The sequence below is a fragment of the Coregonus lavaretus genome, assembly GCF_964263955.1.
Source record: "Coregonus lavaretus genome assembly, chromosome: 3".
In the NCBI taxonomy this organism is placed as follows: domain Eukaryota; kingdom Metazoa; phylum Chordata; class Actinopteri; order Salmoniformes; family Salmonidae; genus Coregonus; species Coregonus lavaretus.
In genome coordinates, this window is record NC_139990.1 from 53,557,333 (window position 1) to 53,629,421 (window position 72,089).

Below are 72,089 nucleotides of genomic sequence, written 5' to 3' on the forward strand. Positions count from 1 at the left end.
GTGCTTCCGCAGAGGTAGGGGGGCCAGCAGGCCAGAGGTGGATGAACGCAATGCCCTCGTTTGGGTGTAGGGACTGATCAGAGCCTGAAGGTACGGAGGTGCCGTTCCCCTCACAGCTCCGTAGGCAAGCACCATGGTCTTGTAGCAGATGCGAGTTTCAACTGGAAGCCAGTGGAGTGTGCGGAGGAGCGGGGTGACGTGAGTTTTGTGTGTATGTTGTGAAATTGTTAGATATTACTGCACTGTCGGAGCTAGAAGCACAAGCATTTCGCTACACCCGCTATAACATCTGCTAAACACATGTATGTGACAAATACAATTTGATTTGAATTGGCTTTGCTAACTCTTCCGTCCTCTCCTTGCCTCCTATTCAAAAATGTCAAAGGTAATCAAGGAGAGGAGGCGAGGAGAGGAAATGTGGAAACAAATGCGCTTGTATGAAATGACTCCTTCAAGCCCAAATTAAATGTGTAAAGTAGTAAAAAGTAATTTAGTTTTATAAATAAAAGGATAAGTAGCATGTCGTTTTAAAATATGTGCCTGCTTTTCTCCTCTGAGTAAACAACAGTTGATTCAAAGGGGGTGTGGCGGAACTCGAAACCCTTCAGCAAAGGACTCAGGTAGGATAAACTTGAGCTTCCTCTGCGTGAGGAGGCGAGGACACTCCTCAGTTCTCCTACCACCTAATTGACACTCGATCACTTATCGGTTTCCGGGTCACAGAGAGGACAGTCTTTTTCCCAAATGAGAACGTCCCGCTAGTCTCAGAAATCCCAGACCTAGGGCAATATTGTTAGTGTATGGCTGTGGGTTGTAGGTCTTGTAGTTGAAGAAGCTGACACAATGTGCCATCAGTGCATTAGACTGCAATAAAATATGTATTTATTTATTTATTGGTGTGCCAGTTAAAGGGTTAATGGTGCAAGGTGCTATGTAGATCAGTCAGTCTCGACCTGCAATGTCGAATGCGCCCATTTATAACTAACCCAAAATAGTTAATTTGTGTCGTTTTCAATGAGGGGGTTTGATTAATCTTGCCCGTGTAGGTGTGTTTTTCACCTGCTGAAAGTTGACTGCATTCGATTTGGAACCGGCCTGCCTCCCGGGCGTGAGACCACCGAGGTTTAACAAAGAGGAAGAGAATTCTGAGGTCTGGGGTCCGCTCACCAACCAAGAATTCACAAAATGGGACAAACACCAAATTGAGACTCTGCATGCAGAATTCTGCAAAAACATCCTCCGTGTACAACGTAAAACACCAAATAATGCATGCAGAGCAGAATTAGGCCAATACCTGCTAATTATCAAAATCCAGAAAAGAGCCGTTAAATTCTATAACCACTTAAAAGGAAGCGATTCCCAAACCTTCCATAACAAAGCCATCACCTACAGAGAGATGAACTTGGAGAAGAGTCCTCTAAGTAAGCTTGTCCTGGGCCTATGTTCACAAACACAAACAGACCCCACACAGCCCCAGGACAACAACAACAACAACAACACAATTAGACCCAACCAAATCATGAGAAAACAAAAAGAGAATTACTTGACACATTGGAAAGAACAAACAAAAAAACAGAGCAAACTAGAATGCTATTTGGCCCTAAACAGAGAGTACACAGTGGCAGAATACCTGACCACTGTGACTGACCCAAACTTAAGGAAAGCTTTGACTATGTACAGACTCAGTGAGCATAGCCTTGCTATTGAGAAAGGCCGCTGTAGGCAGACCTGGCTCTCAAGAGAAGACAGGCTATGTGCACACTGCCCACAAAATGAGGTGGAAACTGAGCTGCACTTCCTAACCTCCTGCCAAATGTATGACCATATTAGAGACACATATTTCCCTCAGATCACAGCGATCCACAAAGAATTCGAAAACAAACCCAATTTTGATAAACTCCCTTATCTACTGGGTGAAAAACCACAGTGTGCCATCACAGCTGCAAGATTTGTGACCTGTTGCCACAAGAAAAGGGCAACCAGTGAAGAACAAACACCATTGTAAATACAACCCATATTTATGTTTGTTTGTTTTCCCATTTGTACTTTGGCTATTTGCACATTGTTACAACACTGTATATATACATAATATGACATTTGAAATGTCTTTATTCTTTTGAAACTTCTGAGTGTAATGTTTACTGTTAATATTTATTGTTTATTTCACTTTTGTTTACTATCTACTTCCCTTGCTTTGGCAATGTTAACACACGTTTCCCATGCCAATAAAGCCCTTAAATTGAATTGAATTGAATTGAGAAAGGCCCAACTCGGCGGACACTCTTGTCTGTCTCCAGCAGGTGGCGTTTGTTCATTGTTTCACCAACCAAGCAAGGAGTTTTTGTATGGAGGTCAATGAGAGTGTAGAATTTGGTCAATGAGAGTGTAGAATTTGGTGAACATAAAAATGAATGGCTTATTTGCTACGTGAGATTTAGTTGATCGATTAAAAGTTTTGTAATGCTGAAGTTTTTACAAGTGTACTGAAATAAGTAGGCCACGTGACATCCTGCCAACTTTGAGAAAAAAACACTTTATATCGACGTTGTCTCGAGATGGCTATTCATGTCATGAGGCTAGTAGCGTAGCATTTCTCTCCATTAAATATCGGTGGTTGACGTAAACAACCCTCATCGAATATACGAATAAGGATTACAATAATGAGATGTATCCACCAATCCAAAGAAAGGATTGGCGGGAGCTAGACAGCCCGCTGTGCTAATTTGTGGACAACGACTCCCATTGTTAGGGCAGAGAGATCTGTATCTTGTCAGTATATCTATAATATTTGGGTATAATAAGAATTGGGGACTGTGTCCAAGATTTCCGCCTGTTGTTTTCAAGGTAATCTACTCACATTCGCATACGCTGATTCATGTACCGTCTATATCCGGTTTATATGGACCAACATCACATGCGCACTAGCACTCAGTGTGCACAGGGAGCACTGATGACGTCATCCAAAAACATGGCAGACATTGGATGAATATAAAATGTAAATATCTTCGGCTGTGAGTGATGAAAAAATGATCGGCCTCAATTACAATTATTTGAAAAATTCTATGTATGTTTTGTGCACAAGGGCAATGACTAAAGTGGTTTATTTTCAAATCTGACTTCACAATTTTTTGGCCCTGTATGGAAACTGTCTTTCTGGGCCGAGCGTCAGTTAAACTGCAGTACCGAAGCTGAACTGTAGGAGCAGTCGAAACGGTGCTTCTAGACCAGAACCCTGGCCCCTTGATTCAGCACCATTCAGCAATGGTTAGTTCTATCTGGAATCCTTGGGACTTCCCTGCCCTAAACTGTAACCTTAACCCCAACCCAACCCTTCCCATACCTTAACCCTTTCCTTAACCATTACCTTAACCATTTTACATTTCAACTTCAATGGGGTAAAGTCAGAGTTGGGATGATCCAGGATAGCATTGACCTTCAGCAATATCGAAGATTTTTATTATTTATTTATTTTTATTTATTTTTTATTTCACCTTTATTTAACCAGGTAAGACAGTTGAGAACAAGTTCTCATTTACAACTGCGACCTGGGCAAGATAAAGCAAAGCAGTGCGGAAAAAAAATAAACAACACAGTTACATATGGAATAAACAAACAAAACGTACAGTCAATAACACAATAGAAAATCTATATACAGTGTGTGCAAATGTAGTAAGTTATGGAGGTAAGGCATAGTGCAAAATAATTACAATTATAATTTAGTATTAACACTGGAGTGATAGATGTGCAGAAGATGATGTGCAAATAGAGATACTGGGGTGCAAATGAGCAAAATAAATAACAATGTAAATAACAATATGGGGATGAGGTAGTTGGGTGGGCTAATTACAGATGGGCTGTGTACAGGTGCAGTGATCGGTAAGATGTTCTGACAACTGATGCTTAAAGATAGTGAGGGAGATAAGTGTCTCCAGCTTCAGAGATTTTTGCAGTTCATTCCAGTCATTTGCAGCAGAGAACTGGAAGGAATGGCGACCAAAGGAGGTGTTGGCTTTGGGGATGACCAGTGAGATATACCTGCTGGAACGCATACTACGGGTGGGTGTTGCTATGGTGACCAATTAGCTAAGATAAGGTGGGAATTTTTATAACTAACCCAAGATAGACCACAGCCTGTCGTTTCTAGTGGGAACAAATTAGTCATAGTGGGCAGTACAAGCAAGGAGGTGGGCAGAGCCAAGCACGAGCTAGCAAGATCCTATTGGCGCGTTCTAGCAAGTATTTTTATATTTCTGTTAGGGAACGCCTACTCTGTGCGGTTGTGCAATGACCCAATTCGCCCTTCCACTCCTTCCAAACAACGCAATTTTTTTAAACTTTGGAAAGGGTCAAATCTACAAAACTTAGTCCACTCTGTTCGTAACAAATTCTAGTTTTGGGAACAGAAAACTGTATTGAGATCAAACGTTTCATCGATGAGAACATTAGCATAATGTAGGCCAAAATCCATCTCGCGCCATCTTCTCCCACTGCTGGCCACTGGGCTTCCTCTCATCACCGTTTTTGGAAATGAGTGGAAACGCTACCAAAAACCGGATGGCTCATTATTCTGTCTGTGGCAATATGGCGCCGCGCATTTCAAATTCAAATACTTCAGGTTTCATGCGCCTTCGGGAGTTTTCCACAGGAATACGTGGATGACGTCAGCGCAATCACTATCTACTGGTTTTAACGCTGTTTTAGCTTCAATGAGAGGGGGCAGTCTTTCTCCCTTGGTAAAACTCAATGTGTAAAGCAGAGGTTTGAAAATATGTCGTTGGCTTTGATACTCGTGCCCCTCTTCACCACAAACGACTTCAATGATGGCAGTCTCAGACTAAAGTATGTAGCGAATAACAGAGCAGCGGAAGAATTTAGTGCGAGTCATCAGGCTCATTCTTATTATACCTCAGTGGTCAGGCTAGGCCACTGTGCTTCTTCTCAACATACATTATTTGGTGGGAAGTGGAAATTCCAACCGGATGCTTCAGATTTATACAACTGGTGAAACATCTGGTTCCTTGTTCTATGGTTTCCACTAGTTACCAACTGGTTCTATGGTTTCCACTAGTTACCAAAGCCACAAATCAAAATTGGTTTAGGTACAAGGTTAGCAGTGTGGTTAAGGTTTAAAACCACATTTTTGAGAAATTGTAGAAATAGGTTCCGTGTGGCTCCGTTGGTAGAGCATTCGATTCCCACGGGGGACCCTTACAAAAATGCATGCGTTCACTACTGTATAGGAGTGTGCTAAATGACGTTTGACTTTGTGGCTGTGGTAACTAGTGACGACCTTGTTCTATCTGTGGTGGAACGTTGCGGACATAACCAGGAAGTGCAGCGTATTATGGCGTCAACAAAGGAAAGCGAAGCTGTGTTTGCCCTTCTACCACTGAGCATTTACGAGTTACAAAATAATTCACCTTTGCTGTGTTGTTCTCATTTACAAAGACTAGGCTACTAGCAGCTCAAAACAGTAGCTAGCTAGTTGACTGCAACAGTAAGTAGAGTTTGCTGCCTTTAATATAATCCTATAACGAGGCTCTGCTTATGTCTGAGGGGGTTGGTAGCAACATGAATGCTAATGTCATATTGAAGGATTAGCTGACAACGTCACGAAAACGATACGCAGGCTTCAATGGAGCAGAACTCCATGTGTTGTGATTCAGTATGGCCAAATAGCTAGCAACAATTACAAGAAGCTGCCGTGTGGGGAATCGTAAATGGCTCGTTTCGGATCGTTTTATCTTGTTCTTGATACCATGTATTGTTTTGAGGTGTTTTGACTGTTGCAACGTTATCTATGCTAATATGTCTAAAACAACTGTAACGATGTATTTGAGAGACAAGTTCTTATTGTGCAAATGTATTTATGTTTTCAGTAAACATTGGAGACGAAATATAGTTTACATGTTGTCAACAATTTAAGACAACCCCGTCTGTTTTTCCCTAGTTGTGCACGCTTCGGTTTTGTTGCTAAACAACCAACCCGTCTATAGGCCTATTATTACTGGTAGGTCAAATCAAATCAAACTTTATTTGTCACATGCGTCGAATACAACCGGTGTAGACCTTACCGTGAAATGCTTACTTGCAAGCCCTTAACCAACAATGCAGTTAAGAAAATATTTACCAAATAAACTAAAGTAAAACAAATAATAAAAAGTAACACAATAAAATAACAATAACGAGGCTATATACAGGGGGTACTGGTACCGAGTCAATGTGCGGGGGTACAGGTTAGTCGAGGTAATTGACAGTATGAAACATTTATGCACTCACTAACTGTAAGTCGCTCTGGATAAGAGCGTCTGCTAAATGACTAAAATGTAATTTGTACATGTAGGTAGGGGTAAAGTGACTATGCATAGATAATAAACAGCGGGTTTCAGCAGTGTAAAAACAAATGGGGGGGGGGTCAATGTAAATAGGAAGGGTGGCCATTTGATTAATTGTTCAGCAGTCTTATGGCTTGGGGGTAGAAGCTGTTAAGCAGCCTTTTGGTCTTAGACTTGGCGCTTCGGTACCGCTTGTCGTAACAGTCTATGACTTGGGTGACTGGAGTCTTTGACAATTTTTTGGCCTTTCCTCTGACCACCTGGGGGCGGCTCGTCAGGAAGTCCAGAATCCAGTTGCAGAGGGAGGTGTTTAGTCCCAGGGTCCTTAGCTTAGTAATGAGCTTTGTGGGCACTATGGTGTTGAACGCTGAGCTGTCGTCAATGAACAGCATTCTCACATAGGTGTTCCTTTTGTCTAGGTGGGAAAAGGCAGTGTGGAGTGCGATTGAGATTGTGTCATCTGTGAATCTGTTGGGGCGGTATGCGAATTGGAGTGGGTCTAGGGTATCCGGGTTACTGGTAGGTTGACTGTTAGAAACGTATGCAGTTACATTGATTGTTCATACAGACTTGTGGTTTCTTCAATTACCCAATAATTGGTCTTACTTATAGTGTTGGATGGTTTATTAGTATGATCCCTGCCTGGTATAGCTCTCTAAGGGTGATTGTCAATAAAACCTGGTCTTTTCCCCACAGAATTCAAATGAAGAAGCACTCTAGTCAACAAGATGAAGAGCAAACCTGGGAAAAAGCAACACAACAAAACCAAGAGGACTAAACACCATCGAGACCCCATCAAAACAGAGTGTGGAACACAGTCAGATGATGTTGACTGCAATAGAGAAGAACTAGACGTTAGCCAAGCACCCTACATCACTAAAGGGGTTTGTATCAGCTCCATCCAAATCAAAGAGGAACCAGCAGACTTTGAACAGCAGGGAATTGGCGAGGAACATAGCCATTCTGATCCTTCCTTCCAGAAGAAGCACATAAAACATCAAAATACATCCAATCCTATGACCCGGTGTAGCCAGATATCAAGGAGTCCAGTGGTGATGCTAACAAGATTGTCTAATGTAAGAAGAGTTAGTGGTCTTTCCAAACATGTGACAGTTAGTAACTAGACAATAGTATTTATACTTTTGGTTAATGCATAATGTGGTTTCTTCATCTTTCTAATCCATAAGGTGGTGGTTAAGACTCTTCTGCGAGACACTAAAGTGTGTTTGGTGAAGGAAGAAAACCCAGACGAGACAGATGGAGGTAGGGCATAGTTCATACATCCAGTCCACCCTCAACACTGCATTTGAAATGGATGATGGGATTACTTGAACAGTACTTGAACATTAATTTAGCAAACTTTGAAATTGACATTTAGCAAAGTGTTTTATTGTTGAATGAGGAAATGTAGCAAATCACAACTATGTTCTGTTCCCTCTCTCTCCTCCCATCTCTCTCTTCTCCCCTCTTTCTACCATCCTTTCACTGCTCTGTCCCTCTCCCTCAGTCTCTTCTTCTCAGTTCTTTCCTTGTCCACACTGCACCATCTCCTTCACTGACTGTTACTTCCTGGAGAACCACATCAAGACCAAACACCAGAAGCAGTACCTAGCTTTGTTCAAAAGCCACGTCTCAACGAGTAAAACCGTGTACACCCCCACACACAGCTGTCCCCACTGTAGCTGCATGTTCCATACCCCACGGCAGCTACACATCCACATCCGTCAGGCCCACACCCCTGCCCCTCTAAGGAAACTCCACCCCTGCCCGTATTGTGCCCGCAGCTTCCAGTACATAGCCAGACTGCATACTCACTGCAAGGTTTGGCACAAAATGTCTGTTGCTTTCACCGATGGATACCTCAGTTGCGCTGACTGTGGAAAGAGCTTCAAGAATTCCTGGGGACTGGGGCCTCACCAGTGTCACAAGCCTGAGGACACTAAGCCTGAGGATGGCCCTGTCTGTCTGAACATCGGCATGCCATGCTCAGAGTGTGGCAAAAGCTGCTCTAGTCCTCAGAATCTGCGCATTCACATGCGCACACACACCGGCGAGAAGCCTTACGTCTGCAAGGAGTGTGGCAAGAGCTTCTCAGAAGCCAGCAGTCATTGCAAACACATGATGATACACTCTGGGGTCAAGCCATTCAAATGCCAGGACTGCGGAAAGGATTTTGCCCGGATGTGGCACCTCCGAGTTCACATGACCGTTCACTCTGGCGAGAAGCCTTTATCCTGCCCAAAATGTGACAGGCGGTTTGCATACAGGGATTCTCTGAAGCTTCACCTGCGCACGCACTCAGGGGAGAGACCTTTCAAATGTACTGTGTGTGGTAAAGACTTTGCTGACAAAGGTTATCTTAAAACTCATCTCAAGATCCACAACAATGAAAGGAACTACCATTGTGGGGTTTGTGGGCTGAAGTTCATAAACATTGCTGCGTTGAAAACCCATCAGCGCACACACACCGGGGAGAGGCCTTTCCATTGCACAGTGTGTGACAAGACATTTTTCCGACACGCACACCTGAAGAACCACCAGCGCACTCACACAGGTGAGAGACCATACACCTGTACTGAGTGCAGCAAAAGCTTCACTCAATCTGGAGATCTCACAAAACACATACGCACCCACACTGGAGAGAAGCCGTATGAATGTTCTGTCTGCCACGGATGCTATACCTCTTCAGGGGATCTGGGCAAACACATGAGGATCCACAATAACTTACGACCATATCACTGCCAGGAGTGTGAAAAAAGCTTCCGCATGGCCGGCCACCTTAAAACTCACATGAGGACCCACACTGGGGAGAGACCATACTCCTGCCCCCGCTGCCATCGCACCTTTGCTCGCGCCCATCACCTCTCCGGTCACCTGCCTAGATGTTGCTGAATGACTAGATTATTTATATTTATATACAGTCTAAACTCTTTTACTGTTGTTGTAGTTATTTAACAAGGGAACAGTGATGTACAGAAGATGGTTTTGTGCCCGACTCTGAACTGGTAATGCCAATAAATGGTAATGAAATAAAGGCCTCTATAGTCTGTGAAAGATGGCACGCCTGTTGTGTGGTTCTGGTGTTTTTTGTGAATGTTGTTTTTTCTTTGAGCTGAAATAAGAGAGTCATATCACATACATTTCAGTCTCCCAGTATTCTATTGGTAAGACATCATTGGCCTGCACTGGCTGGTTTTGATATTACTGCATGTCGTACGTTTCATATTACAATATGCAAGCTATTGAAGAGAATTGATTCAAGAATTTAGGCTATTTGTCTCTGAAATCCCAGACCTAGGGCAACATTGTTAGTGTGGGAGTCAACCTGTCTGCCTAGGGAGAATCAGGACAGTAAATAAAAGGGTATGCCCTATCCTCTTTACAACTGTTGCTTTAGCCATACAATAACTATCTTCTTGCTAATACAATGACCACAATTCGTCCTTGATTAACAAGATTAGAGTTAGAACTGGCATAGCTACAAAAAAAAATGTGCTGATACAAAACGGATACTTTTGGCTAGAATTAATATTTATTTAAGAATCCACACCAATCAACAGCCTCTAAATTTTTGTACATAATCCAGGGGCCATTGTTTGATTGGTCAGGTACCGTGACGTATTAAGTGCAGGAAAGCAACGCTTGTCTAGTATGTTGACAAGATAGTCAAGTGACCGCTCTAACAATGGAAATACATGTCCTCCCTCATGGAAGACAGGCGGGACCATTCTAGCCAATGAGAGGGCAGATACATTCGTGCACAACAGGCAGTACTAAGTCGTTTTTCTCCTAGTTGCCGCAATGCCACGTGCATCCACGTATATCATACAATATAATAATAATAATAAGCCATTTAGCAGACGCTTTTATCCAAAGCGATTTACAGTAATGTGTGCATACATTTTTACGTATGGGTGGTCCCGGGGAGCGAACCCACTACACTGGCGTTACAAGCGTCATGCTCTACCAATTGAGCTACAGAGGACCAAATGTATTTATATCAGTACATTTGTAACAACCTAAACATTACGAAATGTCTATTTGATCAAAAAAGCCTAACGTAATTCGACACTCTCTTATAGACCTCCATACAACAAAACATTTATCTCACGTGGACAGATTTTAACGAGAGTAAAACCTCTCGCATCGCCTCTTCCTCTCTAAGGAAACGCATAATTCTTCCGGTGTAGCGAACATTTATTTTCTATTGGTGAGTATTTGTACGAGAAACAAACTATTCCTCTCATGGTTAATATCTTTACAATCAGTATTTGGTGGGTGATATCTAGTCGTCAAAAGTAGTACAGTAGCGTACATTATCTACTATCTAGCTAATTTTGCTAGCTAATGTTAACTACTCAGGCGAAGAGAGTCCATTTCTGACCCAGAAAAGTATGCAACCTAGCTAACTTAACTAACCTCCCAATGATAACGTAAAAATGCAGTATGTTATCAAATGCTCTCCTCTGCATGTTAAACCTCTGATTTGAGATAGTAACACCGAGTTTCTGTACTGTCTTTGGTAGTAGTATGTCCAGGTGACCGTTGTAGTAGAGCCCCACAGTGGCCGTGTCATTACACCCATAGAACCTAGCGATCAAACAGGGAAATGGTTAAAATCGCTGTTCCACCGTACATTTTTCCCATAGGGAATTTTAGAAACACTTAAAATAAGGGCTGTGTTTAGTGTAGGTTTACCCTGGCATGACGTTTTGATAACCATGTAATTCACTCTTGGACAAGGTGACTTTTATCAATATATTCAGCTCTATTTACTCTCAGATCCAAAAATGCTAATTAGCATCAAAGTAGACATGCAAGACTACACATTTCATTTTGTGGGGTAAATATAGGCGGATATATTGATAAGTCACCTTGTCCTAGAGAGATTCACACGGTTATCAAAACGTCACGCCAAGGTAAGCCTACATGAAACAAAATCCTTATTTTAAGTGTTTCTAAAATCCCCTATGGGGGAAAATGAATGGTAGAAAAACAATTGGAATCATTTCCTTGTTTGACTGCTAGGTTTTATGGGTATTATGACTCGTACTGTGATGATAATGTTGTGCAATTAAGGTATGTCGAAGTAAACACACTTCTACAGGGTTTTGGCTAAGGCAGAATTGTGTTTTTTCCACCAGCCTAGTATTTTGTTGGCTTTACTCTGTAGTATCTATCTTGCTAGCTCTTGACCATGACTCTCAGTTCAGTTCCATTCCATTACACCTGAGCCATATATATACATACAGTGCCTTCAGAAAGTATTCATACCCCTTGACTTATTCCACATTTATTGTGTTACAGCCTGAATTCAAAATACCAAAGTGAAAACATGTTTTTAGAAATGTTTGTACATTTATTGAAAATTAACTTCAGAAATATCTCATTTACATAAGTATTCACACCACTGAGTCAATAATTTGTAGAAGCAACTTTGGCGGTGATTACAGCTGTGAGTCTTTTTGGGTAAGTCTCTAAGAGCTTTTCATACCTGGATTGTACAATATGTGCCCATTATTCTTAAATACAATTTCAAGCTCTGTCAAGTTGATTGTTTATCATTGCTAGACAGCCATTTTCAAGTCTTGCCATAGATTTTCAAAACTGTAACTAGGTCACTCAGGAACGTTCAATGTCGTCTTGGTAAGCAACTCCAGTGTAGATTTGGCCTTGTGTTTTAGGTTATTGTCCCGCTGAAAGATACATTTGTCTCCTAATGTCTGTTGGGAAGCAGTCTGAACCAGGTTTTCCTCTAGGATTTTGCCTGTGCTTATAGCTGTATTCTGTTTATTTTTATCCTAAAAAAACTCCCTAGTCCTTGCCGATGACAAGCATACCCATAACATGATGCAGCTACCACCATGCTTGAAAATATGAAGCGTGGTACTCAGTGATGTGTTGTGTTGGATTTGCCCCAAACATATAACGCTTTCTATTCAGGACAAAAAGTATATTTCTTTGTCACATTTTTTTACAGTATTACTTTAGTGCCTTGTTGCAAACAGGATGCATGTTTTGGAGTATTTTATTCTGTAGAGGCTTCCTTCTTTTCACTCTGTCATTTAGGTTAGTATTGTGGAGTAACTATAATGTTGTTGATCCATCCTCAGTTTTCCCATATCACAACCACTAAACTCTGTAGCTGTTTTAAAATCACCATTGGCCTCATGGTGAAATCCCTGAGCAGCTTCCTTCCTCTCCGGCAACTGAGTTAGGAAGGACGCCTGTATCTTTGTAGTGACTGGGTGTATTGATACACCATCCAAAGCCTAATTAATAACTTCACCATGCTCAAAGGGATATTCAGCATCTGCTTTTTTTATTTGTACACATCTACCAATTGGTGCCCTTCTTTGCGAGGCATTGGAAAACCTCGCTGGTCTTTGTGGTTGAATCTGTGCTTGAAATTCATTACTAGATTGAGGGACCTTACAGATAACTGTGTGTGGGGGGTACAGAGATGGAGTAGTTATTCAAAAATCATGTTAACTACTATTATTGAACACGGAATGAGTCCATGCAACTTATTATGTGATTTTGTTAAGCACATTTCTACTCCTAAACTTATTAAGGCTTGCAATAACAAAGGGGTTGAATACTTATTAATAATAAAAAAAATCTACTAAAAGAATTCCACTTTGACATTATGGGGTATTGTGTGTAGATCAGTGACACAAAATCTTAATTTAATAAATTTCAAATTTAGGCTGTAACACAACAAAATGTGGAAAAGGTAAAGGGGTGTGAATACTTTCTGCATTACACATAAGAAGAGTAATTGGACTAAGGTGTCTTCTGTAGGGGGTAGTTTTGTTAAGAGCTGTGACACTCGGCCTGAACATCACTTATGGTACGGTTTTGGAAGCATACGGACCTTATCTTTCATATCGGCGAGAAATAATTTTAGCCAAAAAAAAAGGTTAAATTGATACACACCTTTTTATAGGGTTAGGGTTCCCCTCACTGCCATATTTCCATGTTACAGCGCTTGTTTACGGAAGACAGTCGACTACCTGTGCTAATTAGCTTACAGTAAGTGTGTATTTTGCATTTGTGAAATTATTTTGATGTGATATGAAAGTAAAGGTATTTATGTTTCTAGAACCGTACAGCAATTGAGAATCGATTCACATTTAGATGGAGTATTTGGTTGTTTTGGCTTCCAGAGCCAATTCGCCCTTTTAAATAACATGTAAGGTCCTTGGACTAAGGAGTAAAGGTCCAATATTGGGCTACTGTCTTGCTAGCTATGCAACTTAGCTAGCTAGCAAGCTAGCTCGCTTGCTAGCTATTTACTCACCCATCGATAAGCTATGTAAAAATGCATGTTGTAACCAAATGCTCTCCTTTGCATGTTTTAACCAGCCTGTACCAGCCTATTTGTTTTACTTTGTGGTGTTGGATGGGATGATTGTCATAATGATTCCTGACCTGGTGTCTCTGCAAGGTTGCTGTTCATTCAAATCTTTTTTTTCACAGAATGCAAATGAAGAGGACGGTGTAGACATTAACCAATCGACAAGATTAAGATCAAACCTGGGAAAAAGCAACGCAATAAAACCAAGATGACTAGAAGTCATCGAGACCCCATCAAAACAGATTGTGAAACACAGTCAGATGATGTTGACTCCAATAGAGAAGATTCAGACATTAGCCAAGCCCCCTCTCTCAGCAGTAATGGGCTTACTTTCAACATAATCCAAATCAAAGAGGAGGCAACAGACTTTGAAGTGCATGAAACAAGTGAGGAACATAACGGAATCAGATCAAATTATCACTTAGATTCTAGAGCACTCCACCAGGATTCTGGAACCATCAAAACCAAGACTGAAACAGATTCTGTTTACATTAGCCAAGAAACGGCAGAAATTAAGACTGAGCATGATTCTGGAATCAGAGTGGTTAAGACAGAAACTCTAGTTTATGCCCCATCACACAGCTGCCCCCACTGCAGCTGCATGTTCCACACACCACAGCAGCTACTTGTCCACACCTGCCAGGTCGTGAATTCTGACAACATTGTGGATTTTTTGTTGAAGACCCCGTTTCATTCTTTGGAGTCCACAGAAAGGGTGCGAATTAAAACCGAGGGTCGACCTCTGCCTGAAATCAAGTACATAAGGAAGGATGACAAAGTGAGGAGGGCGTTCAATACCAACTGGTATAAAAAGTATCAATGGCTAACCGGGAGTCTTTCATCAAGCCGCTTGTATTGCTGGCCTTGTCTGCTCTTTGGAACGTTTGAGCCTTGGGCTAAAGGGGGGTTCAGTGACCTGAAGAACATTGACCGTTCAGCTAAACGGCATGACGAAAGCCGCGAGCATCTCAACTCCTACGCGAAACTCAAGCTTTTGGGACAACCGAGTCATCGTGCCAATCATTCACTCAATGAAGGCCTGCGTATTCAAGCTGCGCAACACAACGAGAAGGTCAGAAGAAACAGGGATGTTCTCAAACGACTCATTGACAGCATTGCATACTTAGGCATGCAAGAGTTGGCTTTTAGGGGGCACGATGAGACAGAAAGTTCCGCTAACAAAGGCAACTACAGGGAATTGGCAGAGGTAATCGCACGGTATGATGCTTTACTCGCTCAGCATATGGAATCTTCAACTGTGTTCACTGGAATGTCAAGAACAATTCAGAATGACTTGATAACTGCTATCGCATCATCAATTAAAAGTGAGATTAAAAGCGAGGTTGACGCTGCTCCATTTTTCTCATGGCAAATGGATGAAACCACAGACCACTCGCAATTGTCTGTCATTGTCAGGTATGTGGATGATCGGGGGTGTGTACAGGAGCGTTTCTTGGGATACTTTGACGTGTCAGCTGGGCGAGATGCACAGTCTGTGTTTGATCTAGTGAATTCGGAGATGTCAGAGTTTAACTTTGTGGAGAAACTAGTCGCTCAAACATATGATGGCGCTGCTGTAATGGCTTCTGATTTAAATGGTCTGCAAGCAAAAGTAAGAGCTGTAGCTCCGAGCGCCACCTTTGTGCATTGCTATGCACATCCCCTCAACTCCATATTAAGCCAGAGCGTGAAGTCTATGCCCAAGACCAAGGTTTTCTTTGCCACACTGGGTGGCTTCTCAACTTTTTTTTGTAAGTCCACCAATAGAGAGATGCTTCTAGAAAAGGCAGCTTGTGCGAGTTTGCCAAAAAACGCACCAACGTATTGGAATTTCACATCCAGAGTCGTTAACACCGTGGCAAAGAACTTTGAGCATCTGTTGGACACGTTCACAAGTATCACAGAGCATCCTAACATGGATGATGAGACGATATTTGATGCAAATGGGTTCAAGACACAGCTGGAAGATTTTCATTTTATTTTTTTGCTTCTCACTTTTGAATATATATTTGCTTACACAGATGTGGTTTTTGACAGTGTGCAACAGAATGCCATGGATGTAGAATTTTGTAAGAGGAGGATTGAGAACCTTATACTCAAGATAGAGGAGCACAAATCTGAAGAAGCATTTAGTGCTTTATATCAGAAGGCTTCGAACATGACAGATGATCCAGAGTTGATGCACAGAAGGAAGCGGAGGCAGGGCACTCAGGATGTAATGCAGACTTACAAATCACTGTACGATTCAATCCATGACAACATCAAGACGCAAATAGCACAGAGGTTCCAAAGCCTGGACAGCAGGAGATACATGGAGTTGTTAGATGATGAGAAATTTGAGTCATTCCGGAGAGAATTCCCTACAAATGCAATGGAAAGCCTGTCCCAGAGCTATGGGCGTTTTTTCAACATGGAAAAACTGAAAAATGAGCTGCAAGTGTTCTACTGTGGTAAGGAGCTTCAAGGGAACAGTCGAAAACTGTGTGACAGAATCTTGCATTTCAAGGGGTGTGGATTGAATGAAGTGATGCCTGAGCTGTACCGGCTCATGTGCCTAGTTGCAACTATAGGGGCAACGTCAGCGGGCGTGGAGAGCAGATTCTCTCGTCTGAAGAGGCTGAAAAGCTACACTAGGAACACCATGGGACAAGAGCGACTCAGGAACCTGGCAATCCTATCCATAGAAAGGAGAATTCTTAAATCACTGCAGAAGAATCCTCACTGGTATGAGAGGGTCATTGACCAGTTTGCCAACCAGACTATGAGAAGAATGGACTTTATATTCAAGGTAACATATATGAATTCTAACATTTTTTAATATTTATAACATGTTCAAATTGTGCTGTTTTTTTATTGCATCTATATGTGTAATAGATTGTATATTTATATAAATAGTATTTTTTAGGCCTGACTGTGTTTTGAATTGATTTGTTTCCAACAGTGATTGAGACCGGATGGTGGAAACTCCCAGAACTACTGAGAGGGAGTATAAGGTCCCATGATGCCAGTGATGTCTTAAAAGCAGCGTGTAGCTCCTGTTGTTAGGATGTGCACATGTCCACAACCTCTCATTCTTCCTCTGGAAACCTCAACCCTTCTCATCCAGCGTTGACTAAAGCTATCCGTGTCATCGAAAGTTGTCAGTTTGTTTGACATCTGCTGCTGCTGCAAAAGAACAGTACAACTTAGAGTATTTTGGTGAATGCCAGTTTTCCTTTCCCAGTTTATATGCCTTTTGGAGCCTGCACCCAAAGACTTGTTTGAACTGTTGAGTTGAGCATGCCAATTCTTGATTTAGTGTTGTATTTTGTAGTTATTATGGATCCCCATTAGCTGCTGCCTTGGCAGCAGCTACTCTTCCTGGGGTCCAGCTAAATTAAGGCAGTTATAACATTTTTGTAGTTGATTAACAAGGGAAAAGTGATGCACAGATGATGGTTTTATATGCCCGATTTACTGCCTGGTAATAACAAAAGTGACAATGATTACTGTTAATAAAGTATGTGAAAGAAGACACGTTTGTTGTTTGTTGTTTGGTAATTGCACATTAGACATGACATTAAAATGAATAATACAGTAATCACTTCAACAGCTGTAGAACATCCTGTCATAGCTGATTTGTGTCAATCCATACACCCATCAATGGCCTGCACTGGTTTTGATATTGCACCATGTCTCACTTGCTAATAATCATACACATTCATTCTATTGAAGATGATTGGGCCAAGCATGTAGGCTACGTTGTCATTCCCACATCTTGACAGTGATGGTCTCTATACCAATAAGAGTAGGGTTTCTATGCTCTATGCTGATTTCTCCATTCTAGCCATTCCAATGAGCCCGTCCTCCCATAGCTCCTCCCACCAGCCTCCGCTGTAGTTTAGATATTGGCTACAATAACCATCATCTTGCTAATCCAATGGACACATTTAATCTTTGACAACAATATTACAGTAAGTACTGCTTTGATATAGCTATAAAATGAGAAGGGCGCAACTGCTACAAAACTGATACCAAAGATACACTACATGGCCAAAAGTATGTGGACACATCTTCAAATTAGTGGATTCGGCTATTTCAGTCACACCCGTTGCTGACAGGTGTATAAAAAATCGAGCACACAGCCATGCAATCTCCATAAATAAACATTGGCAGTAGAATGGCCCGTACTGAAGAGCTCAGTGACTTTCTAGGGCGTTGTGCCAGGTTAAGAGCGTTGTGCCAGTAACCGAAAGGTCGCTGGTTCTAATCCCCAAGCCGACTAGGTGAAAAATCTGTCGATGTGCCCTTGAGCAAGGCACTTAACCCTAATTGCTCCTGTAAGTCGCTCTGGATAAGAGCGTCTGCTAAATAACCTATTATTATTATTATTATTTCAACGTGGCACCGTCATAGGATGCCACCTTTCCAACAAGTCAGTTCGTCAAATTTCTGCCCTGCTAGAGCTGCCCCAGTCAACTGTAACTGCTGTTATTGTGAAGTGGAAACGTCTAGGAGCAACAACAGCTCAGTCGCAAAAGTGGTAGGCCACACAAGCTCACAGAACGGGACCGCCGAGTGCTGAAGAGTGTAGTGCGTAAAATCGTCTGTCCTCGGTTGCAACACTCACTACCGAGTTCCAAACTGCCTCTGGAAGCAACGTCAGCACAATAACTGTTCGTCGGGAGCTTCATGAAATGGGTTTCAATGGCCGAGCAGCCGCACACAAGCCTAAGATCACTAATGCCAAGCGTCAGCTGGAGTGGGGTAAAGCTTGCTGCCATTGGACTCTGGAGCAGTGGAAACGCGTTCTCTGGAGTGACGAATCACGCTTCACCATCTGGCAGTCTGACGGATGAATCTGGGTTTGGCTGATGCCAGAAGAACGCTACCTGCCCGAATGCATAGTGCCAACTGTAAAGTTTGGTGGAGGAGGAATAATGGTCTGGGGCTGTTTTTCCTGGTTCGGGCTAGGCCCCTTAGTTCCAGTGAAGGGAAAGCTTAACGCTACAGCATACAATGACATTCTAGACGATTCTGTGCTTCCAACTTTGTGGCAACAGTTTGGGGAAGGCCCTTTCCTGTTTCAGCATGACAATGCCCCCGTGCACAAAGCGAGATCCATACAGAAATTATTTGTTGAGATTGGTGTGGAAGAACTTGATTTGCCTGCACAGAGCCCTGACCTCAACCCCATCGAACACCTTTGGGATGAATTGGAACGCAGACTGCGAGCCAGTCCTAATCGCCCAACACCTGTGCCCGACCTCACTAATGCTCTTGTGGCTGAATGGAAGCAAGTCCCCGCAGCAATGTTCCAACATCTAGTGGAATGCCTTCCCAGAAGAGTGGAGGCTGTTATAGCAGCAAAGGGGGAACCAACTCCATATTAATGCCCATGATTTTGGAATTAAATGTTCGAGGAGCAGGTGTCCACATACTTTTGGTCATGTAGTGTACTTTTGACTTTTCCCTTTCTGTGCTGATAACATAGAGATAGATATAAGACATCTTTGTATCTGTGCCATTATAGCAAAGATTTTTTTTTATAACTAACCCAAGATAGACCAGAGCCTGTCGTTTCCAATGGGAGCAAATTAATCATAGTGGGCAGAACAAGCACTAGCTAGTGAGATCCTATTGGCACGTTCTAGCATTTATTTGCATATTGCCATTAGGGAACACCTACTCTGTGAAGTGTGTGTGTGTGTAATAACTCAATTCGCCTTTGCACTCCTTCTAAACAACGCAATTTTTTTGAATTTTGGCAAAGGGTAATGTCTACAAAATGCAGTCCACTCTGTTACATATTCTAGTTTTGGAAACAGAAAACTGTATGGAGATTAAATGTTTCATCGATTAGAACATTTGCAGAATGTCGGCCAAAATCCATCTCGTTCCATCTTCTCCTACTGCTTATAGTGTCTGTGACAGCATGGGCAGCGGCATTGAGGCAATCTCCATTTTGAAGTAGTCAATTTTCTTCTTCACAATTGGCTGATCCCTCCTGATGGCCTGGTTGGACCTGATGGCCTGGTTGGACATGCCTGGTTGGACATTACTCCCAACAGGGTCTCCAGGAGGGATCCGCCAATGAAGTTCTAAGTCCCACCCAGTTGGCTACATTAAAATGGTGGAATCCCTCCATCGTGCTGCCCATGCTAATACGACCTTTTGGCCACTAGAGGCCTCTATCATTCTCTATGGCTGATACTTCTTTAGCGATAATTAATATTTCTTTAAGAATCGATCAATCGGTCAACAGGCGCTAAATCTTTGCACATGATCCAGGGACCTTTGCCTGATTGGTCAGGTTTCATTACATAAACAATCCCGGAAATGCAGCGTCTTTCTGGTCAAAGATGGTGGATAAATTAAGATGTCCCACTCAGGCCGTTGATCATTGAAATAAAATGGACAGTTCCGGTCTGCTTACCGTTGTGGCTCTCCAATGCAGCTGGGTCAGGTCTGCTTAGTTCATTGACATATATGAACCAGAAAAATTAGGGAGTGGGAGGTCTCGCTTCCTCTTCCGTTTCTGTTTCCGGTGACAACAATCTGAAATAAGGTAGCTAGCTAAGCGAAGCTATTTTCAAAACTTTGCTAGCTTGCTTTAAAAAAAACATTTTTCATCCGTGAGCATTTTCCTCTCGTGGTTGTCTTCATAATCAAGATATCTACATTTGGTGGGTGACAATCATACAAAGTAGCAAGGTAACGTTAGCTAACAGACACGTTTAGCTATCTTGCTACGACTATGCAAGCTTATATACGAACGACGACGTAAAAATCTAGCTAGGTAGATTGTAACCAAAATATTTACTCTGCATGCTAGCAGGATGTCCATTTGACCGTGGTAATGATGGTAATGAACGGCTAAGAAGTAGTAGGCTATTGAGAGTGTTACTAAACCAGACTTCAGCATAGACTGTTGGCTAATGCAGAATTGGTGTTTCTTACTTTGGATGGGTTATTATGATCCCTGATAGCTCTCTGTAAGCGTCATGTTCAATCAAACCTGGTCTTTTCTCCACAGAATGTAAAGGAATGGGAAGGTGTTGACTTAACCAGAGACACTCTAGTCAACAAGATGAAGAACAAATCTGTGAAAAAGCAACACAACAAAATCAAGAGGGCTAAACACCATCGATACCCCATCAAAACAGAGTGTGGAACACAGTCAGATGATGTTAACTGCAAAAGAGAAGAACCAGACATTAGCCAAGCTCCCTCTCACAACACTAAAGGGGTTACTTCCAACTCCATCCAAATCAAAGAGGAACCAACAGACTTTGAAGTGCAGAGTCATCGCTTCGATTCTAGAGCACTCCACAAGGATTCTGGAACCGTCATAACCAAGACTGAAACCGATTCCGTTTACATTAGCCAAGGAACAGTAGAGATAAAAACAGAGTATGATTCTGATTCTGAAATACATAAGGTGGTGGTTAAGAGAGAAACTCAAGTGTGTTTCATGAAGGAGGAGAATGTGGGTGAAGAAAACCCAGATGAGGACACAGATGAGGACACCGAAGACAGGAGGGATACAGACCGCAACAGAGGTATGCATACATACCCACCCTTAAAATCAGTGTCATCTTAAAAGTTTGCATGAATATTTGATATTGACAGACTAGGCTAAATGGCTATTTGATATTGACTTTGAATTGAAGATTCATCATGAGTATATAGGACTACTCTCCTTTACTATTGCAATTATGTTGTATTCGTCACATACACAGTTTACAGCAGGTATAAAAGGTGCAGTGAAATGCTTACGTGCTAGCTCCCTCAACTATGCAGTACATCAGTCAATAGCAATAATAACAATAAAAGGAGTCAAGTCAATAACAACTCCTCTTATTATAACCATCTGTTATTCTCCCATTTTATTTTTCTACCCCTTCTTCCACCACTCTCTTTCCCTCTACCTCAGTCTCTTCTCCTCAGTTCTTTCCTTGCCCATACTGCACCATCTCCTTCACCGACCATTCCTTCCTGGAGAAGCACATCAAGTGGAACCACCAGAAGGAGTATCTGGCCATGTTGAGAAACAGTTTTTCAAAGAGCAGTGGAACAGAGAAGGTACCAACACACAGCTGCCTCCACTGTAGCCTCATGTTCCAAACCCCACGGCTGCTTAGCATCCACACTCGCCAGATCCACCCTTCAGCCGTTCCCCGGAAACCTGTCCGTCCCCACAGGGTTTCGAGGAAACTCTACACCTGCCCACAGTGTGCCCGCAGATTCAGGTACCTGGGCAGTCTGCAAAACCATTGCGAGCTTTCACACAAAATGGCTGTTGTTAGCACCAATGGACACCTCAGTTGTGCCGATTGTGGGAAGAGCTTCAAGAATTGTTGGGGACTGGGACCTCACCAGTGTCACGAACAAGAGGGCACTGAACCTCAGGACATTAAGCCTGTGGTCTGTCTGGAAGTCGGCTTCCATTGCTCAGAGTGTGGCAAGATCCTCTGTAGTCCTCAGAGCCTGAACATTCACATGCGAATTCACACCGGAGAGAAGCCTTATGCCTGCAAAGAGTGTGGCAAAAGATTTGCAGAGAGCGGCAGTTTACGCAAACACCTGCTGATACACTCGGGAGTGAAGGCGTTCAAATGCCAGGAATGTGGGAAGGATTTTGCCCGTATGAAGGGTCTCAGGAGTCACATGACAACTCACTCTGGCAAAAAGCAGTACTCCTGCTCCCAATGTGACCGGCAGTTTGGATACAAGTCTAGTCTGACCATTCACCTACGCTCTCACACAGGGGAGAAACCCTTTCACTGCACAGTGTGTGGTAAAGACTTCTCTATCAAGAGAAACCTGAGGCTTCACCTAAAGATCCACAACAATGAGAAAGGCCACCAGTGTGGGGAGTGCGGCCTGAAGGTCATAGACATTGGAGCGTTGAAGACACACATGCGCTCACACACCGGTGAGAGGCCTTACCACTGCACAGTGTGCAGCAAGCAGTTCATTCGACTGGAACACCTGAAGAACCACCAACGCACTCACACAGGTGAGAGACCATACGTCTGTTCGGAGTGCAGCAAGAGCTTTGCTCAGTCTGGAGATCTCACAAAACATATACGCACCCACACTGGAGAGAAGCCGTATGAATGTTCTGTCTGCCACGGATGCTATACCTCTTCAGGGGATCTGGGCAAACACATGAGGATCCACAATGGCTCACGGCCCTTTCCCTGCAAGCAGTGTGACAAGAGCTTCCGCTTGGTCGGCCACCTTAAAACTCACATGAGGACCCACACTGGGGAGAGACCATACTCCTGCCCCCGCTGCCGCCGGACCTTCGCTCGCACCCACCACCTCTCCGTTCACCTGGCTCAGTGTCGCTGATTGATGATAACGATTCGCGTTTATATAGCACCTTTCTCAAACGCAGTGCTTTACGCTTTATGGGGGTAACTCACTCTTTCCACTACTCCCAATGTGTAGCACTGACCTGGGGGGGGCAGCCATATTGCACCAGAACACTGAGGTGGGGGGGAAGGCATTTGGCTGACCATTACAGCGGGCAAACAAGATGATGTAGGAAGCGTCAATTCAAAGGTCTAAGAGCTCCAGACATTGACACTCCAGCTAGATTTTGGGCAGAGTTTTTAGTTTGCATGCAGTTTCAGATTTGTTTTCTGGACATTACAGGGATAGTTCACTGCAAAATATGAATTAATATCATTTCCCACTTACCATGGCTGTAGGTGTAGATGATTCACCAATTCATAAAAACGTCCAAAGTGGATTATAGCCCAATAAAGTGACTTAAATGTAATGTAGACATCTATCATGTTAAGTACTATTTTGAGTGAATTATCTCTGATGTTTTGTACTGTATCTAAAATCATGACACTATTTTACTGAATGTATGATGGCAACAATGTTTTTCTTATGAAGGTGAGCAGATTGGGTCTCTGCAGTACATACAACATGAAACCAATACTCTTTATATAGCCTATGTACTGTATCTACAGTGAGGGAAAAAAGTATTTGATCCCCTGCTGATTTTGTACGTTTGCCCACTGACAAAGAAATGATCAGTCTATAATTTTGATGGTAGGTTTATTTGAACAGTGAGAGACAGAATAACAACAATAAAAATCCAGAAAAACGCATGTCAAAAATGTTATAAATTGATTTGCATTTTAATGAGGGAAATGAGTATTTGACCCCCTCTCAATCAGAAAGATTTCTGGCTCCCAGGTGTCTTTTATACAGGTAACGAGCTGAGATTAGGAGCACACTCTTAAAGGGAGTGCTCCTAATCTCAGTTTGTTACCTGTATAAAAAACACCTGTTCACAGAAGCGATCAATCAATCAGATTCCAAACTCCATCATGGCCAAGACCAAAGAGCTCTCCAAGGATGTCAGGGACAAGATTGTAGACCTACACAAGGCTGGAATGGGCTACAAGACCATCGCCAAGCAGCTTGGTGAGAAGGTGACAACAGTTGGTGCAATTATTCGCAAATGGAAGAAACACAAAATAACTGTAAATCTCCCTCGGCCTGGGGCGCCATGCAAGATCTCACCTCGTGGAGTTGCAATGATCATGAGAACGGTGAGGAATCAGCCCAGAACTACACGGGAGGATCTTGTCAATGATCTCAAGGCAGCTGGGACCATAGTCACCAAGAAAACAATTGGTAACACACTACGCCGTGAAGGACTGAAATCCTGCAGCGCCCGCAAGGTCCCCCTGCTCAATAAAGCACATATATAGGCCCGTCTGAAGTTTGCCAATGAACATCTGAATGATTCAGAAGAGAACTGTGTCAAAGTGTTGCGGTCAGATGAGACCAAAATGGAGCTCTTTGGCATCAACTCAACTCGCTGTGTTTGGAGGAGGAGGAATGCTGCCTATGACCCCAAGAACACCATCCCCACTGTCAAACATGGAGGTGGAAACATTATGCTTTGGGGGTGTTTTTCTGCTAAGGGGACAGGACAATTTCACCGCATCAAAGGGACGATGGACGGGTCCATGTACCGTCAAATCTTGGGTGAGAACCTCCTTCCCTCAGCCAGGGCATTGAAAATGGGTCGTGGATGGGTATTCCAGCATGACAATGACCCAAAACACACGGCCAAGGCAACAAAGGAGTGGCTCAAGAACAAGCACATTAAGGTCCTGGAGTGGCCTAGCCAGTCTCCAGACCTTCATCCCATAGAAAGTCTGTGGAGGGAGCTGAAGGTTTGAGTTGCCAAACGTCAGGCTCAAAACCTTAATGACTTGGAGAAGATCTGCGAAGAGGAGTGGGACAAAATCCCTCCTGAGATGTGTGCAAACCTGGTGGCCAACAACAAGAACGTCTGACCTCTGTGATTGCCAACAAGGGTTTTGCCACCAAGTACTAAGTCATGTTTTGCAGAGGGGTCAAATACTTATTTCCCTCCTTAAAATGCAAATCAATTTATAACATTTTTGTCATGTGTTTTTCTGGATTTTTTTGTTGTTATGCTGTCTCTCACTGTTCAAATAAATCTACCATTAAAATTATAGACTGATCATGTCTTTGTCAGTGGGCAAACGTACAAAATCAGCAGGGGATCAAATACTTTTTTCCCTCCCTGTATAAGCTACTTTAACTGATAGTGTTTACTTAGTGTGTGTGATAAATAGTAGTGTCATCTTGGTGTGTGTGATAACTGATTAATTACAACATTGTATATATTCTAAATGATTAGGCAACTGTTATTATAAGAATGTGTCAATGACTTGATATCTACTAAGTCATTACATTGTCTAATAAATATGAACAACAATGTTAAGGCTGTTTAAGCAAACCTTGCACAATGCAATAAATTATTTCAAACAATTGTATGTTGATATATTATTTTATTAGGTAGATGTTTTCTGTTTTGAAGCTTACAATTTCTGTACAATTTAGGCCTAATAGATGCTAGGAATTAATATAGCACGTACAGTGCCTTCAGAAAGTATTCATACACCTTGACTTATTCCACATTTTGTGTTACAGCCTGAATTAAAAATGGATTAAATGTATTTTTTTCTCACCCATCCACACACAATACCCCATAGCGAAAACATGTTTTTAGAACTTTTTGCAAATTTATTGAAAATGAAATGCAGAAATATCTCATTTACATACGTTTTTTATTTAATTTTTTATTTAACCTTTATTTAACCAGGTAAGCCAGTTGAGAACAAGTTCTCATTTACAACTGCGACCTGGCCAAGATAAAGCAAAGCAGTGCAATAAAAACAACAACACAGAGTTACATATGGGGTAAAACAAAACATAAAGTCAAAAATACAACAGAAAATATATACAGTGGGGAAAACAAGTATTTGATACACTGCTGATTTTGCAGGTTTTTCTACTTACAAAGCATGTAGAGGTCTGTAATTCTTATCATAGGTACACTTCAACTGTGAGAGACAGAATCTAAAACAAAAATCCAGAAAATCACATTGTATGATTTTTAAGTAATTAATTTGCATTTTATTGCATGACATAAGTATTTGATACATCAGAAAAGCAGAACTTAATATTTGGTACAGAAACCTTTGTTTGCAATTACAGAGATCATACGTTTCCTGTAGGTCTTGACCAGGTTTGCACACACTGCAGCAGGGATTTTGGCCCACTCCTCCATACAGACCTTCTCCAAATCCTTCAGGTTTCGGGGCTATCGCTGGGCAATACGGACTTTCATCTCCCTCCAAAGATTTTCTATTGGGTTCAGGTCTGGAGACTGGCTAGGCCACTCCAGGACCTTGAGATGCTTCTTACGGAGCCACTCCTTAGTTGCCCTGGCTGTGTGTTTCGGGTCGTTGTCATGCTGGAAGACCCAGCCACGACCCATCTTCAATGCTCTTACTGAGGGAAGGAGGTTGTTGGCCAAGATCTCGTGATACATGGCCCCATCCATCCTCCCCTCAATACGGTGCAGTCATCCTGTCCCCTTTGCAGAAAAGCATCCCCAAAGAATGATGTTTCCACCTCCATGCTTCACGGTTGGGATGGTGTTCTTGGGGTTGTACTCATCCTTCTTCTTCCTCCAAACACGGCGAGTGGAGTTTAGACCAAAAAGCTCTATTTTTGTCTCATCAGACCACATGACCTTCTCCCATTCCTCCTCTGGATCATCCAGATGGTCATTGGCAAACTTCAGACGGGCCTGGACATGCGCTGGCTTGAGCAGGGGGACCTTGCGTGCGCTGCAGGATTTTAATCCATGACGGTGTAGTGTGTTACTAATGGTTTTCTTTGAGACTGTGGTCCCAGCTCTCTTCAGGTCATTGACCAGGTCTGCCGTGTAGTTCTGGGCTGATCCCTCACCTTCCTCATGATCATTGATGCCCCACGAGGTGAGATCTTGCATGGAGCCCCAGACCGAGGGTGATTGACCGTCATCTTGAACTTCTTCCATTTTCTAATAATTGTGCCAACAGTTGTTGCCTTCTCACCAAGCTGCTTGCCTATTGTCCTGTAGCCCATCCCAGCCTTGTGCAGGTCTACAATTTTATCCCTGATGTCCTTACACAGCTCTCTGGTCTTGGCCATTGTGGAGAGGTTGGAGTCTGTTTGATTGAGTGTGTGGACAGGTGTCTTTTATACAGGTAACGAGTTCAAACAGGTGCAGTTAATACAGGTAATGAGTGGAGAACAGGAGGGCTTCTTAAAGAAAAACTAACAGGTCTGTGAGAGCCCGGAATTCTTACTGGTTGGTAGGTGATCAAATACTTACAGTGGGGAAAAAAAGTATTTAGTCAGCCATCAATTGTGCAAGTTCTCCCACTTAAAAAGACGAGAGAGGCCTGTAATTTGCATCATATGTACACGTCAACTATGACAGACAAATTGAGATTTTTTTTTCTAGAAAATCACATTGTAGGATTTTTTATGTATTTATTTGCAAATTATGGTGGAAAATAAGTATTTGGTCACCTACAAACAAGCAAGATTTCTGGCTCTCACAGACCTGTAACTTCTTCTTTAAGAGGCTCCTCTGTCCTCCACTCGTTACCTGTATTAATGGCACCTGTTTGAACTTGTTATCACCTGTCCACAACCTCAAACAGTCACACTCCAAACTCCACTATGGCCAAGACCAAAGAGCTGTCAAAGGACACCATAAACAAAATTGTAGACCTGCACCAGGCTGGGAAGACTGAATCTGCAATAGGTAAGCAGCTTGGTTTGAAGAAATCAACTGTGGGAGCAATTATTAGGAAATGGAAGACATACAAGACCACTGATAATCTCCCTCGATCTGGGGCTCCACGCAAGATCTCACCCTGTGGGGTCAAAATGATCACAAGAACGGTGAGCAAAAATCCCAGAACCACACGGGGGGACCTAGTGAATGACCTGCAGAGAGCTGGGACCAAAGTAACAAAGCCTACCATCAGTAACACACTACGCCGCCAGGGACTCAAATCCTGCAGTGCCAGACATGTCCCCCTGCTTAAGCCAGTACATGTCCAGGCCCGTCTGAAGTTTGCTAGAGTGCATTTGGATGATCCAGAAGACGATTGGGAGACTGTCATATGGTCAGATGAAACCAAAATAGAACTTTTTGGTAAAAACTCAACTCGTCATGTTTGGAGGACAAAGAATGCTGAGTTGCATCCAAAGAACACCATACCTACTGTGAAGCATGGGGGTGGAAACATCATGCTTTGGGGCTGTTTTTCTGCAAAGGGACCAGGACGACTGATCCGTGTAAAGGAAAGAATGAATGGGGCCATGTATCATGAGATTTTTAGTGAAAACCTCCTTCCATCAGCAAGGGCATTGAAGATGAAACGTGGCTGGGTCTTTCAGCATGACAATGATCCCAAACACACCGCCTGGGCAACGAAGGAGTGGCTTCGTAAGAAGCATTTCAAGGTCCTGGAATGGCCTAGCCAGTCTCCAGATCTCAACCCCATAGAAAATCTTTGGAGGGAGTTGAAAGTCCGTGTTGCCCAGCGACAGCCCCAAAACATCACTGCTCTAGAGGAGATCTGCATGGAGGAATGGGCCAAAATACCAGCAACAGTGTGTGAAAACCTTGTGAATACTTACAGAAAACGTTTGACCTGTGTCATTGCCAACAAAGGGTATATAACAAAGTATTGAAAAACTTTTGTTATTGACCAAATACTTATTTTCCACCATAATTTGCAAATAAATTCATAAAAAATCCTACAATGTGATTTTCTGGATTTGTTTTTCTCATTTTGTCTGTCATAGTTGACGTGAACCTATGATGAAAATTGCAGGCCTCTCTCATCTTTTTAAGTGGGAGAACTTGCACAATTGGTGGCTGACTAAATACTTTTTTTCCCCACTGTATGTCATGCAATAAAATGCAAATTAATTACTTAAAAATCATACAATGTGATTTTCTGGATTTTTGTTTTAGATTCCGTCTCTCACAGTTGAAGTGTACCTATGATAAAAATTACAGACTTCTACATGCTTTGTAAGTAGGAAATCCTGCAAAATCAGCAGTGTATCAAATACTTGTTCTCCCCACTGTATACAGTGTGTGCAAATGTAGCAAGTTATAAATAATAATATGCCATTTAGCAGACGCTTTTATCCAAAGCTACTTACAGTCATGCGTGCATACATTTCTTTTTGTATATGTGTGGTCCCGGGGATAGAACCCACTACCTTGGCGTTACAAGTGCCGTGCTCTACCAGCTGAGCTACAGAGGACCGTGGAGGTAAGGCAATAAATAGGCTATAGTGCAAAATAATTACAATTAGTATTAACACTGGAATGATAGATGTGCAAGAGATTATGTGCAAATAGAGATAATGGGGTGCAAATGAGCAAAATAAATAACAATATGGGGATGAGGTAGTTGGGTGGGCTAATTTCAGTTGGGCTGTGTACAGGTGCAGTGATCGGTAAGGTGCTCTGACAACTGATGCTTAAAGTTAGTGAGGGAGATAAGAGTCTCCAGCTTCAGAGATTTTTGCAATTCGTTCCAGTCATTGGCAGCAGAGAACTGGAAGGAATGGTGGCCAAAGGAGGTGTTGGCTTTGGGGATGACCACACCCCTGAGTCAATACTTTGTAGAAGCACCTTTGGCAGCGATTACAACTGTGAGTCTTTCTGGTTAAGTCTCTAAGAGCTTTCGACACCTGGATTGTGCAACGTTTGCCCCAGCTCTGTCAAATTGGTTGTTGATCATTGCTAGACAACCATAGATTCAAGTAGATTTAAGTGAAAACTGTAACGCGGCCACTCAGGAACATTCACTGTTTTCTTGGTAAGCAACTCCGGTGTAGATTTGGCCTTGTGTTTTAGGTTATTGTCATACTGAAAGGTGAATTAATCTCCCAGTGTCTGGTGGAAAGCAGACTGAACCAGGCATTCCTCTAGGGTTTTGCCTGTGCTTAGCTCCATTCCCTTTCTTTTTGATCCTGAAAAACTTCCCAGTCCTTAACGATTACAAGCATACCCATAACATGATGCGGCCACCACTATGCTTGAAAATATGGAGCGTGGTGCTCAGTAATATGTTGTATTGGATTTGCAACAAACATAATGCTTTTTATTCAAGACAAAAAGTTAATTGCTTTGCCAGATTTTTTACAGTATTACTGTAGTGCCTTGTTGCAAACAGGATGCAGGTTTTGGATTATTTTTATTCTGTACAGGCTTTCTTCTTTTCACTCTGTCAATAAGGTTAGTACTGTGGAGTAACTACAATGTTGTTGATCCATCCTCAGTTTTCTCCTATCACAGCCATTAAACTCTGTAACTGTTTTAAAGTCACCATTGGCCTCATGGTGAAATCCCTGAGCAGTTTCCTTCCTCTCTGGCAACTGAGTTAGGAAAGATGCCTGTATCTTTGTAGTGACTGGGTGTATTGATACACCATCCAAATTGTAATGAATAACTTCACCATGCTCAAAGGGATATTCAATGTCTGCTTTTTTTATTTTTTACCCATCTACCAATTGGTTCCCTTTGTTGCAAGGCATTGGAAAACCTCCCTGGTCTTTGTGGTTGAATCTGTGTTTGAAATTCACTGCTCGACTGAGGGACCTTACAGATCATGTTAAACACTATTATTGCACACAGAGTGAGTCCATGCAACTAATTATCTGACTTGTTAAACACATTTTTACTCCTGAACTTATTTAGACTTGCCATAACAAAAGGGTTGAATACTTATTGACTCAAGACATTTCCGCTTTTCATTTTGTATTAATTTGTAAATATTATTCTAAAAACATAATTCCACTTTGACATTATGTGTAGGCCAGTGCCAAACAATCTCAATTTAATCAATTTTAAACTGAGGCTGTAACACAACAAAATGTGGGAATAAGTCAAGGGGTGTGAATACTTTCTGAAGGCACTGTATGTGTGTTTATTTATATTTCAGCAAAATACAAGATTAATCAAATCCCCAAATCACCAATGAGTCAACTCATTGCCAGTGACAGATATCAGAGATCTGTATATAATGACGAGATGCTCATGTCTCCGCCCGGAGTAGTTACCCAAAGGCGGGAAGGTAGACGACATGCTTAAGCCCATAGAAACGCATTGGGCTTATTTTGGACAGATTTTGGTGAGAGTGAACCCTCTCGCTTCACCTCTTCCTCTCTGCTGATATACATTGAGTATACCAAACATAAGGAACACCTTCCTAATATTGAATTGCACCCCCTTTTGCCCTCAGAACAGTCTCAATTCGTCGGGGCATGGACTCTACAAGGTGTCGAAAGTGTTCCACAGGGATGCTGGCCCAAGTTGACTCCAATGCTTCCCACGGTTGTGTCAGGGATGCTGGCTCATGTTGACTCCAATGCTTCCCACTGTTGTGTCAAGTTGGCTGGATGTCCTTTGGGTGGTGGACCATTCTTGATGCATACAGGAAACTGTTGAGAGGGAAAATTCCAGCAGCGTTGCAGTACTTGACAAAAACCGGTGCGCCTGGCACCTACTACCATTCCCACCTTTCAAAGGCACTAAGCTATTTGCTGCTGTGCATTCTTGAAATCACTTGTATCGTTTGAACTTGTGTTAAATCCACTCCTCAGGTCATTGAGGACCACAGACACTTTTGTCCCTGATAGTATCCTATAGTAAGCCAGCCAGTCATCAGCTGTGAACCTTACGTGGTCCTCTGTAGCTCAGCTGGTAGAGCACGGCGCTTGTAACGCCAAGGTAGTGGGTTCGATCCCCGGGACCACCCATACACAAAAATGTATGCACGCATGACTGTAAGTCGCTTTGGATAAAAGCGTCTGCTAAATGGCATATTATTATTATTATTACTCACACATTCATTTACAGCCTGGATATGCATCACTTGTCCGCGATTATGAGGACGTAGCTGTAACTACCACTCGGGCACAGATAACAAATATGTATTTAGAGCTAAATAATATTGAGTGTACCTTTGTTTAAAGCTGGAATCAATACTTTTTAAACCGTGTCCATTTTTCATTTAGCCGCGTCATGTCTGTACAGAGGAGGGGCCGGGAGATAAATGGGTTGGATCTTCTAATTCCCCTGTTGCAGTTATCATAATTGTTGAACAACCACGGTTTTTAAAGATCGGGCGTTAGGGGAGGCAGGCCACACAAAGAAAGTTAATAGATTTAGAAAATTGAGATGGATTGTGCAGCAGACATATTTGGAATGTTCCATTGGTTTGGCAGGAAGATGGACAAATATGATCAGGGGTTGTGGTGTGGGGGGGAATAAAACAGAGTACACATACACACACACAGACACACACACACACACAGGGCAGCAGCAGAGAATGCATCCTGCCTCACAGATAAACGTGTTAGTGTGTAGATATGTTGAGTGAGTGAGTGTCTCTGTTATGGTTAGTACTGTAATGGCCGGATGTGTCATAGTTTGAAGCCCAGAACTGCCTTAATGCAGATGAGTTCACCCGTGAATTGTCACTGAAGGGTCCTAATTGACAAGCAGTTCCTTTCTCGGGGCAGCAGGGGGAAACCGCTAGCTGTTGATGGATGCTTCAACCAGGGAATACAGGAGGAAATCTCTCCATCTCTGAGTTAGGGGCAGGCAGGAAGAAGAGCTTGAGCGCCATTAGATGGCACAAGCTAGAGACGGCAGTAAACAGACTTAGCACATTGTTTCAGATAAGCACAGAATGTCAGAATCAGAAGGTCTCTAGTCAGAAGTTCTATATTCCATTTCATCATGTATTATTTTATCTATAGTGTTGAGCAGTGTTACATGCCACCAGTGGAATACACCCCTTTTATTTGTCACTGTGTTTTTTTCAGTCTAAAAATACTTTTAGAACCTGTAGAGAGAGACAACACAGCCAATGCTTTTTTGTTTCCTATTTTGGAACCAGTCATTGTATCCAATAACAAACATCTCTCTCCTACATCCTATGTCCTATTTTCTGTAATATTCACATAATTATGGCATGATGCATCTCTTCCCTCAATAATGTATTTTTTTCTCTATGGCTCTTATTTTCCATCCATTATCTTTCCCCAGCCTCAGATGCACTGTATTTATGGTACTCCAGTATACTCTATGAACGTCTGACTCTGCAATAACATTATATTTCATCAGTACAATATAGATTACATTTTTGTCATTTAGCAGACGCCCTTATCCAGAGCGACTTACAGGAGCAATTAGGGTTAAGTGCCTTGCTCAAGGTCACATCGACAGATTTTTCACCTAGTCGGCTCAGGGATTAGAACCAGCAACCTTTCGGTTACGGGCACAACGCTCTTACCACTAAGCTACCTGCCGCCAGATGGTACTATGGCTGATACTACTGCAAATCATCAACAAATCGAAACATGAAACCAAACATTTATTTATCCCAAAGACAAACGGCAAAAGCATTTTCAATCTGTCCCCCTGACAGACAGTTGGTAGTCTTTTAGGTTGCAGTCTGAAAATTGAATTACCCCATATTGGATCCTATAAAAGTCCAGTTGGGGGGATTTTCTTTCTGTGATGTAATTTGAGCTATCCAATTTTCCTCGTATTTACTGTCTATATTTTGTCAATTTGGCAGAGGAACACATTGTACGCGTTGGTGCTTCGGTGTCACCGGTGTCGTCGTGGTACGGTGGTTTTGGCTCTCGTCGGCCCTGGAGGTCAGTGTGTGGGAAGAGAGGGTGGCTCTATGGGGGCGTTGGGGCCGCTCTCGGCCCGTCCTTTGGGCTCCACCAGGCCCGCATCCACTCCTCTCATTCATGAAGGGGTCAAAATAAGGGTCAAAACATCCCGTTAGACTCCGGAGAGACGCTGGTGTGTAGGCGTAGATGAAACTGGGTATTTTGGGGGGGCTTTGGTATAGGCTGCAGCTGGTAACAGTTCTCTCGCCTCATTCTCTCACAAGTCCAAAGATGCCTAAAACCATTGGTTTACACAAAGAAGAAGGAAAAAAACAACTCAATTGTTTGGTAAAGAGTGCTATGAGGAGGCTGGTGAACACTGTGGGTTTATAAGTGGGGTCGGTGTTGTTCAGAAATAGATAAATAAGAACTGTTTATCCCCCATTAGCGTCACCACCTCCTAGACCAGCCTTCTTAAAAAAAAATATATATAGCCTATATATTTGTATATTTATTAGGAACTCCCTCTGGGCTCTCAATTTACGATTGAGAGTTAGAATAGTAGAATACACAAGGTGCAATTTCGAAATTTGGTTGTGCTCAGCAGTTTTCTTATTGTTATGTCAGTCACTGACAGTCACTCGATTAGTCATGTCAGCTAACAATTTTTAGATTGGTAAATTAATCTAGCCAGCTATCTAAACTTGAAGTAATCAAGGCTGAATACCAACCGGGCATGCAGGGCACACTGACCCACTATGCTGACCCACTATGCTGTTTACTGTTTACTTTATGCATCTACATCATATCGCTGAGTCTACCTTTAAAACTGCAAAGATTTCACTCTATCCCATGGCAAAATGAGTAGAATTGTAGAAAATTGTTATAAAATTGCAACAAAATCACTTGCTTAGGGGGCATGTTTTCATGAGCTTGGGCCCATGGAAAAAACTCAATTTCTCAAATCGGGAAAATTCCCAGAACATTAGCTAAGATTCCCATTAAGTTCTAGTTACAGTTTTATCTAACGTTAGGATGATAACAAAATGTATTTTTAACTTTTAATTTAATTTTTACAGTTTTTGTGTTATGAGAACATTTGGAAAGACCTAACAAATGTTCTGGGAACATTCACAGAAACAGTTTTGGTTTGCTTTGCAGGCTGAAAAAGTTTAACAACCCCTGTCCTAGACAGTTGCTGTCAACTATTTGTTTTACAACCTCTGACATAGATATGGCCTGTGTTTTAAAGATCTAACATAGAAAAACTCAGGCCCTTAGTTATAGCCTATATGGTTCCAGAGGTTTTCCTAGTCAGGACATGTAGTGTATGTAGTGAGGACTTCCAGGGCTATCGCTAACAGGAACTGCTAACCACTTTCTCTTTGCTTGACTATGGGCTTGTCCAGCTGTACCATCCAGCTAGCATCTGTTGCGGCGGCTGCTGTTGTGGCACTCTGACCGTGGCATCCCTCCTCCTCCATCCCGATGTAACCTTTTGCTCCCTCTGTCTGTTTAGGGAGGGATAGAGATGTGGAGGGCGAGAGAGACTGACAGTGTGCGCTCCCATGCTCAGTAAATATGAACTGCACCCAGCAGACAGACTCATTCATCACAGGGGAAAGAGGGAGGGAGGGAGGGAGGGAGGGAGGGAGGGAGGGAGGGAGGGAGGGAGGGAGAGAGAGGGAGGGCGAGAGAGGGAGGGAGGGAAAGGGAGAGAGGCAGGAGGGGGAGAGAGAGAGAGAGGAGGAAAGGGAGGGAGGGAAAGGGAGAGAGGGAGGAGGGGGAGAAAGAGAAGGGGAGAGGGAGGGAGGGAAAGGGAGAGAGGGAGGAGGGGGAGAGAGAGGGGCAGAATGGAGGGTAGATTAAAGTAGCGAGGAGGAGGTGGAAAGGAGCGAGCCAAGGAGCGGCAACTGAGATGTGACCACAGTATAGCCAAAGGAGAAGGGGAGAAAGAGGGAGAGGGGCAATTGGAGGAGGCAGATGGGGAGAGGACGAGAGAAAAGAAAGGAGGATGGAACGAGTGGGAGAGGAGGATAACAGAATGGATAGGTGGGGAGAGGCTTAGATGATTGTGGGATAAATAGAGGATAGTGGATATATTTGGGGAAGCATGGGAAACAGGAAGACTGATGAAATGTAGAGGGACAGAGAATGGACTTGTTTATATTGTTTGAGCTCTTCCAAGTGTGATTCCTGACAATGTGTAGATCCTGATGTTATTCTAACCCTGAAGACAGACAGGCTTTGGATCTCAATTTTAGAGACTTGTTGAACCTCAGACCTTCAATCACCTAATTTCTTAAAGGGAAATATCTTGTACGGGATTTCCACGTCAACCAATAAATACATATATTTACTGCGTTATGGTTATTTTCCCTCCATGCTTTTTACACTATTAACCCTAGTTTGGATGCCATTAGCATTATGTTGAGGCCTTTCCTACTGAATTAACTCAAACTAGCACACTAAAGAATACCAAGGCAACTAGACTATTTATACACCATTTGACCTGTACTTCATTATATCTTCACTTTAAAATCCCCCTCTTCTCCACTGACCGTCCATCTCCTCCATTTAAAGCACCCTCCCGTTTCTCTCTCACCCCAAACCTCCCCCTCGCTGCCTTTCCCTCCATCTCTCCATCCTCCACAAAAAAAGACAGGAGAGAGGGAAGATGGCGTGTGGCAGATGCCATATTTCGACTTTCTGTCAGTGAGATTTATATTGACACGGTGTGTTTCTTACCAGAGGGTTGTTGACTGTGTGTGTTGTGTTTTGATTTTATTATTCTGTACTCAGGCAGTTTTTCTTAAAGATCATACAATAACAGATGTGGGGTTTGAAATAGAGACACAGATATCGGGGGATGGGTTGAGTGCACTGGTCATATCACTAGTAGAGACATCGGTCATCAGTCCTCCTATCTAGACATGTCTTACCCCCTCAGGGTGGGCTATGCAGAGGCCTTATCAACTGTGACCCCCCTAGCTTCAAGTATAACAATAGCATCAGGAGTAAACCTTGTAAAATAGGCTATCTGAGTGGTAGTCAACATACATAATTAAAATGTGGTGACATATAACTAATTGACCCCAGCCTGTAGATTATTGCAAGTTGAATTACAGGAGTCCATGTATGTCTATGTGTATGTCTATGTGTATGTCTATGTGTATGTCTATGCCTGTATTCATATTTCTAAAGAACTTCCCCTCTGGACACAAGAGAGGGATTTAGGCTAATCATACATTTCAGTGTGAACAGTAGAGAAGGAGGAAGAATCAAATCAATATCTAAATGTTGACTGCTGAGGAGAATAAATGAAGCAATGTGACAGAAAGGGAAGGTTGAGAGACAGGAGAGAGAAAGAGGACGGGAAGGAAACAAGGAGAAACAAAGAGAAACTTTTACGAATAAACAAATAAAAGGCGAAACTGGGAAGAGATAGTGCTAGAGACTCAAGAGGCCGACGGGGGAAACAGTTGTCGCTGGAGACTTGTATTGACTTTTTCCCCTCCTCAATCGCACGTGACTGGAGCCCGCGTTGGGGCTAGCAGATAAATTCACAGAGAGAGAGAGAGCAAGAGAGAGGGAGAGAGAGAAATGAGAAAATAAATTACTCTGGAAAGATATGACGATAGGCTACACGCGGCTTTAAATCTAAAAGGGAATTCGCGACACGCTCGACCAATTTGTCACTGCGCTCTTTACCTTTTTTTCATTTCTTCTTGGTACTTTTCCCCCTATTATTTTCCCACCTTCTATACCCCGATGCTCATAATTTACCCCACTTTTCCCATCTATCCAATTCTTCTTCACCCCATCCTGTTTTCCATCCATTCTCTTTACAAATTTCCCACATTGTTTTTGTCTTGGTTAGGCCACTATTCGCCTATCATTTGCCTAAAATTGTATCTGTCTGTCTTTTTCTTTTTTGCATTAGACTATTATGTGTTATTAATAATAAGCTACCTGCCTACATTTAACCCATGATCAGCCCATTTCATGAGGCTACTCCGTGTGGGATCATGCTACTTAACCCATAGGCTTACCCAAAACCAGTGTCTTTATTCTTGTCCGTTTATAATTTATGACAAATCCATAAATATATCAACCTAAACTACTTGTCTTTCAATAGATCTACCTTCATCTGTAACTACACCCAAGGATATGTGCCCACTCTCCCTCCTCCTCCTCCTCCTCCTCCTCCCCAAACATATCAAAATCTAAGAGAGAGGGGGGAAATGAGATGCATCGAAGAAAAAAAAGAATGAGGGGAACCAACAGTAAAGGATGGTTGGAAAAAGAGGTGGAAGAATGGAATGGAAAAGAGAAAAGAAAGAAAATGCAGACTTAAAGTATACCCCCCTCTTTTATTTAATTTAGACGCCAGGCGAAAATCGATCCTGCCATTCGATACGCAATCCGAATCAAGGCGAATTAAGCGGGCGGAAATTAACTCTGAAAATATTTTTGATGGAGTGGCTTGTAGTCTCTCGGCCAAATGGACTGCAAAGTGGAACAAATGACAGGGGCCTAGTGGTGGAGACAGCGCCGCTCCATCTTCCATTAGGCCGTAATGGGATAGGTCCAGCCCCCTAGCTCGACTCGGCTGCATTAATCAAAACAGCCGCTATATGAAGATTTATGGTTCTCCCCTCGTCTCCGCTCCACTCCAGCGCCGCCGAAGCCAGAGCCAGTTCTCGGTGTGTGTGTGTTTGAAGAAAGGAGGGGGATCTCTCTCCCACTCTCTCTTTCTCTCTCTCATTCTCTCTCTCTCTCTCTCTCTTTCTCTCCCCCCTCTCTTCTCTCTCTCTCTCTTCCCATACCTTGCATATATACAAACAGAGTCGCGTGTCTCGCTATGTGCACACGCTCCTTTATTCCAGGGACTGTGTAATCGCATTTTGTCATTTTTGTCTACATGCATGTCATAGGACCTGTTTCTTCGATCGGTGCCTCCTCTTATGAAGCTAGGTGATAGCCTATACTTCATGTAATACAGGGTAACATAATAGGATGCTTTGTTTTTCTACAGCCTACATTAATAGTTTTTAAATATATATTGGTGAGGCTGAAAGGCATTTGCCTTCTTTCCATCTGTTTTTATTTTATTACTGTTTATTACTGGGAACTGAACTGACTGAACTGACTGAACTGACTGAACTGACTGAACAGACTGAACTTGAACTGACTGAACAGACTGAACAGACTGAACTGACTGAACTGACTGAACAGACTGAACTGACTGAACAGACTGAACTGACTGAACAGACTGAACTGACTGAACAGACTGAACTGACTGAACAGACTGAACTGACTGAACAGACTGAACTGACTGAACAGACTGAACAGACTGAACTGACTGAACAGACTGAACTGACTGAACAGACTGAACTGACTGAACTGACTGAACAGACTGAACTGACTGAACAGACTGAACTGACTGAACTGACTGAACAGACTGAACTGACTGAACAGACTGAACAGACTGAACTGACTGAACAGACTGAACTGACTGAACAGACTGAACTGACTGAACTGACTGAACAGACTGAACTGACTGAACAGACTGAACTGACTGAACAGACTGAACTGACTGAACAGACTGAACTGACTGCTTCCACTGGTGAGCAGTGACAGGATTTTTTTTTTTATCAAGATGAGTCCAAATGCAGCTCTTTTTCCGAACCACAAACTTTTCATGAACAGATAAATCCTTAGGATATCACTGGCCAACAATCCTTACTCTCAGGCATTCAAAAGTGAGACTTTTGATAGCTCAGCCTAGAGGCTGTACTGAACCACCCCTCCAGGTGGTTGATCTGTGGCCCAGTGAGAGAGAGAGGGAGGGCCACTGCTGTGCTGAAGGAGAGGGGCAGGGGGAGACAATCTGACTGACTAGCACAACGTCCTGGGAACAGGCCAAAAAACTTCAGCCCACTTTTGATGAGATGAGACTAATCGGCCCCACCGCTGAGAGACCCTGTTTGAATGTGTGTGTGTGTGTGTGTGTGTGTGTGTGTGTGTTTGTGTGTGATTGAGACAGGGAGCAGGACTGGAGGCCTCCCAATGGACGACCTCCTACCGTTGTCCCTTATTTCCCAATCTCTCCCTCTCGCTCTCGCTCTCTCTTTCTCACACACACACACACACACACACACACACACACACACACACACACACACACACACACACACACACACTCACAGTGACTTCTCTCCTTAACGCCTAATTTTCCACAGCTCTCTCCTATTCTCTTCCTCCCTACCTCTGTATCTCCTCTGTTTTCCTTTCTCTTTGGTACCCATTATTTCTATCAGTCCCCTCTCTTTCCCCTCTATATACCTGCCTATCTTTTTCCACTTTAGCCTATTCCCTTCGACCCCCGTCCCCCGCCCCTAACTCTCCCATGCGGATAACCAAACCAACATGGAGACATCTCTATATCCATCTATCTATCTCTCCTTTCCTTTTGCCCTCCCTCTTTTCCCTTTTCCCTTCTTCTCTTTCTTTCACTGGCGCGTGGAGGGGAAGCTTGCTGCCAGTTTCAGTCTGCCCAAGGGTTTATTTAAATTAGAAACGCTTCAATCTCCTCCTCCCCCTCTCTCTCTCTCTCTCTCTCTCTCTCTCTCTCTCTCTCTCTCTCTCTCTCTCTATCTTATTCCCATTCCCTTTCTCTCTCTCAATCTCTCTCTCTCTCTCTCTCTCTCTCTCTCTCTCTCTCTCTCTCTCTCTCTATCTTATTCCCATTCCCTTTCTCTCTCTCTCTCTGTCTGTCTGTCTGTCTCTCTCTCTCTCTCTCGCTCTCTCTCTCTCTCTCTCTCTCTCTCTATCTTATTCCCATTCCCTTTCTCTCTCAATCTCTCTCTCTCTGTCTGTCTGTCTGTCTGTCTGTCTGTCTCTCTCTCTCTCTCTCTCTCTCTCTCTCTCTCTCTCTCTCTCTCTCTCTCTCTCTCTCTCTCTCTCTCTCTCTCTCTCTCTCTCTCTCTCTCTCCCCCTTCTTTCTCTCTCCCCACCTTCCTGTTGAAGCCTCCAGAGTCCAGTCAACACTGGGCAACTTTGTTTGTAGATGGAAGGGAAAGAGAGGGGGACGGACAGGGAGGAAGGAATAGAGGAAATGAAGGGGGGAAGTAGAGGTGGAGGAGAGGGCGTTAGAGAGAGGTCAGGGGAGACCTGCTAGTCAGTGTTCTTTAGTTCCTCCCTGGCTCATTCTGCTCCGATTAGGCCCCTTAAACATCCCCTCCACTTGACTCTGTCTGTAGGCTACCGCTCTGCCTCATAGACATCCTATCAGAGCACCCCTACCTTGTAGGCTACCGCTCTGCCTCATAGACATCCTATCAGAGCACCCCTACCTTGTAGGCTACCGCTCTGCCTCATAGACATCCTATCAGAGCACCCCTACCTTGTAGGCTACCGCTCTGCCTCCTAGACATCCTATCAGAGCACCCCTACCTTGTAGGCTACCGCTCTGCCTCCTAGACATCCTATCAGAGCACCCCTACCTTCTAGGCTACCGCTCTGCCTCCTAGACATCCTATCTGAGCACCCCTACCTTGTAGGCTACCACTCTGCCTCCTAGACATCCTATCAGAGCACCCCTACCTTGTAGGCTACCACTCTGCCTCCTAGACATCCTATCAGAGCACCCCTACCTTGTAGTCTACCGCTCTCTCCTAAACATCCTATCAGAGCACCCCTACCTTGTTCTCTTTTTCTCTCACTCTTTTTGTTTCTGTCTCCTCTCGTCATATTTTCTTCTGTTCTCTTTTGACCTCCCTATCTGTCTGCCATCTCCCTGTTTCACAAGCATGTTCTCTCACTATGTCTCTAATTCCTCCCAGTCTCTCTCCATCTCTTTATCTCTGGTCCGTCTATCTGTCCATCATTTGTCTCTGGTGAGTGAGATGCATGGCATGGGTCAGTCAAGGCATCTAATCATCCCTGTACATAATGACCCTACCTTTTAAACCCTTCTTTCCCTCTCTCCTCCTCCTCCCCCTCTCCTCTCCTCACCGCCCTCGCCCCCACCACTCTTTGCCCATTAACGCACAATTATTTTAACGGTTCTCTGCGCTGTTGCCGACAAGGGCTTGAAGGAAACGAGGTGTGGAGAACATAGAGGCAAGTCTCTAATGGCTGACTGACATCAGACAAGCTCGTAGATCATAGCATTATTAATAACACTGTTAACCGGCCTAGTCAAGACCACCATCATCAACACAGACAAGAGACTTAATGCACACTCGTATCATCTCTCATTCCCAGCACACAGCTCTATGGCCTGTCATGTAGGCTCTTGGGAGGTGGTACCCATTTAATTTGACTCATTTAAACGATGCCCCTATAGATGTAGGATCTTAATTTGATCACCCTGTTGCAGGAAAACTTTCCTGTGATGCAGGACATTTAAAACTTGTAATGTAGTTCAGGTTTAATAATAATTCTGAAGTTTGTAATTTTCACTTTGAAATTTCAGACTTGATTTTCCCTTATGACAAATATATCAACCCTTACAAAAATGTGCATTCATTATAATCCACATAATAATTCACATTTCCTGTTGGTGCAGGATTATTTTCCTGAGGTAGCAAACTGGCTCAAATTAAGATCCTACATCTGTAGCTCACTGGTGTTGGTGTAGAGATAATAATCAAATCAAATTGTAGACTATCAGTGAAATGCTTACTTACCAGCCCTTTCCAACAATGCAGAGAGAACATTTGAAAAATTATAGAAAGATAATAACATGAGAAATAAATACACAATGAGTAACGATAACTTGCTATATACACGGGGTACTAATACCGAGTCGATGTGCAGGGTTACGAGGTAATTGAGGTAGATACTGTATGTACATATGGGTAGGGGTAAAGTGACTAGGCAACAGAATAGATAACAAGCAGTAGCAATCACATATACAAGTAAAGCGGGTATTAGCACCATAAGTGGCCACATCTTTTTTTCACCTCAATTTCCTTTTGAGTTGTTTGCCTCAATTACTAATTTAATATGGATGATCTTTCTACAATGTCATGGCATATTCCCTGTTACTTACAGGTAAAGGGAAACACTCTCATTGAACGTCTTCTCTGTTTACAATTTGTAAAACTCTTATCAGCCTCATCTTATTTATATCTTTATGTTATTCCTTATTTCCTTATGAGTGAGTTGTCCCCATTTACTGGTGATGATTACGACGGTGTTGATTGGGTTATCATTCTACAGTGCGCTGAGATATTCCCTGTGACTTGTAGGTAATGGGCAGGGAAATGTGGCCTTTAAGGCAGTGAGGGCCTATCTAGGGAGGGGAGATTGAAAGGCAGCAGGGAATGAATGACCTGTCCATTTAACCAGCCGGGCTCAGAGAGATGGCAGGGGAGCGGGACGTCCCTGGAGAGCAGGGTCTGGGGAAATCACACTCACACTTCCACCAAACAACTGGATCCTATAGGACTGAGCTGAGGGAGCTATATACAGGCCAAGCTGATCCATTCTCCATCCACTATCGTGGGTTGTTTGTATACTGTAAAAGATCATCACATTTGTGTTGTATGATTGAATGTGTTTGAATAATTTGAAATCACAGTCTAAAGCCAGTGACTCACGGTCAGTGCTTACTAGGCCTCTAATAAGGGACCTACAACAACTGACATAAATTAGTGTACTTTATTCACCTCATGTTTGATCATAATGTGTTATTTCTCCATTGGTCTGTCCAGAAGTCTCAGAGTGCCCTTAAGTGGTGTAGATTATTTACAATTCTAAAGGAAAATGTTTAAAATATGGCTGACGGTCCCAGTCCATTGCCCTGTAGTGCTGAAGGTTGGAAACTCGGAACGCAGCTATCATCGCTATACATGGTTCTGAAATGTTAACATGAGATATTCTGCAGGTGACAAAGTCACCACAGATCTCTTAGAAGATCGTTGGCCAATAGTAGTGTTGCTAATGCCAGCTCATTGATCCTTCAACTGATTCCACGGATGAAAAGCCTTCTATGCACTAGCATTGCATTAGAACATGCATTAGTGTATTCACCATTATGTCTGATGCCAAACTAATACACAGTTAGAGCTTTCCTTTTTGTCTGGAATATAGGTTACCTTCAGCACATCACCCAGACCTTGACCCCTGTGACCTTTGACTCATTCCACTGACCCCTAAAACAGCGGAAGTGGCAATTGTATCTAAAATTGTCGATGCATCATGTTTGATTATCTTTACAGATCCAATGAGAGGGAGGACTGGGACACTACTGCACCACAGACAAAGCAAGTACTTTCATATCAAAGGTGCTCTATCCTTGCCCAATGACAGACCTACTGATGTTTAAAATGATTTGTTTGGCTTTGGGAGATAAATAGTGGTTTGTTGGCCTATCTTTGTTTATTGTGCCCCTTTGATACAATATTTCGCAATAGGCAATTACATTTTCCTTTGTGAAGAGGCAGTACTAAAGTACATTATGACTGCATTCTCATTATTCCAGTCTAAAACATTTAAACGGTTGTAAAGTCATAAAATAATTAAATAATATTGCTAAAGAATTATATGTTGTCTCTAGCTGCCTTATTTTGATGGATGTCTGTTTATGATTCGTTCCGCCAAGAAATTCCTACAACATTTCTTTCCTGATAACATATCAATTTATCAGCCGAGATTTCTATGTTAATTTCCACCCCTCCCCCTAAAATAAAGCCTCTTAGTCCCAAACGATCTCGAACTAATTAAGCAAGCGTTAATTAAAAATTCGAGAGAGTATAAACGTGGAGAATTGTTGTGGAAACGTTGAAGTTAATCAAGCTTTCAAATTATTGATAACATCCTTAGAACAGTGATCGATCGGTAAGATATTAAGTGATAAAATAAAGCAGGGATTGTGATGTGTGTGTGTGTGTGTGTGTGTGTGTCTTTTTAGGAAAGCGTTTCCTCTGTCTCTAGATGTAACTCTCTAACAGTAAAAGTCCATACGGGTTGTTTTCAATCCATATGTTATAGTATGTTATAAGCTGCGAGCTCATATGTAGTTAGTTATACGTGTATCGATACTCAATTGATGTGTGCTGATGCCAATGCTTCCTCTCTCTGCATGCGTTGTACAAAACAGCATGTTTTCACATGTTTACATGTTTTGTCCCCTGTGTGTCCGTTTACGCCTGTGTCAATGCCTGTGTGGCATGTACTTACAATGCGCTTCATCATTCCGCCAGCTATAGGAGCAATTCACCCATAAAGTGGGCCTTTCGCCCATAAATAATATTCAAGTCGCTCTATTGTTAAGTGAAAAGTTGACTGGTGTTTGATTTTTTCTTATTATAATTTTTTTCCTTCTTCTTTTCCGCGGCGACCTCGGGTTAGGACTCATACATCACGGGATGACAGGTATAGAAAGGCCCTAAATTAGCAACTAAATCGAATATTGATCAGCTATGTGCGGCCCTGCGAGTCGCGGCTGCTTGCCGTTTTTTTTTCCAGGGAAAGAGAGAGAGGAGAGAGGGCGAGAGATAGAAAAGGAAGGAGGGAAGGGTCTCTAACCCCCCCTCTCCCTGTCCTTCTCTCTGTTTGAGTGCTTGTGAGAGTGTCTTGTGTTGTATATTGAGCCAGTGAAACCGTTTTTATCTTCATCCGATTGAGCTTTTTCGTCTGTTGGTTTCATTTTCTGTACCCCATCCGACTAAATATATGCAAAACGATTGATGTATACGCCTCCGTATTAACTCTCCCCATTCTCTTTGGTTGAAGTGTTGTTAAATTGGCGTGCCGTTATTAATGATACAATGATGACAAACGTAGACTCCCATTAAGATCATTGTTAGCTGCTGAGACATTATAGCCTACCCCCTTCCCTTATCAAATCTGTCTTCAGAGGGAGAGAAAAAAACTTTCCATCTATCCATACATCCATCCACCCACCCATCAATCAACCATAGCCATATGCAAAATACTCTCCACCACTTATTTGGTTTATTTTAGTTTTCAGCCCATGCTTCTGAAGTTTAAATAAAGTATCTCAATATCCATTTGCCTATTGGCCTGCGCTGTTTATAGGATGAGAGGGAAGTCGAACGCGCGCACCCGACTCGCAGCGGAAACGTGTTTGGTGAAAATGATCAAGGGCTTTCTCCCGGAAAACGTTGTGTGTCCGGGGCGGTGATGAACCAAACCCAAGGCCAGGGAGTGGGTGGTCAAAGTTACGCCGGGTCACTGAGATTAGTCCTGGCGAAGTCTTTAACAATGGGCCGGAGCGTCAGGCCCGCTGAGTCCAGATCAAAGTATCGGGTGTCGGACAAGCGGGGCGTAAAAAAGGGATGAGCTGCGGATTACAACGGGCTAATTGGAAATGAGGCTGTAAATCCATTAGAAGAGGTGGTTCAAACATTCTCCTTCTCGTTTAGGCCTCTGTCGTCCCACTACTCCCCCGTAGGCCAAAGCTAAACTGCTGGATACAGTTCTCAAATAGTAATAGACCTAGGCCTATGGGATTCAAAATGTAGAGCCTACAATATCCTAATCATATTAGGCCTATAGCCAATGTTGCTATATATGAGTTTAATTGAACGCTGAATGACGTCCGCCTGGCTATGGTCAGGCGTTAGCTATTTCAGCGCCATGGACAGCGGTCAGGTCAGCACCTCGCTTTTTGTCAGCGCCAACTAGAGTTCACGTTGCAGATTCCTTAAATACTCAAGACTGCATCACTTTTTAAACTTTGTAGGCAGTTTTTATCATTCTAACATTTACCTATGACATATGTGGGCCACATATATTCCATCCTAGAGATAAATAGCCTATAGCACCGAATAGGCTAACTTTTTCATCCATCTCATTCATCTATTTTTACTGTTACACTAGAAGTTATATTTTAACGACTGTTATCCGTGGTTCATGCAAAGAGAACGACGATAGAAATAGCAGAAGTTGTCAGAGATGCACGCACCCGTCGTCACGCGCCTCTTGGCTAGCAAGTTGTGTACAACTTTGCTCGAGGACATTCCGGCAACCATCTGTTTCCGGAAGAACTCTGAGCGCTGGGCAGGAAGCGGAGTTCGCAAATTTGTGGGGAAAGGTGGTTGTCTGCCAATACGCCTGTTAATGTGAAAATGCTCCGTTTGATTTATTTTCTCTCTCCACTCAACTTTTCTAAAGACCTAACATGAGGTAAGAAAATACATGTTATCTTCCTTTCCTTTTTTCCTTGGCAGAACCAGAAATCAACAAACCTCCTTCCTACTGCCACACACTAGCCCAGGCTAAACACACCCACATCTTCCCATCAGATTTAGGGTCTTCTTGAATTAGGCTGAAAATCGTAATTCAAAGGATATCCTCAACAGACTGAGTTCATATAGGGTTCATATGAAAGTGACCAAACACTTGCTTCATAGGCTCATTCCTATATCACTAACCTGTTACCCGTCTTACATTACTTCATTTTAGCGAGTTGCATTGAATTGATATACTGTAAGTGTACTTCTCAAAACATTGGAATCTGAGCTATGTATATGCTTTCATTTCAGAAGAGATCAAAAACTTGCACATTTGAGAGCTAGAGACAGAGAGAGACAGAGAGAGAGACAGAGCGAGAGAGAGAGAGAGAGAGAGAGAGAGAGAGAGAGAGAGAGAGAGAGAGAGGAGAGAGAGAGAGAGAGAGAGAGAGGAGAGAGAGAGACAGAGAGAGAGAGAGAGACAGAGAGAGAGAGAGACAGAGAGAGAGAGAGACAGAGAGAGAGAGAGAGAGACAGAGAGAGAGAGACAGAGCGAGAGAGAGATGGAGAGAGAGAGTGACAGAGAGAGAGAGAGTGAGAGAGAGAGAGAGAGAGAGAGAGAGAGAGAGAGAGAGAGAGAGAGAGAGAGAGAGAGAGAGAGAGAAGGAGAGGAGAGAGAGAGCGAGAGAGAGACAGAGAGAGAGAGACAGAGAGAGAGAGAGAGACAGAGAGAGAGACAGAGACAGAGCGAGAGAGAGAGGAGAGAGAGAGAGAGAGAGCGAGACAGAGAGAGAGAGAGAGAGAGAGAGAGAGAGAGACAGAGAGAGAGAGACAGAGACAGAGCGAGAGAGAGACAGAGCGAGAGAGAGACAAGAGAGAGAGAGAGCGAGAGAGAGCGACAGAGCGAGAGAGAGATGGAGAGAGACAGAGAGAGAGAGAGATGGAGAGAGGAAGATTGAGCAAGATGGAAAGAAGAGAGACCAGGAGAAAGTACAGATGGGTTGAAGGTTGTCAACAAATTAACACTATTCCAATTCTGTTTATTAAGAGAACGTCTGGCGCAGAACAAGGCTGTCTGTGTGTGTGTGTGTTATCAAGGTGAACTGACAGAGAGGACAAAGCACCTCTTCGAGGGGAAGTGCCCAAGGCTGTCAGTGGTTTACACAGTATATGTGATTATATACAGTGCATAGATTAGGGGAGTGGAGTGCTTCCCAACTGTGGGCACTGGAGGGACACACACAGCTGATTCCTTCTGAGGTGTATCTTAAGACTGTGTCCTAGCCTGTGGCATTGGTTTTGTTACAGTATAGGTCACACAATCTGTAGGCTACATATGTCACAGCCCACAGGTTGAGAACCACATATTAGAGGTTTTCTGTTTCTGGCCGGTGGTTGTTATTGTATGTCTAACTACATCTTATGGTCAGCTAAATAGCTGGTCCCAGGCCTGTCGTCTTGTTCTGATCATAAAGATTAAGCCAAGGGAGGGAGAGCTGATCTTACATCTGATCTGTTGTGTTGTTGTTGTTGTTGTTGGCTCCAACAGCGCTCCAATGATTTGGGCCAGTTCCAGAGAGGTTATAGAGCAGGTGGGTGCTCCACTGTTCACCATCGGGTGCAGAGATGAGAACACCTGGCCTTACTAATTCTGTTCATAAAGGTTAGATGTAATAGATATTTATATTTACCATAGGAAAGTTCATTTAGGACTTGGAGAGTGACATAAATGGATGAGTGCAATTTTTTTCACTGTTTGAGAGTGTATATGATCAGAACAAAAGAGGAAGCCAGGTGAGAACCCACAAAAGAAGAGACAACAAGAGAAGCTTTACATAAAGGAAGGAGAGGAGTCCGTTGTTGAGACAGAAACTAAAGATGCAACAAAAGGCCATAGCATCCAAGCATACAAGAGTACGAATGATAGAGGGATGAAGTAACCAGAAAAAAATAGGTAAATAGAAGGAGAGAGGAAGAGATGAATGATGAATAATTGCATTAAGAAAGAAGAGAGGGCCAGAAGGAAGGAAATGATTAGAGGAGAAGGGACTGATATCCGATAGAGAGTGGGAGAGAGAGAGGGAGGGGATGGGTGTGGAGGGAGGCCCGTTACCACCGCCGTTCAATACACACTGACACTCTCCCTCTGTGTCAATACATACCGTGTGTGTGTATCCTAATCCTAGTCCAGTGGCATGCCCACTCTTGTCCACTCCTCGCTACATTTCAGTCAGTCTCTCTCATTCTCTTTGTCTCAGTCCATCTCTCTCAATACTTTCTCTCACCTCAAGATTATAATCCAGCTAATTGTGGGATTATTTGATTGTGTGAAAGTTCTATATATAATGAGTAAATCTAATCCACTGATTTGTATAGGTGTCAGAAACGGATTGTCTTAATCCTCTGAGATGGGCTCACATTTACACGTCAGTTCTGTTCTGTGTATTTTGTTGTCCATTGATTTTCAGCCACACGCTCTCTCTCTCTCTCTCTCTCTCTCTCTCTCCTCTCTCTCTCTCTCTCTCTCTCTCTCTCTCCTCTCTCTCTCTCTCTCTCTCTCTCTCTCTCTCTCTCTCTCTCTCTCTCTCTCTCTCTCTCTCTCTCTCTCTCTCTCTCTCTCTCTCTCTCTCTCTCTCTCCTCTTCTCTCCTCTCTCTCTCTCTCTCTCTCTCGCTCTCTCTCTTTCGCTCTCTTTCCGGCTCTTCATTCCTTTCTATTTGCTCTCCCTTCTCCATCCATCCCACCCCCTTTTCTATCCAGTCAAGGCCACCTACCTTTTGTCATTGACCCCTGACCTGTGTGTCTGGGCATTGACTGTCTCTTCTTTCCTCGTGTCACTGGAGCTCCCTGTCAATACTTACTTGGTTTAGACACCCTCCCTCAGCGCTGTGGTCAGAGAGTGGGGGAGACCAGACGCACTGGAGCACCAGGAGAGGAAGGAGGAGGGAGAGAGGGGGAGGGAGAAAAAGAGAGATGGGGGGCAGTAAAAGTGATCAAGATCGAGCATATTTAAAAAAGGGGTAAAAATGAGAGAGAGAGAAGTTTTAAGAGTGGAGATGATATAACTGTTGCAATGACATCTGTAAGCAGACATTCATACTCATTCATAAAAAACATACAATTAACAGAAATCAACAGTTGAAAATGTCTTGATTACAATACACTTCACAACTCAGGCTACTTCTACAGTAGAACTGCGTTTGTATGTTCCATCTAGAGTGTATTTCATGTCATTCCTAAAGTGCATGTCTCTGTCAGCCCTATTTTACAGTCTACTCCACCTCCACCACACCCTGCAACCCTTTCCCTCTTTCCTCTTTACTCTTTACTCTTTTCATTTCCTCTAATCTTTCACTCCCTTGCTCTACATCCCTTTCCCTGTCCACTGGCCTGTGGGATGTGTGTGTGTGTGTGTGACTGCCGTCTGTTAAGAGAGTGTGACTTAATTGTGTACAGCAGTTTTACCATCCTAAGTGAATCACCACGTGTCCTTTAGCACATCAAGAAATGTGGCATTAGAATCCCACTGAATGTTTCATGTAATCCATGTACTGCTGAAACGCACACGTAAATACATCTATATTCCATCTGTGCACGGGTGTGTCTGAGCACATTTGACGCTTTGCCTAAACTATATATTTATATGTATATCAGAGTGAACCGTGTGTGTGTGTGGACGCTGCTGTATCTAGGCTTGGTGCTGGATGGGCCAGCCTGAATGAGAGTAGACAGTGGGCGCGTGGAGAGCAGGGGAGTGAGAAGGACGTAGCGCGAGTGGAGGGGGGAGAGAGGAGAGAGCGCTAGGCCGAGAGGGCCCCGCCTCGTAGACAGTTTGACTGATGACATGCATTAAACAGTTAATCTGTCTGATTGAATGTTTGCTTCCTCCAAATTGAAACATTAAACAACAAGGCGAGAGAGAGAGGGAGGGGAGAGACGGTGGAGGAGAGAGGGATATGGCTTCATCTATTGCCCAAATCATGCAAAGCATGGGACTGGAATATGTAATACTGCCCTGTGAGCCAGAGAAGAGAGAGAGAGAGGAAGAAGGAGATTGGAAGGGACAGAAAGGGGGTGTGAATGAGAGGAAAGAGAGAAGGGGATGAGAATGGAAAGGCCATGGGTGGGTGGAGGGGGGAGAATGAAAGGGTTAGAGAGAGTCGGAGTTAAGAAGAGAAAAAGAGAGGGATCAGTGAGAGAGAGAGAGAGAGAGAGAGAGAGAGAGAGGATGTTGTAGAATGGGCGTAACGAGAGGTATTGAGGTGAAAGTTCTGGATGGTTATCCATGTTAAGTGTAAATAAGACCAAACTAACCATCACAGTGATGAGAAAGAGGAGGGTAATCGATGACATTAATCAATCAATTAACTACCAGGGAGTAAAGACAACCAGCAGTACTCTGGACAGCTGGGCCTGGATTTGAAGTCCCCTCTCCTCATATGTCATTAAAAGAACCCTCATTTGCATAATTATGTATTTTAACGCATAGAATTAGGAATTAGAACATTTAATATGATCTCTATGTTCTAACATTTGTTCAGATTACCCCCCGACTAATTACCTCGACCAACCTGTGTCCCCGCACATTGACTCTGTACCGGTACCCCCTGTATATAGCCTTCCTACTGTTATTTTATTTTACTGCTGCTCTTTAATTATTATTATTTATTTATTTTACTTAACACTTATTTTTCTTAAAGCTGCATTGTTGGTTAAGGGCTTGTAAGTAACCTGTTGTTTTCGGCGCATGTGACAAATAACATTTGATTTGATTTTGTCCAGTGCTGAAATGTGACTACAGTCTGACAGTGCCTGCTGGGGTTGCTGTCCAAGGTCCTGAAACTGTTGCTGCTGATAGGAGTCCCGGACATTAGCTTTTATGTTTGCAATACTGTTAATAGACAGATGCATAGATGGACGGACAGATGGACGGACAGACAGAAAGAGCTGTTACTGTGATGAGGATTGTGAATGATTGGGAGGAATTGGGTGACCCCCACTAGGTAATGTGATATGTAATTTACCCTCAGCCTGACCCTGCTCTTCCCTGTATCCCACCATCGCAACCCTCACAATGTGTTTCCCTCTGTCTCAAGTGCATATTCTCAACAATGACCCGTCATTTTCTTCCCCGGCTGATTTGGCCCCGCTTTAGGACCAGGGCATATAATTGCACAAACAGACAGAGATAATGGCTTGATGAACACAAGTCTTTATCGTCAACAGGCGCCAGAAACCCAGAAGCAATATGAAAACATTAATAGGTAGGTAGCAGGATGGACGGATAAATGGATAGATCTTTTAGAGAAGGTCAAACTGCTGTGGCCAAGCGCTAAGACCATCATGAAGAGAAGAGAGAATTGATCGCCGCATGCTCACAAAGGGGCTAAAATGACCAATAAATAATTTTTGGGGCGAGGAACATTCTATAGGGAGGGAGGGAGGGAAGGGGAGGGAAAAACAACCCGTTCTTTGACTGTATATAATGGCTCAGGCAAACTGCTGTCAAGAATAGCTTGCTGAAAATCCTCATGGATCTTCAACCAGATTGTTTGGGTTTAGAACCCGGAGTTGTAGAAGGTCCATGCACCTCTCTCTCACCTCCCTGAAGTGTGCATAGTTGTATGTTCTCTCTTGTTCTTCTTAATGACAGCACTACCAGTGCACTTTGGCATAGGCCTTTGATTGTTGACATCATCACCAACAAACCCCTCTTCCCCCACTTCCTTGACAACTGATGGTTCTGTCCATCCCTATCTTACTGCCAGTAAGGAGTCACAAAATGATCCCCTCATCACAAGATGTATGATCCTCTCCTCACATGGCGTCTGTGTGCAACCCCATAACACATCCCCCACTTGATCAGTGATAATAAGTGATTCCTTCAGCATATGAGGCTTCATTCTATACTTTTGTTAAGTAAATTATGGGATCACCCCCCCCCTCCCCCCCCCACACACACACACACACCCTTAAACACCCCTTCCCCCTTCAAACCCCTTCCAAAAAGTGAGTGATCCCTCTGTGTGATGACGGCTCTGGTTCCTCCCCAGCCTGCATCAGTCTCGGCGTGGCTAATGACGCTCAGATGGATGGAGCGAGACACAGCCAATGGCCCTCTGTCACTAACAGAGGGATGGAGAGGGACGAAGAACAGTGGCGGATATGTAGATTGGGGAGGAGATGAGCGCGTGTGAAGACAGAGACGGATAGAGAGATCCACGAACTGGTAAACAGAGTGAGGTTGATTGCTAGCACAGAGAGAGGCCATTACGGCGAATCCGCACGCTAATCATAATGAATCACTTACTTATTAAGCGTTAATTACAGTGCGCAAATACATCCCAGGCAGGGAGGCCTGGGTGGGTGCTACTGTCTGGAGGATGCAGGCCATATTAATTTATTCGTATGTATTAATTTCCCTAATTAAAACAACAAGGCTGAGATAATAAGTGTTTTCTTTGTGAGAAACAAACGAAGGCTGAGAAAAGCGATATCAAGCGGAACGTGGCTCAGTGTAAACACTAAATCATATGAAGTGATGGTGCTTGTTCAGCTGTTCATTATTAAAATGGCTTTATATCCATTGGGTTGGGTTAGGTTGGGTTGCATTGGGTTAGGCTCCCCCTCCCCATGTAGTTATTGTTATTACCTCAAACCACCCCCACCACACTAAAGTAAAGAAAACATACGCATCCCCCCTCTCTCTGTCTCTCATGTGTTGCATTTACGCATGCACACACCTACACACACACACAAACACACACACACACATTTAATGAGAGCATCTTTTCAACCCTTTCCATTGAGAATATGGATATTTCTGATGGCATCCAGGTTTAGGTGACAAGTTAATCTGCTCACTAAATGGCCTACAGTATTTGGGCCTACAGTCCAGGCCCTTCAAACAATAACCCCTCTGAAAACCCTAAAATCAACCAAAAATACTAAATATTTCTCAGTTAATTGCCAAATGTTTACATTATCTTCCAGAATCACCAAAATACTATTCTAATAGGGAACTAAACTGATTTGACCATTTCTGTTTTCCTATTCACACATCTCTCATTTTTTTCCTCAATGCATTTTCCCAATTTCCTCATCTTTCTCTCTCAGACCCAGAGTGGCCCACCTGAGCGTCTCTGGCGAGGGCGGTGCGCAGTAATGGCGTTAATGCTCAGTAATACGGGCCAGATATTATAATCTAAACACTGTCACATTGCGTTAGCCGCGGGAGACTGACGTGTCAATGCCGCGCTGCGCAGGTGACGCATAGGTCTCAGGAAGCGTGGCCCGGTAATCGTCGAAAACAGACACGTTTATTTCAGGGTGGGTTCTTGTTTGTAGAATTTATTTCGGCCTATGGTTTGTGGGAGGGAAAGGGAGTGGAATGCTCCTGCCTGTGATCCCGCGTGCATGCGCCTGCCTGTGTGTGTTCACGCAGAGTGCGCGCTTGGTTGGTGATTTATGCGCGTGTGTAATTGAGTGTTAATAAAAGTTTGTCCGGAGCGCGTGTAATTGTGTGTTCAGGACCCACCATGTGCGAGCGTGTGTGTAATTGGGTGTTATCGATGCTGTGAGTGTTTGTGTGAGTCTCAAAGTGCGTTTGGACAGATCACGGTTTGAGTTGAGGCCTCGTTGTGAGGTAATGCTCTGGAAAGTTCTCATTGTTTGTTATCAGGAATCAGACATTCCCCCTAAAATATGGCCATTTTTGGGGGGATCGCTGTCTGTAAATTGCCTGGATTTACTGAAATCCTTATAGTGCTTGTAGTGTTTTTATTTCTTGTCCTCAATCATACAAGGATAAAGAATACTTCAAAAAACATTTACAGATGATTGTGAGGTTTAAAACCTTAAAGCCACAGTCTGTAAGATTTTCAGTGATTTAAATTGCTATTCTCATATAACATGTAACATTTCATGTTACTGCACCTGACCTATATCCTATGTGTGTGGTGTCCTATATTAATGTTCTGTATTGCTCTGTATGCATGGTGTATTATAGTGGTGCATGTATTCAGATGTTCTATAATGTCTAGTGTTGAATACTAGTGTATAGTGTAGATGCTTGTGGTGTGTGAGTATACATTAGGTCTATATATATATAGGCTTAGTATAGTGTGTATATTGTTGTATAGTGTAGATGTGTGTAGTGTTGTAGTTGTATGTAGCATGTGTGGTGTGTCTATACTGTTGTGTAGTTTGTGTAGCATTGTGTAGTGAAGGTGTGTGTATAGCCTGAAGGTGTGTGTAGCGTTGCGTAGCGTAGTTGTGTGTAGGGAAGGTGTGTGTCTTGAGTTGTGTAGTGTGGGTGTGTTAAGCGTTGTGTAACCTAGGTGTGTGTGGTGTGGGTCCTGTTTAATTGATGCGGGCTGCCCATCGATCCCTCCTGCCCGGCCTAATGAAGGCCTGATTGGTTTGTGAGGGCTGGCTGGTTCTGCTCAGCTGCCTGCTGCCTGCCCCGGCCCCGCCACACACACTAATCCACACACACTCACACACACCCTCAATTCACCATCGCTCTTTTCTCTGTGTCTCACCTCTGTATTTCGCTCTCCCTGCTCTGTCTCTTTCTACCGCTGTCTCCCTCTTTGGCACTCTTCTATTTCTCTGTTCTACCTCACGTTCCCCTTTCTTTTACCCGTCTATCAGATACATTTGACCCCAACAACACTGTGTAACAAGTCTGACTCCTGGATCTAGTCACACCCTTCTGTACATTTGGACACACCAGTGGCTGTCCTCTTGTATCTGCCGTACATCTCTATATCTGTGTCTCCCCTTACTCTCTCTATATCTCTGTCTTGTGTCAGTATCCATCCCAGACCCTCACGTGGTGTCACTGTGTCCTCTTGTCTCTGTATCTCTGTGTCTGAGGGCTTTCTCTCTTGGTGTCAGTGTCTCAGTGTCTCTTTTCAGCACAGACATTATCAGTAACGTGTCAGTCAGACATTGTGCGTCAGTCATCACAGCGACTAGAAGTCTTCCTGTGCCAGTCACTACAGACACACATACCAAGCTATTACACTGGCGTCTCCCTAATGGGTTTGTCAAACACTCCTTCACAGAGCCAGTCACTACGACAGGCAGGGGAATGCTATCAGGCTCTCTCTCTGTCTGTGTGTGTGTGTGTTTGTGTGTGTCTCAGTCACCAGTGTCGATCTCAGAAGGGGAAATAAAAGGCCACCCAAGAGTCATGTATCAGCCAAACCTCTCCCGCTTTTCAGTTTGGCATTGCGGCGGGCAGCTCCATCTCTCACTGTCTGTCAGTCAGTCAGAGAGGCTGGAGATGGCATCATACAGTACTCAAGCTGTCATAGAAGTCTCTAGCTAGCAGGGTTCAAATTATAGGGGTGCACCCTCACATCCATGTTGAAAATATGACTGTTTGTCCAGACCTTTTTTTAGGGTATCCCTGTGGTGTCAGGTGAATAATAATGTAAACAAACAAGCAAATAGTGCTGATAGCAGAGATGCATATTCAACACCACAGACAGCAGTGATCAGGATCCTTGCAATCTGCCGTTCAGAACCAAAGAACAGTGGAGAGGCTGTGTCTGGTGAAGCTGCAGCAACGTAAATGGCCACTAGGTGAATCCTGAACATAAATTGGCCTCACTGCTGTCAATGGTGCTGAATCTGAAATGCAATCCTGCTACAGGAAGGCCTACACAGGAAGTACCTAGTAAGAAGCCTGATAGACTGTTTCCACCATACTTGATTTCAAACAGTTAGCTTTAGATTAGTAAATAATAAGTATTGAATCTGCAAAAAAAAGAAAATAGACTTCTTTAGTGATTCCTTGAAACGACAACCCCTAAGGGTCGATGTATCAGGGTGGGGGTCAATTCAGTTTTCAATTCAGAAAGTGAATTCAAATCCATTATTTTCTAAGATCATTTTTCAATGAATTAATTGCATTTTTATTCACTTCCAAATTGTCTGAATTCTATGATTAGAACCCTGGTAACCTACAGAGTAGACTGGGTCTTGGTCAAGATGTTAACCTACAGAGTAGACTGGGTCTTGGTCAAGATGTTAACCTACAGAGTAGACTGGGTCCTGGTCAAGATGTTACCTACAGAGGAGACTGGGTCCTGGTCAAGATGTTAACCTACAGAGGAGACTGGGTCCTGGTCAAGATGTTAACCTGCAGAGTAGACTGGATCCTGGTCAAGATGTTAACCTACAGAGTAGACTGGGTCCTGGTCAAGATGTTAACCTACAGAGGAGACTGGGTCCTGGTCAAGATGTTAACCTACAGAGGGGACTGGGTCCTGGTCAAGATGTTAACCTGCAGAGTAGACTGGGTCCTGGTCAAGATGTTAACCTACAGAGTAGACTGGGTCCTGGTCAAGATGTTAACCTACAGAGTAGACTGGGTCCTGGTCAAGATGTTAACCTACAGAGTAGACTGGGTCCTGGTCAAGATGTTAACCTGCAGAGTAGACTGGGTCCTGGTCAAGATGTTAACCTACAGAGTAGACTGGGTCTTGGTCAAGATGTTAACCTACAGAGTAGACTGGGTCTTGGTCAAGATTTTAACCTACAGAGTAGACTGGATCCTGGTCAAGATGTTAACCTACAGAGTAGACTGGGTCCTGGTCAAGATGTTAACCTGCAGAGTAGACTGGGTCCTGGTCAATATGTTAACCTACAGAGTAGACTGGATCCTGGTCAATATGTTAACCTACAGAGTAGACTGGGTCCTGGTCAAGATGTTAACCTACAGAGTAGACTGGATCCTCGTCAAGATGTTGGTTTCCCTATAGAAGCTCAAGCGCTTCACAACTGTCAATCATATTAAAGTCAGTCTGTGTACCTGTGGTCTGTCTGTCTGTATGTCTGTCTGTGTGTATGGCTCCCTATACCCTAACCCTACACCTATTCCTATAGCCAACACTACCCCCACAAACACACAATAGCACACACTCCGATAAGTGGTGTGTGTTTACACCTTGTTCATTTCCACTCTGCAACTCTCAGCTGAGAAAAGAGCGAGGGAGAGAGAGCAGGAAAGAGAGAGGGAAAGAGAAAAGGAGAGCAGGAGAGAGCGCGATCGGAAGAGAGAGGGAGGGTTTGTGGGCAGTGTTTTTGTCCTGGAGAGAAATAGCCCTCTAGATTGTAATTGGAGACAGAGAAAGAGAGAAAGAGGAGGGAGAGAGAGACAGCAGAAATTGCTTGGCTGGGGCTGTGGGATGATAGTGTTTTTGACAGGTAAATAAGGCTGTGATTGTGGACAGTTACACTGCACCTCGCTGACCCTCACACACGCTGGCCTCCTCCATCTATATTTCACTCTGACACGCATGCTGACTCCCTCTCTCTACTACACACACACTCAGACACACAACCTCACATACACACTGACACATATACACTCAGACACACAACCTCACATACACACTGACACATATACACACTCAGACACACAACCTCACATACTGTACACACTGATACATATACACTCAGACACACAACCTCACATACACACTGACACATATACAGTGGGGGGAAAAAGTATTTAGTCAGCCACCAATTGTGCAAGTTCTCCCACTTAAAAAGATGAGAGAGGCCTGTAATTTTCATCATAGGTACACATCAACTATGACAGACAAAATGAGAGAGAAAAAAATCCAGAAAATCACATTGTAGGTTTTTTAATGAATTTATTTGCAAATTATGGTGGAAAATAAGTATTTGGTCAATAACAAAAGTTTCTCAATACTTTGTTATATACCCTTTGTTGGCAATGACACAGGTCAAACGTTTTTTGTAAGTCTTCACAAGGTTTTCACACACTGTTGCTGGTATTTTGGCCCATTCCTCCATGCAGATCTCCTCTAGAGCAGTGATGTTTTGGGGCTGTCGCTGGGCAACACGGACTTTCAACTCCCTCCAAAGATTTTCTATGGGGTTGAGATCTGGAGACTGGCTAGGCCACTCCAGGACCTTGAAATGCTTCTTACGAAGCCACTCCTTCGTTGCCCGGGCGGTGTGTTTGGGATCATTGTCATGCTGAAAGACCCAGCCACGTTTCATCTTCAATGCCCTTGCTGATGGAAGGAGGTTTTCACTCAAAATCTCACGATACATGGCCCCATTCATTCTTTCCTTTACACGGATCAGTCGTCCTGGTCCCTTTGCAGAAAAACAGCCCCAAAGCATGATGTTTCCACCCCCATGCTTCACAGTAGGTATGGTGTTCTTTGGATGCAACTCAGCATTCTTTGTCCTCCAAACACGACGAGTTGAGTTTTTACCAAAAAGTTATATTTTGGTTTCATCTGACCATATGACATTCTCCCAATCCTCTTCTAGATCATCCAAATGCACTCTAGCAAACTTCAGACGGGCCTGGACATGTACTGGCTTAAGCAGGGGGACACGTCTGGCACTGCAGGATTTGAGTCCCTGGCGGCGTAGTGTGTTGCTGATGGTATGCTTTGTTACTTTGGTCCCAGCTCTCTGCAGGTCATTCACTAGGTCCCCCCGTGTGTTTCTGGGATTTTTGCTCACCGTTCTTGTGATCATTTTGACCCCACGGGGTGAGATCTTGCGTGGAGCCCCAGATCGAGGGAGATTATCAGTGGTCTTGTATGTCTTCCATTTCCTAATAATTGCTCCCACAGTTGATTTCTTCAAACCAAGCTGCTTACCTATTGCAGATTCAGTCTTCCCAGCCTGGTGCAGGTCTACAATTTTGTTTCTGGTGTCCTTTGACAGCTTTTTGGTCTTGGCCATAGTGGAGTTTGGAGTGTGACTGTTTGAGGTTGTGGACAGGTGTCTTTTATACTATTAACAAGTTCAAACAGGTGCCATTAATACAGGTAACGAGTGGAGGACAGAGGAGCCTCTTAAAGAAGAAGTTACAGGTCTGTGAGAGCCAGAAATCGTGCTTGTTTGTAGGTGACCAAATACTTATTTTCCACCATAATTTGCAAATAAAATCATTAAAAATCCTACAATGTGATTTTCTGGAAAAAAATTCTCAATTTGTCTGTCATAGTTGACGTGTACCTATGATGAAAATTACAGGCCTCTTTCATCTTTTTAAGTGGGAGAACTTGCACAATTGGTGGCTGACTAAATACTTTTCCCCCCCACTGTACACACTCAGACACACAACCTCACATACACACTGACACATATACACACTCAGACACACAACCTCACAACCTCACATACACACTGACACATATACACACTCAGACACACAACCTCACATACTGTACACACTGATACATATACACTCAGACACACAACCCCACATACACACACACACAGACAGACAGAAACACACACACACACACACACACAAACTTACACGTGTATACACATAGACAAAAACATGCACGCACACACACTGTGTACGCTATGGCACTCTCATTGATTCTAACAATAGCTACAGCATGCTCAGGAAAACACACAAATACCCTGTTGTACACATACATGTACCTTATAGGACAATCTGCCTTGGATATCAGGATTACTTTCTAATGAAACTAGTCTGCCTTGGATATCAGGTGTACTTTCTAATGACACAATCACATACTGTATAGCATATGCTAACATGACAGTGGGCGAAATATGTAATCCCTAAATATGTCATCCCTAAATACATCATCCCTATAGACCTATACTGCTCAAACATTCACTGACCACCATTCATTTACTAACCCTATTTATCCCTCTAAAACAATGTATTTTATTTTTGAATTTTTATTTTTGAAGATAGATAGATAGATAGATAGATAGATAGCTGCATAATTTAGATAGATACATAGATAGATACGTAGATACATAATTTATATAGATAGATAGATTTTCTCTATAGTACCATAGTGGTATCTCTTCTTCCTACACGTTTTCCCCTTCCTTCCATCTTCCCATCCTCTTTTATCAAGTCAACAACCGTCTCCCCCCTCCCCTCCTGCCTGCCCTTGCCTCCCTCCCTCTCTCCCTCCCTCCCTCCCTCCCTCCCTCCCTCCCTCCCTCTCTCACTTCAATCTCAAGTGTTTTCAATTTTATTCTAGAGTGGAATTAACTACCCCCGATGTCAAATTGCCGACGAAATCGATAATAATATCTTTACAAAAGAGGATATTCCAGTCTCTCGCGTCGGCTTTTGAAAAATGGAAAATTTAGCCGAGATTGATTCATTAGTTGACACGTTATAGGACGGTATAAGTATTGATCGCGGCCTGTCATGTCCCATCTCGGCTAATCGAAGCTGAGGCGCTCTGTCGATGGGCGCATTTTTCATAATTCCAACGCCGGGGAGAGAGACTAGCCGGCGCAGGCGACTGCTAGGCTCTGAGAGAAAGGGGGAGAGTGTAAGAGGGAGGGGGGGGGGGGGGCAGAAGAAAGATAGACGGGGAGAGATGACTGGGGGGAAATAGGTAGGGGGCAAAGAGTGGAAGACCGAGAAATAGAGTGAAAAAGAGGCATGGGGTAAAAGGGAAAAATAAAGGGAAAAGAACGGGGATTTTTTTGTGTCCACGGACACAGCGACACAGCTACCTTGGAGGCCTGAGGGGTGAGAGGGCTAGGGGGAAGGTATATTAATGGTGCAGGTATTGGGGCGTAGATAATTAAAGCATTAGCTAATTAAATCCTAACGGTGAGATAACGAGGTGGAGGGAAGAACGGAGGGGAAGACAGTGGGATGGCAAAAGAGAGAAATAGGGCGACAATTGGGGAGGAATGGGTTTTAATAGGGGACGAAGACGCGGAGAGGTGTGAAAACGGCGAGATCGGATGAGGAGAGTGAGCGAAGATGGAGTGCTGAGAAGGGGGGGTTGGGGTTGGGGCTGGGGGTGGGTGAAATAAATAGAAATCGAATGACTTGGGTGCAAAGAGAAAGAAGTTCTGAGGCGGAAAAAAATATAAAGAGCAGCGAGAAGACACAACGACAATAATGGAGAAACTTTTGATAGCTGTGCAATTCGTTTGGAAAGTTGGTATTGCTCGCGCTCAAGAATTCAGTCCAACATAATGCCACCACTCTCACATTCTTGTCACGAGTTCCATGAATCTAGGGGACACGTCAATCAACTAAAGAAGGCTGTTAGAAGGGAATGGAGTCTACCTGTTTGTTTGGCGCCCTTTGACTGGCTCCTGCATTGGTCCTTTAGGCCCTCTGGCCCATGTCCTAGATAGACCTATTTTCCTTCCTGTATTTATAACATAGTAGGCTTCAGTGTGAAATCATACATGTTTGCCAAATGATGGCATTGTGTTAGTTTGACGAAATGGGCCAATAGACCCACAGATCCCTTTCTAAAAGTGGACTATATAGCAGATATGGTCCCGTGTGACTCAATTGGTAGAGCATGGCACTTGCAACGCCAGGGTTGTGGGAATACGGGAGACCAGTACAAACAAATATGAAAATGTATGCACTCACTGCTATAAATCGGTCTGGGTAAGAGCGTCTGCTAAATGACTAAAACGTAAAAAAATAAATATACATTGTAGATATATTACAAGCGGTTAAGGCCTACTTAGAAAGGGAGTTGCTGAAGATGATCCCCTATGTTCTACTATTCATATGCCTAAATATAACCTCTAGGCTGGTGGCAACCTTTATGAATCTCAGTTCATTATATTTGATTTTGATAAAGTGACAGGCATATTTTGTTGTGTTGAGTGTTGAGAGAAAAGCAGAGGTTGGGCCAAGGGCTAGCACAAAAAAGCAATGATAAGAGTGCTGCAGCTGATGAGATATGGTGGGAGGAGGGATGGAAAGAATCAAGAGAAATGAGAGACACAAAATTAGAAGAGATTGGGTTGATGGAGTTGGATTAGAAGGAGAAGGAGAGAGGGATGACTAGAAAAGGAGGAGAGTGAGTGCATATGAGCAAGATGGAGAAAGAGAGGGGGGGGGGGGGGGGGCGCGGGGGTCTCGGTACTTGGCAGTCTCTGGGTATCTCAGGTTCTCTCCGTCCGGGAAAGCGGTCGATATTTAATTGTTATTGCTAGCATGAAACGCACGGAAGCGGGGCCTGTACGAAAATTTCTCATTTATTTGGTATTCTTGTTTTCTCTCCTTTCCTCTCTCTCTTACTCCCCCCGTTCTTTGTGGAACGCCGGGGGTGTGCGGGGTTAGAAGGGAGGAGCAGTTACCGCGCTATGGGGGTAGAAACAGAGGGATGAGGATGGAGAAAAGCTCTAAGGGAAGAAATACACCGTTTTCCTCTCCCAAGTTTAGTTTCTGTCCCTAGACACATCGGGTTCCCCCTCTATCACCTGCACGTAGTCCCACTCCCACTGTCACCCGCCCCTGGACCCCCTCCCCTCCCCCTGTTCCTCCATCACCCCTCTCTACCCCCACCTGTCCAAAATGAAAAATCTGTCATTTTCATCAAACGTCCAACAAAATATTATCTACACTCCATTCCAAGAGATCGAATCTTATTTAAGGCGACGGGATTCGCCATCTGTTTTCAAATTTCATTCCTCCATGAACTTTATTTTCCCCGACTTTGGGCAAAATTATATAACCTGATCGATCCGCTATCTGGCCACCGTCTACATATATTTTCCGTGGCGGTCTCCCACTTTGCTTTCAGTCGGCTGGTCAATTTTCTGTCTCGTGGACACACAGGACAAGTGCAGAACACATTTTACAGAGCAGATAGAAACTTAAGTGCAGCCAGCTTGGGTGTGGAGGGGTAGACCCATATGAGCTTCTCAATCTCTTTCTCTCCACCTGCTCTTTCCCCGCGTCCTGGACCTCTCTGTCAAGCTCGCTTGCTCTCTCCCCTTAGCAAGCGCTGTCCACCTGCCTCGCCCTCTCATATAGCCTTGTTTCTCGTGTGTCTCCATCTGGTTCTCAGCTTCTTCTTCTTCTTGTCCCATCTCTTATGCACCGCGGACGCAGTTGAAAGTGACATAGGAAACGTTTAGAGCGGACAACTTTTTTTTGCATTTGTCCTCTTTTCTTTTAGCAAACTAGCATATTTGTTTTTGCGTAGGACATTTCCCACAGAGTTTTGTTTGTTTTCTTTACCAGCGTGGTTCTGTACGCTTTTGACTACTCATACCAGCTTCGTTTTTCTTTAACCTAATAATTAATGTTCAGATTATCTTCTGTGTATCAATAACTTTTCAATAGGCTATAGCCTATCCTTTTTATTAGCCTATCTATCTTTCTTTGAGTTGCTTTAGCCTACTATTATGCACATGTGGAGGATGGGCAGTGAAAGGTGTTCATGAGTTGATTCCCAGCGGTCAGAAAGCTCTGTCTATGTCAGTTACGTCGACCGGACCCCGGAAACTCAAGTGGGACCTACTGCCAAGTCCATGAGAGCGCATCGGAGAAGGTAAGCATGGTCTCTTCCCCTTGCCTCTGGATAGACACACATTAGACTAAGTGAGAGGAATACTAAAAGAAGACGTCGGAGTGCTCTGGAAACAGGGAGCTCAAGAGATATAGGGGAAAACACGTGGCTCCTTCAGAAATGGATTGATCTACAGAATGTGCACGGGATTGTATTGTACTGCGCGCTATGCGTCTCCAAATAGATCGACGCTGGTTCCTTTGCTATTAAGCAGTATTGCGATGCTTCTTTGAGGAGAAAACGTGTTGCGTTGCATTTGTAATGGTGGCCTACACTGAGTGTACAAAACATTAAGGACCTGCTCTTTCAATGACAGACTGATGTGAAAGCTATGATCCCTTATTGATGTCACTTGTTAAATCCACTTCAATCTCTGTAGATGAAGGGGAGGAGACAGGTCAAATAATAATTTTTAAGCTTTCAGACAATTGAGACATGGATTGTGTATGTGTGCCATTCAGAGGGGGAATGGGCAAGACAAAATATGTAAGTGCCTTTGAATGGGGTATGTTAGTAGGTGCCAGACCCACCGGTTTGTGTCAAGAACTGCAGTGCTGCTGGGTTTTTCACGCTCAACAGTTTCCGTGTGTATCAAGAATGGTCCACCACCCAAAGGACATCCAGCCAACTTGACACAACTGTGGGAAACATTGGAGTCAACATGGACCAGCATCCCTGTGGAACGCTTGCAACACCTTGTAGAGTCAATGCCCCGACGAATTGAGGCTATTCTGAGGGCAAAAGAGGGGGGTGCAACTCAATATAAGGAAGGTGTCCTCAATGTTTTGTACACTCAGTGTATATCATCGCTTTAAGGTGTGAAATGGTCAGATGTTAGCGGTGTATCTAAGTGGCAAGAGAGTGTGGAAGGAGAGGAAGTGAGGAGGCCAGGGAGCTTTAGTACACAGGTAAAAACGTATTCTACAACACTGACAAATGGGGGATTCGCTTTAGAAGTTTTAGGTACAGAATGTGTGTGTGCGCACGTGTGTGTCTGTGCCTGTGTGCATGAGCGTGCAAGGAAATCCTCAAACTCATACAGTGTGTGGCTGGCCTTCGTTAATGCTTGCAGCACTTATAATGTAGGTAGGTTTAAATGGTGTATATTTGAGGGGGGAAGTTACCTGTAGAATGTCAAGCCCCTGTGAGGTGTATCTCTGTAGCAGTTTCAGTGCTGTATCTAGATGGGCCACAGTGTGATCAGTCAGGGTAAAGCATTAAGCATGAGACACCAGCTGGGTCAGAGGTAAAGGTCAAGCAAACATAGGATTTTTTCTAATGATATCAGTGGTATCAATCAGAGGTATGTTTTTGTTATTCAATATGTCTGGCTGGAAAAGCAACAAGCTCTCACAGTCTCACTGCAGAATTAGACGTTCATCCATGTTCTCCAAACGTCACATTTTGAAGTGTTTTTGTTGCTCCTGCTGCTCTGTATTTTTCCATCTCTCCAAAGGTCAAATTTCGAAGTTAAAGGTTCAGTTTAGGCACTCATTCCAAATGGTTAAGGTAAGGGTTAAGGTTTGGGATAGGGTTAAAACATTAAAAGTTTAGTCACTCATTCCAAATGGTTAAGGTAACGGTTAAGGTTTGGGATAGGGTTAAAACATTAAGTTTAGTCACTCATTCCAAATGGTTAAGGTAAGGGTTAAGGTTTGGGATAGGGTTAAAACCCAAACTAAAAAAACAGTGGGATCAAACACACAACCTTCTGATCCAGAGTCATGGGATTATGCACATCCAGCATTCTGTCCACAACACCCTAGCAAAACCCAAGCCTACCTGATGGTAATAGTGCTAACTGTTGCCCCTAGTGGCCGGTTTTTAAGGCATTTCTCGACTTCTTCAGGACATGGAAAGATGTCCAATTTCGACATCAATCTTGAACAACCTGGCTGGTTGATCAGTGGCCTTGAGCCTCATCCATTGATTAGGTAGGCAACATCAACATCCACACCTCTCAGAAATACAGCGTTTCAGTTATTTGTCTTGTACTTTGGGCGACTGAAGTGATATTTATGTTGACTTTAACAGGTTGATTATTGTCAGGTTGAATGGTTCCTTGGGAGATAAAACAGTCATAAAGGCAGTTCCAGAGTCAGTCCCCCAGCACTGAGCCGATGACAGTACAGTCAATGGCTCCAATCATTCCTCATCTGCTTTATGGCTCTTCCGACGTTTATAGCCGTTAGGCGGGCTAACATAAACACATTAACGGATGGGAGGGGCACGGGGGCTTTATTCAGTTGGGTACTACATTTAATCAAGGGTCACTCCAAGTCTGTAAAGTCAGTAATCCACTCCATGTCAGCTATATCCACTTCAGGGTTTTGCTGAGACATGGCAGAGGACTGTTGAATGGATGTTTGTCTATAGGTCATCTTATTAGATGACTGCACTCCATAAAGAGATCATGATACTAGATGTGTTATACTGTATGTTTATTTATTCAACCAACCGATAGTAAAATACACAGAAAAACATTGTTCCTGCTTTATACAATCTGGCTTTATATTCACTCTTATCAGTCCCTGTGAAATGCCCTTTATTATTTTCTTCTCTCCTTCCTGTTATCCTTCCCTTGCTTGTCAGTAAATCGTTCTTTCTTCCTCCTCACTCAATTCTTCCTCAAACTTCTCCATCTCTTCCACATTGTCTCTCTGTTTCACCTCTCTCTTTCTATCCACCCTCCATCCACCCTTCCCCTCTTCCACCCTCCCGTCCCACCTGCCCTACCTAGCCCACAGTCGGCCTGCCCCATGTTTGGGAGTCGCTGACCTCTCCCCTCTCCTTCTCTCACTTAACCTCATATTTCACAGCTGAACCGCGGCTAATTTCCCCCTAGTCGGCCGAGCAGCGCTCCCTCCACCACACCACCACGCTTAATTACCTACAATTAAAGACCAACGCTAACGAGAAAATTGCTCTGTTATGAAATGACTTCAAAAGGGGACTGGAGGAAGTAGAATGGATTAGAGGAAAAGTTGGGCGCTAGCCTTGGGGGAGACTGGGAGGGAAGAGGAGAGGTATCATGCAGTGTTTCCTTTTACCCCAAGGATGTTTCCTTAGGCGGGGTGTGCAAAGACCCATAGGCCACACCCGGGGCTGTAGACACTAAAAGTGTGTCCCAAATGACACCCTATTCCCCATATATTATCAGTCCTATGTACAGTATGCAGAATGCAGTATGTGGCTCTGAACAAAATTACTATATTGTGAAAAGGCTGTCATTTGAGGTTTGCCATACTATTTTATATTGAGTCCAATTTGATATAGGTTCTTCAAGGGAACATAGCTACCGGCCTAACTAATGAGACATGATGATGCAGAGGGATAGTACAGGCAGGACCCCACAGAAGAGCCAGAATGTGGGTATAGTATATACACTGCTCAAAAAAATAAAGGGAACACTTAAACAACAAAATGTAACTCCAAGTCAATCACACTTCTGTGAAATCAAACTGTCCACTTAGGAAGCAACACTGATTGACAATACATTTCACATGCTGTTGTGCAAATGGAATAGACAACAGGTGGAAATTATAGGCAATTAGCAAGACACCCCCAATAAAGAAGTGGTTCTGCAGGTGGTGACCACAGACCACTTCTCAGTTCCTATGCTTCCTGGCTGATGTTTTGGTCACTTTTGAATGCTGGCGGTGCTTTCACTCTAGTGGTAGCATGAGACGGAGTCTACAACCCACACAAGTGGCTCAGGTAGTGCAGCTCATCCAGGATGGCACATCAATGCGAGCTGTGGCAAGAAGGTTTGCTGTGTCTGTCAGCGTAGTATCCAGAGCATGGAGGCGCTACCAGGAGACAGGCCAGTACATCAGGAGACGTGGAGGAGGCCGTAGGAGGGCAACAACCCAGCAGCAGGACCGCTACCTCCGCCTTTGTGCAAGGAGGAGCAGGAGGAGCACTACCAGAGCCCTGCAAAATGACCTCCAGAAGGCCACAAATGTGCATGTGTCTGCTCAAACGGTCAGAAACAGACTCCATGAGGGTGATATGAGGGCCCGACGTCCACAGGTGGGGGTTGTGCTTACAGCCCAACACCGTGCAGGACGTTTGGCATTTGCCAGAGAACACCAAGATTGGCAAATTCGCCACTGGCGCCCTGTGCTCTTCACAGATGAAAGCAGGTTCACACTGAGCACATGTGACAGACGTGACAGAGTCTGGAGACGCCGTGGAGAACGTTCTGCTGCCTGCAACATCCTCCAGCATGACCGGTTTGGCGGTGGGTCAGTCATGGTGTGGGGTGGCATTTCTTTTGGGGGCCCGCACAGCCCTCCATGGCCTCGCCAGAGGTAGCCTGACTGCCATTAGGTACCGAGATGAGATCCTCAGACCCCTTGTGAGACCATATGCTGGTGCGGTTGGCCCTGGGTTCCTCCTAATGCAAGACAATGCTAGACCTCATGTGGCTGGAGTGTGTCAGCAGTTCCTGCAAGAAGAAGGCATTGATGCTATGGACTGGCCCGCCCGTTCCCCAGACCTGAATCCAATTGAGCACATCTGGGACATCATGTCTCGCTCCATCCACCAACGCCACGTTGCACCACAGACTGTCCAGGAGTTGGCGGATGCTTTAGTCCAGGTCTGGGAGGAGATCCCTCAGGAGACCATCCGCCACCTCATCAGGAGCATGCCCAGGCGTTGTAGGGAGGTCATACAGGCACGTGGAGGCCACACACACTACTGAGCCTCATTTTGACTTGTTTTAAGGACATTACATCAAAGTTGGATCAGCCTGTAGTGTGGTTTTCCACTTTAATTTTGAGGGTGACTCCAAATCCAGACCTCCATGGGTTGATACATTTGATTTCCATTGATAATTTTTGTGTGATTTTGTTGTCAGCACATTCAACTATGTAAAGAAAAAAGTATTTAATAAGATTATTTCATTCATTCAGATCTAGGATGTGTTGTTGAAGTGTTCCCTTTATTTTTTTTTAGCAGTGTAGTAATCTGTATTCCAGTCATGGATCATTTTATATAAGTTATTTTGTTATTTTTCTGGATAATGTGTGTATAGTTTTTTTATTGCTAGGTATTACTGCACTGTTGGAGCTAGAAACACAAGCATTTCGCTGAACCTGCGATAACATCTGCAAATCTGTATACGCAACCAATAAACGTTGATTTGATATAGTAGAATTATCCTGGATTCTAGTTTGATTCTGCATTAATGAGCCTAATCAATAGCAGGCTAAAGCAGAGACAGACTGACTCGAGCAGTGGGGTAGAGTAGCCTACATTTGTCTGTGGGAGTAGCAGTAGCCTGCTGTAGGTAAAGCTATAGACGGTTACCATGAGTCATGGGTAGGCTTATGGAATCTATGGAGATCCAACCAGATTTACATGATGTCTTGCTTTGCATTGTGTCATGAAGTGGGGGGTAGTAGGGGACTGTAGCCATTAACTCAACACAACACAACACCGCTCAGTCTTTGTTCATCTAAGGAAGAGCAGGCTTTCCAAATGCCGCCCCCCACCGCCCCACCCCATCCATCCACCCAATCTAAAACCAGGAAAATGAAACAAATAAACCCTAATTCAGATTATTTTCATCCAGTTTGCACCCTAACACACAGACTAATGGAGAATAGAAGAGCTATATGCTGGGGATAGTTGTAACAGTGGTAGTAATAACATCAGACCCTACACTGATAACAATTAGATTTGATTTCATTTGAGAATGCCTCCACAGCTGCTCCCTTCTCACCCCCTTAACCCCCCTCATCATCCCCTCCCTGCTCCCCCAGATCTGTCTCCCCCCTCTAGATTAAAGTGGGTGTGTTAATTCCCTGGTGTAGCGATCGAAGGGCTCTGGCAACAATGGGAAATGGGCTATTGATTAGAACAGCTCAGATTAAGACTAGGCAGTGGAGCTCTTTCTTGCTCTCTTTCCCCCCCTTTTCTCTCCATTTCCCACCTTCTTCTTTCTGTCTTCCTGTCTGTCCTGCTTGTGTCATCTCCCTCTGTCTATCCCCCTCTTTCTTTCTTTTCCCTACCTGTCTCCCCCCCCCCCCCCCCTCTCTCTCTCTCTCACTCTCTCTCACACACACACACACACACACACAGACATAGGCTCTGTCAATGTCTATGAGCATTTCCGTGTCTGTCTGCTTGCCCCCCCTTCTCTCCCTCCATCCTTCTCTCCCTACATCCTCTCTCTTTCTCTTTCCCAATCTCTGTCTGTACCTATTAGGCCTCTCTCTCTCTCTCTCTCTCTCTCTCTCTCTCTCTCTCTCTCTCTCTCTCTCTCTCTCTCTCTCTCTCTCTCTCTCTCATGCACTGCTTTCCTTTGGAAACAAGGTAAAAACATCTGCCAATACCATGTAAAAATAGAACTGTACAGTAAATCCCATACTGTATAAATTCATGATAAATGTACAGTAGTATAGGCTTAAAGAACAAAATAACTAGATTCTAAACCACTCACTCCAAAGCAGTCTGACACCCACACTGCTGTGAAGTTGTATATCAATCAATCAAGCCAAGTCTTTGTTGTACCACAATTAAAACCTCCCCTATCAAAATCTCCCTTATACCAAATTAGCTGTCATGATACATTGGATTTGCATTGAAAAGACATAAAACATACAAAATGTAAGGAGACAGCAAATCTATACAGTGAAAAGTGAGCTAAAAATCCCCTGCTCTACTTATATTAATTACCTCAATCAATGGGAATGCTATAGGTCAGTTATCCATCCTCCCCCTCCACCACTACTCTCTGGCAGAATGCCTACCATGCTCCGGAACCACAGCCATCCAAGCGCAGATCTGGGATCAGTGACCACACTACTGCTTCAACCCTGTTGGTGTTATAAGGCGCCTAGGATTGGCCTTGGGTCAGTGGTTAGGGGGTACTGAATTGTCCACTGTTTCCACCCTTTCGGCTGTGAGACACACACACACAAACACACACAGAAACACACACACACATACACTAGTGTCCACATCAATATTGCTATGATCCTTAGGGACTATGAGAGTATTGGTGGAGCTTTCATCTGCTGAGTATGTGACCGTGTGTCTGATATCCCCTTCACCCGATACACACACACACACTTAGCCCCCCTCCCAGACACGTGTGTCAACACTATGATACACACACATGTAAACAGACATGGGTTAATGTCAAGGACTTATAACTGCATGCTTTAGCACAGTATCATGATAGGTTTGGTGTTATAGGGGAAACTGGACAGGAAACTCAAGGGAAAAGGTGAGATAGACAGAGAGGGGTCGTTGGGAGAAGGAAAGGATGGGGACGCCATGCAGAACTTTAGAGGTTAATTAACAAACCCAGACAGTCAGCTTTGGTCTGCACAGGATACACTAGAGGGCGGTAAAGAGGTGTGTATGTATGTGTGTGCGCGTGTGTGTGCTTGTGTGTGTGTGTGCGTGTGTGTGTTGTTTTGGTGTCTTGTTCTTGTTTGAGGGGAAAGTTCTTTATCTGAATATCCACTGTGGACTTACAGATAACTGACAAAATAAGGAAACACCAACATAAAGATTCCTAATAGGGCGTTGGGCCACCACAAGCCAGAACAGCTTCAATGCACCTTGGCATAGATTCTACAAGTGTCTGGAACTCTATCGGAGTGATGCGACATCATGGGGGCATAGCCATGGTAGCCAAAATAATGGCCTGCCCAGCATTTTTATACATGACCCTAAGCATGATGGAACGTTAATTGTTTAATTAACTCAGGAACCACACCTGTGTGGAAGCACCTGCTTTCAATATACTTTGTGTCTCTCATTTACTC

The 72,089-nt window shown here is 43.6% G+C and overlaps 2 protein-coding genes and 1 long non-coding RNA gene across 5 annotated transcripts; all 3 read left to right on the forward strand.

Annotated features, from left to right (window-relative positions):
* Nucleotides 1-5,327: 5,327 nt before the first annotated feature.
* On the forward strand, nucleotides 5,328-9,393 carry LOC311121858 (uncharacterized protein). 2 transcript variants are annotated; one of them, XM_084158008.1, is made up of 5 exons: nucleotides 5,337-5,497; nucleotides 6,755-6,854; nucleotides 7,032-7,411; nucleotides 7,523-7,598; nucleotides 7,843-9,393. In XM_084158008.1, exons 3-5 carry the CDS (start codon nucleotides 7,064-7,066, stop codon nucleotides 9,225-9,227), a joined length of 1,809 nt encoding a protein of 602 aa, XP_084014134.1. In that variant the 5' UTR covers nucleotides 5,337-5,497; nucleotides 6,755-6,854; nucleotides 7,032-7,063; the 3' UTR covers nucleotides 9,228-9,393. The 2 variants fall into 2 exon arrangements, with proteins under 2 accessions (XP_084014135.1, XP_084014134.1); XM_084158009.1 differs by lacking the exon at nucleotides 6,755-6,854 and having other exon boundaries at nucleotides 5,328-5,497.
* Nucleotides 9,394-10,157: 764 nt separating this feature from the next.
* On the forward strand, nucleotides 10,158-17,209 carry LOC311122399. 2 transcript variants are annotated; one of them, XR_014612429.1, is made up of 4 exons: nucleotides 10,158-10,545; nucleotides 13,324-13,370; nucleotides 13,818-16,483; nucleotides 16,637-17,209. It is a non-coding gene; the product is annotated as an uncharacterized lncRNA (long non-coding RNA). The 2 variants fall into 2 exon arrangements; XR_014612430.1 differs by lacking the exon at nucleotides 13,324-13,370 and having other exon boundaries at nucleotides 10,159-10,545.
* Nucleotides 17,210-20,361: 3,152 nt separating this feature from the next.
* Nucleotides 20,362-23,791, forward strand: LOC311121836 (uncharacterized protein). The gene is made up of 3 exons (XM_084158006.1): nucleotides 20,362-20,388; nucleotides 20,711-21,236; nucleotides 21,611-23,791. Exons 2-3 carry the CDS (start codon nucleotides 20,765-20,767, stop codon nucleotides 23,032-23,034), a joined length of 1,896 nt encoding a protein of 631 aa, XP_084014132.1. The 5' UTR covers nucleotides 20,362-20,388; nucleotides 20,711-20,764; the 3' UTR covers nucleotides 23,035-23,791.
* The last annotated feature ends 48,298 nt before the right edge of the window (nucleotides 23,792-72,089 follow it).

What these genes read in the sequence shown, in the direction of transcription:
- LOC311121858 (XM_084158009.1), top strand. Translation starts at nt 7,064, where the DNA reads ATGAAGAGCAAACCTGGGAAAAAGCAACACAACAAAACCAAGAGGACT. An exon ending in TGCTAACAAGATTGTCTAAT is followed by an intron (nt 7,412 to 7,522) that starts GTAAGAAGAGTT and finishes CTAATCCATAAG; the next exon opens with GTGGTGGTTAAGACTCTTCT. An exon ending in CCCAGACGAGACAGATGGAG is followed by an intron (nt 7,599 to 7,842) that starts GTAGGGCATAGT and finishes CCTCTCCCTCAG; the next exon opens with TCTCTTCTTCTCAGTTCTTT.
- LOC311121836 (XM_084158006.1), top strand. Translation starts at nt 20,765, where the DNA reads ATGAAGAACAAATCTGTGAAAAAGCAACACAACAAAATCAAGAGGGCT. An exon ending in GGATACAGACCGCAACAGAG is followed by an intron (nt 21,237 to 21,610) that starts GTATGCATACAT and finishes CCTCTACCTCAG; the next exon opens with TCTCTTCTCCTCAGTTCTTT.